Source organism: Myotis daubentonii, chromosome X (assembly GCF_963259705.1).
Source record: "Myotis daubentonii chromosome X, mMyoDau2.1, whole genome shotgun sequence".
NCBI lineage: Eukaryota > Metazoa > Chordata > Mammalia > Chiroptera > Vespertilionidae > Myotis > Myotis daubentonii.
Genome location: NC_081861.1, coordinates 65,838,825 through 65,910,913, shown reverse-complemented (window position 1 = coordinate 65,910,913; position 72,089 = coordinate 65,838,825). Strand labels below are relative to the sequence as shown.

The window sequence follows — 72,089 nt, the reverse complement described above, 5'->3', positions numbered from 1 at the left end:
GGTCATCATGCCCATGCACCCTCATGCCCTCACACTCTCGCGCCCTTGTGCCCTTGAGCCCTCGTGCCCTCGCGCCCTCACGCTGGGGCCAGGGAACCTAAGGCCAGGCCAGGGGACCTGAGGCTGCGCCCCCCACCTGGCAGGGCTTGACAGGGGAACTGAGGCTGCGCACCCCACCCAGTGCTGAGCCAGGGGACCTGAGGCTGCACTCCCCACCCAGCAGAGCTTGATGGGATTGGGCCAGTCAGGTCAGGGTCTCACGTGATATTGAGGCATGCGCGGGTGGGTGGGGACTGGAGTCTGGGTCCCTTGATGTGCCCCAGACTCTGATAGGAGGGAGATTTTCATATACATTTTCCTAATTTTCTTTCGTCTCTGACACTTCTATTACAGAGAAAGGGCAAATAGCAATATTAAAATATTTCCTTTAATTAATTCCCTTTTAATGTGCACGATTTTCATGCACTGGGCCACAAGTCTATATATATAAAAGGCTAATATGCTAAGTGTACTTCCTACCATCCAACTGGTTCCTATGACGTGCACTGACCACCAGGGGGCAGATGCCCAAGGCAGGAGCTGCCAAGCTTCAGTGACTTGCCAGTGTCGGTTCTCAGGTAATGCACCCTGAAACCAGAGAGGGGGGAGCCCAATTCCTCCTGGGACCACATGATTCCACATTTGGCTGTGGGTTGTTGTTGCTGGGGCACTGTCAGCCACGAATCTGGTTTACTGCACACTTGTGTTTACATTCCACACCCTGTATGACAGCAACTTTGCAGTGCCCTCTCGCACTCCAGGATCCCTTGGGGAATGTCAGAGAGCCAGTTTTGGCCCAATCCCCACAGGCCAGGCCAAGAGACCCACTTTCCAGAGGGACCCCACAAATGCCCTTCAAGCCACAGTGACACCCCAGGTGCAGCTGGCCAGGGTGGGGTCGAGGGAAGTTGGCTCCAGGGCATGTCCGGCCCATCTTGCCCAGTCCTGGCCCACTGACCACCTTCTAATTAATTTACTTTCAATGTGCATGAGTCTGTGCACCAGGTCACTAATAAGAAGATAAAACATACAGACTATACTATCTCATCTGTCTTCACTATCTCCTTATATAGAAGATAGATAGAAGGGATTTAATATGGGCACCTGAGTTCAGATTCCTATGTTAAAGGTTGCAGAATGCAGTCCCAATGAGTTTTCTTGGTTATATGTGAGCTTTTGCAATTATATTTTCTTTTTCTATGCCAGTGTAACTAGAAAAACTAATTTGAGAAAAATAGATATTATTAAATAGTCACTTCTATTAATTTACACTATATATAATTTACACTATATAATTTACACTTTTGGGTGATATGGCAATGTTACACTTCAAAGGAGGCTTACAATTAGTTAAATGGAAAGGGTAACTTCTGGGGGAGAGCTGGCTGGTGTCATTCTTACAGATTTAGAAAAATGATTTGGTAGTAACATTGAGAGGGGGACCTAACTTTCAGAAGAATACTTGTATTGGTCAAGTTCACACACATGCCAGAATTTCAATTTTTTAATTTACAATAAGAAATAAACTGTCAGATAAAGTTAATGTCGTATTTGCTGACTAGAGCATTCTGTACCTGCCAGAAAGTTACAGAGGATGCCAAATTATCATAAGTTTGCTTAATGAGTACAAAATCATAACAATGGGAATTTATAAATCCTCAGAAATACCATATAAGTTGACTTGATGTACTCTCACCCAGTGTAGGGACACATTGCCAAGAGAACATGAATGTTTCAATCTTCTTAGCCAAGAATCTCTGTTTTTGGATAGTGAGTAGAAGGTTCTACCAAACACTTTTGCATCTGTGAATACAACATATTTTTTGGTTCACTCAACCCTTTCTGGTTCATACTAGAGGCCCAGTGCACAAAAATTTGTGCACTCGGTGGGGAAGGGGGGTCCCTCAGCCCGGCCTGTGCCCCCTCGCAGTCTGGGACCCCTCGGGAGATAACAACCTGCTGGCTTAGGCCTGCTCCCGGGTGGCAGAGGGCAGGCCCAATCCCTAGGTGCAGCCCCTGGTCGGGCTCAGAGCAGGGCCGATTGGGGAGTTGGGGTGCCGTCCCGTCATGCACAGAGCAGGGCAGATTGGTAGGTTGTGATGCCACCCTCAGTCACGATCAGGGTAGGGCCAATTGGGGGATTGGGGCACCGTCCCCTGTCACACTCAAGGCAGGGTCGATGGGGAGGTTCTGGCGCCACCCCCTGTCACGCACAGAGCAGGGCCAATCAGGGGGTTGGGGTGCTGCCCCTGTCACACACAGAACAGGGCCCATCAGGGGGTTGGGGCACTGCCCTCTATCACCCACAGAGCAGGGCCCATCAGGGGGTTGGGGAGCTTCCCCCTGTCACGCACAGAGCAGGGCTCATCAGGGGGTTGGGGTGCCGCCACTCTCACACTCAGGGCAGGGCGGATGGGAAGGTTATGACTCTACCCCATCACACACAGAGCAGGGCCCGTGGGGGGGGGGTGTTGGGGAGCTCCCCCCTATCAGGCACAGAGCAGGGCTGCTCAGGGGGTTGTGGCCCCGCCCCCTGTCACACACAGAGCCGCAGGGCCATCAGGGGGTTTGGGCGCTGCCCCCTGTCACACTGATCCCGGTGCCGAGAGGCATATTACCCTTTTACTATATAGGGTAGAGGCCTGGTGCATGGGTGGGGCTGGCTGGTTTGCCCTGAAGGGTGTCCTGGATCAGGGTGGGGGTCCCCACTGGGGTGCCTGGCCAGCCTGGGTGAGGGGATGATGGCTGTTTGCAGCTGGTCACACACCCTTCAGGGTGGGGGTCCCCACTGGGGTGCCTGGCCAGTCTGGGTGAGGGGCTGAGGGCTGTTTTCAGGCTGGGAGTGACTGAAGTTCCCAACCGCTCCTTTTTTTCTTTTTTTTCTTTTTTATTCTGGGCCAGCTTTACCTTGAGGCTTGGCTCCAGCTCTTAGGCCTCCGGCTGAAAGTAGGTTTCTGGCCTTTGCTTACAATGTTGCCAATCTGCTGGCTGAAGTCTGGTGGTATTTGTTACAATGTTTCTTAAACTGCCGGCTCAGAGGCCTGCAGCTGCAGGCGGGGAACGTTGGTTTCCTCCGTCACTGAGGCAAGCAAGCCTCATGCTAGTTTCAAGCTGCCTGGCTGCCGGCCGCCATCTTGGCTGACAGTTAATTTGCATATCTCACTGATTAGCCAATGAAAAGGGTAGCGGTCGTACACCAATTACCATATTTCTCTTTTATTAGTGTAGATTTTCTCCAAAAATTTGTATGACATCAATTATTAAGCTTTTACTTCCCAAAATACAGTAATGGTTTAATTTTTCCTCCCTGAGATTACTCCCAATTTTCTTTGATTGGAGTGTGTTTTGGTTTTTTTCATGGTATTTCATCACATATTTGCAATTTCTTGGGTTTTATCTATTATGGTTGACCATATCTATTGTGAATAGATTTTAATTAGTTGAGTATTGGAGCCAAACCTGTTTCCAAGTGATTTGTAAGTACCACACTGCACTAATATAAACTCCTGAGAACAGGATCCACTGCACACCAAAGTACTAACATAATGCCTATCATGTAGTAGGTGTTCCAAACGTGTATTGAGTGAAACCTTACCCCCCATGAACTGATAACGACTAATACCTCACTTACAAATAAGTCAGATTTCTGGATTCCAAATTTACTGCCATAAAGCTAAAACCTGATCACAAGCAAAAAGAGGTTATAAAGAAGCAGAAATTTTCTGCCATAAAGCTAATGTAAAATATCCAGTAAGAGATTATTTTAGGTCCTTACTTTGAGTTTATTTTATAGGGCCACAGCAATGTTTTGGAAAATCGGGATTGGGTGGAAGGAAGGGAGAAACTGCTAAAAGCAGCTATGACAATAGTAAAATATAGCAGTTGAAAATAAGAAGGAAACAGAAAAAAATCTATGAACTATAGAGCATTTTGTTTTATGAATTTTTGACACTAGCTTCTCCTCCCTTACTGTCTTATGTAATTAAAAATTCAACTAGGAACTTTTGTTTGTGCTCATTTTTTAGTATCTATGTTTACAGGATAATAGGGAAGAATGGTAGAAAGAAAGGAAATGATGAAATTCTAATTTTTAATTTTTTTAAATTGAAGTATAATTGAAAAACAGCATTATATTAGCTTCAGGTTACAACATAGTGATTGAATGTTTATATACATTATGAAGTGATGTCATCACCATAAATCTACTTACAAAGTTAATAAAACATTATTGACTATATTCCCTGTTGGGGGCCAGATATAAGCTGGCAAGGTCCTTGCACATGAAGGGGCTAACAAGGCTGGGACCCTTACCCACACAGTTTTCCCAGACTTGTTTGGATGGCGATTATCAGTAGAATGAGAGCAATATTTATAGAATGAGAACAGCCTTTCATAGCTTACCAAGAAGTCTGTAACTATTTACTGAGATATGCTGTACTGAGAACTTGTCCTTCTGCTGTGTCTCTCCCTTAGAGATTAAGAGGAACAAAGAATTCATTCCTCTTGACAGACCTCCTATTCAGTGTGTTGTGTATAAATAGGATTGTATAGCTAATAAACTCGCTTCAGTTCTTCAAGAACTGGGTCCTCCTGACCCCGCTTTCCTGTCTTTCTTTCTTTTCTCAATTCCCACCTCCCTGCCTCAGCCCGGCTCAACCCTGTCAGGCTGGCCCTGACATTCCCCATTCTGTACACTACATCCCCATGACTTATTTACTTTAAAATTGATTCTTTTTTTTTTAATTAAATCTTTATTGTTCAGATTATTACATTTGTTCCTCTTTTTTTTTCCGCCCATAACTCCCCTCCTCCCAGTTCCTGCCCCACCCTCTGTCCTCACTCCCCACCCACTGTCCTCATCCATAGGTGCACGATTTTTGTCCAGTCTCTTCCCACATCTCCCACACCCCTTTCCCCCCCACGAATAGTCAGTCCATTCCCTTTCTATGTCCCTGATTCTATTATAATCAACAGTTCATTCTGTTCATCAGATTATTTATTCACTTGATTCTTAGATTCACTTGTTGATAGATGCATATTTGTTGTTCATAATTTGTATCTTTACCTTTTTCTTCCTCTTCCTCTTCTTAAAGGATACCTTTCAGCATTTCATATAATCCTGGTTTGGTGGTGATGAACTCCTTTAGCTTTTCCTTATCTGTGAAGCTCTTTATCTGACCTTCAATTCTGAATGATAGCTTTGCTGGATAAAGTAATCTTGGTTGTAGGTTCTTGGTATTCATCACTTTGAATATTTCTTGCCACTCCCTTCTGGCCTGAAAAGTTTCTGTTGAGAAATCAGCTGACAGTCGTATGGGTATTCCCTTGTAGGTAACTGAGTTTCCTTCTCTTGCTGTTTTTAAGATTCTTTCTTTATCTTTTGCTCTTGGCATTTTAATTATGATGTGTCTTGGTGTGGTCCTCTTTGGATTCCTTTTGTTTGGGGTTCTCCGCGCTTCTTGGACCTGTAAGTCCATTTCTTTCACCAGGTGGGGGAAGTTTTCTGTCATTATTTCTTCAAGTAGGTTTTCAATATCTTGCTCTCTCTCATCTTCTGGCACCCCTATAATTCTGATGTTGGTACGCTTGAAGCTGTCCCAGAGGCTCCTTACGCTATCCTCGCATTTTTAGATTCTTTTTTCATTTTGCTTTTCCGGTTGGATGTTTTTTGCTTCCTCGCATTTCAAATCATTGACTTGATTCTTGCGCTCCTCTGGTCTGCTGTCGGGCGTCTGTATAATATTCGTTATTTCAGTCCGTGTATGCTTAATTTCTAGTTGGTTCCCCAATATAAGATCGAGGGTCTTATTAGTTTTCGTGTAGATCTCATTAAGTTTATCGGCAGCTTCTAAACAGTTCTTGAGAGACCTTAAAAGTGTGGTTCTGAACTCTATATCTTCCTTTGACAGTTTTGTCCTGTTTCTTTGTCTCCGCATTTTGTTATGCTTCCTTGGTGCACCCCCTAGTGGTCTTTGTTCGCAGTCTTATAGTTAAATCTTGATTGTTGTAGCTAATTCCAGGGAGGGTTTGACCTCCAGGCCAAGTGGCTATGAGAATCAGCTGTGTCAGCAGTGAGAGAACTTCTGTCCTCTAGGGAGGTGCTAATCTAGCCTTTGCCTGAGGCTATCCGGCAAATGCCTCTGTGCAGGGCTTGGGCGGGGCCGGTCGCAAAGGATCAACAGGGTGGGCCGGAGAGAGCAGTTATGGCGGCTCTCAGTTTTGTCCCCAGGGGCTCTGCCTCTCTGAGTCCCAGCACCTGCTGCAAAGCTCGGGGAGAAAGCTGCACTGGCTCTGACCGAAGCCAGACAGTCCCGCTTCTCCCGTTTGAGTCTGGGTCCCTAAAGACTCGCCCGGATCTGGTGCTCAGAGTCTGCGACTCCCTCCCGATTGAAAACAACAACCGCGCCCTCCGCCGCCAGCCCGCTCCGAGCACTCCGCACCTCAGAATTTGACTTCAGCACTGCGCCTCCTCTGAGTGTCGGTGTGCGTTTCTCTTTCCTCCTAGTTGTAGGACTTCCACTCAGCCAGCGTTCCTGTGGTTCTGGGTGATGTCCCTTCCGTTTTTTGGTTTCACTTTTGAAGTAGTTGTTCAAAGCAGCAAACTCCGGGGTTAACCTATGCCGCCATCTTGGTTCTCTAAAATTGATTCTTAATAAACATGTGCTAAGCAATCAAAGAGCAAAGGTTAGCAAGATTGACTGGGGCATTAAATAGTATATATAGGTAGCGATGCATTTCAAAATAAAATAAATGATCTTGGTAATGGTAATTTTACATCATTAGCAACAATTAACTATATATATATATATATATATATATATATATATATATATATATGCATAATATGCAAATCGACTGGACTGTGAAACGACCTATTGGCTATGACCTGCACTGACCACCAGGGGACAGATACTCAATGCAGGAGCTGCCCCCAGCCCACAGGCCCTGATCGCCCAGTTGGGGCCTGCTGGCCATCCCCTCAGTCCCTCCCCCGGGCCAGCAGGCTCCAATTGCCCAATGGGGAACAGAGTACCAGGGGTGGGTGGCAGGGGACACAGGAAGTGCTGGGGCCCCAATCACCCCACTAGTCGCCCCACACACAGAGGGCAGCCAGACCTAGGACCCTATCCATGCACAATTTTCGTGCACTGGGCATCTAGTATTCAAAAAACTTTTCAGCCAGTGTTAGTCCAGATCTAGGTTCCTAGGTAGGGAATAGGAGTTATTCTTTAAAAAAAAAAAAAAAAAAGAATTATAGGTAATTAACTCTTTATTTCTATTAATCTTCACATAAGGGTATCTTTTTATTGATTTTAGAGAAAACAAAGGGTAGAGAGAAAGAGAGAAACATGAAACATCTATGTGAGAGAGAAACATTGATTGGTTGCCTCCCATTCATCCTCAATTGGGGACCAAACCCACAATTTTTTGGTTCCAACCAACTGAGCCACCTGACCAAGGAGCTATTTTTTTTTAAACTTTGACCAATTTTATTTAAATATGAGGGAATTTAATTATTTAAAAATATTGACTATGGAAATGAGTAGGTAGTAGGTGACTGAACTTAGTTTTACCATCTTGTGTTTAAAAGGAGAAAGAAAGTTCTACCATTCACTCAATAAAGATTTCCATCTTAAATAACTAAAACAGTAAGTAAAATTGTAGCATGGATTTGTAGCTTCAATTATATGAAAAGCTTATCTCTGCCAGGATCTTAAAGATTACAAAGTAGATAGACACATGAAATTGCCATCAATACTGAAAGTTACTTCAAAGATACAAGGGAATATGATCTAGTCTTGTGCCATCAAGGATTAGATGAGAAATCTGAACTGTTCAAATTACAATCAAAAGGCTTATTTCTGCAGAGTTCTGATCTTATTACATTACAAAGTCAAGCATATAGAAAATAAACTTATATAAATTTATTATATAAACTAATTAAACACACTCAAGTTGTAAGTGATAGGTAGTCTCCATACCAAGACCCATTCAAAATATTTCTATTTTTAACATTGAGAATTGGAAATAAATGTTTTACTCAAAGGAATAAGCCTCAAATTTATCAGGGAGAAAAAGAAACCATTTGTACTTAGAGGCAGGAAAAGTCGTTTCACGTGTTGATCAAATAATATCTTATAGGCAATTACCTCTCGGTACCCCGAATATACACCCAAAAAGACAGCCCTGTGACCAAAGCTTCATTTAGGTAGGGGAAGGTGAAAGCAGTATCTTGTTTTGGTGTACTAGCATAGATGAATAACTTTGTCTCCTTATTTCTATAGTTAACTCTTTTTGAATAATTTAGTAAATAGACTAAGATCTTAATAAATTTGGTAGTTCAATTAAAAAAAAAACCACAAATCATAATTACTCCAAACCCTGACCGCAATATGTAAAAGCAGTGGCTGAAAACTTTCTTTGAATATGATTAGCTGTGTAGAAATTTAAGAAGTATTATTTATGAAAGCAAATGACAATGTGCATTTTTCATTGGTGATCAAGAATATTTTACTTCCATGCGTCAAGGACATTTCCACAAACTAGTTGCGCTATGAAAAGTTATTCTGCAACATCTGTAAGGCATTGATTTTTCTAGTAGAATATAATAAAATAGAATTTGAACAATTTGCTTTCTCTCTAGCTGTGATGCATAAAAATTACATTCATGCCAAACTTTCAAGCACAAAATCAATAGCACTCTGATATCATTGCTTTCCATTAAGTATAAATGATTACTTGAAATATTATTAGGGCAAATACATGATGCAAACGACAAAAAGTAATTTGATTAATCTATTTTAATGGCTTACATAACTTAGTTTTAATATTCAGTTTTAATATTCTTAACTTTACTGATTACAATTTGCTAAAGGGTAACATATTAATGAAATATGCAATTGTATGTTTTCCAGGTAATATTTTTAAAAATACCTGAACCTGATAAAATGCAATACAGTATACTCCTGCCATCTGAATACAATAAAGGTATAATGGCTACTTCACATTCATCTTTCATTATTAGTTACCATTTTCTTTTTCACAATGGCTAATTACATACTACAGTCTTCCTCTTTGTCTCTAAAAATCATCATTATAATGGAAGAAAAAGTGGTGCTTTCATTTAAAGAAATAATTTTAATGCAGTCACCTATGTAATTTTAATCATGAACAATTATTTTTACTCAAAAAAACTTTTTTAGATTAATACAATACTTAAAATTCATTGTATAATTTGTCCATTTTAAAAATGAAGACATTTAGCCCTGGCTGGTGTGGCTCAGTTGGCTAGAGTGTTGTCCATGCAATGGAAGGTCTCAGGTTCAATTCTTGGTCACGGCACATGCCTGGGTTGCAGGTTCAATCCCCAGTCCCAGCACGTAATGGAGGCAACCCATCTATGTGTCTTTCTCCTCTCTCTCTCTCTCTCTCTCTCTCTCTCTCTCTCTCTCTCTCTCTCTCCTTCTCGCTTTCTCTCTCATCTACCTTCCTCCCTCTCTGAAATAAAAATTTCTAATAAGAACATTCTAAAAGTGCTTCATATATTTTTACAGAAAGAAAACTGGTTCTGACAAGTATAGGTTTTTTTTCTTTTCATCTTTTTAATACAGCCTACAATTTGGGGAAGAGGCAGGGTTTGGGGTGGTGGTGAAGAATATCTGGTCAGAATTTCTTGTGATTAACCAGGTGTGTTTTATATGACAGTGATAAATAAGGTGACAGAATGAGGATTCAGCTTGCATAACTTTAGGTTTTCATTGTGAAGACAGCAGATTGATCTTCCTGCCTAGGTATCGCCAGCTGCAACACCTAATAGCAACATTAATGTCCTTGTGAATCTCCCACACCCCCGCACCCTGCAACACACTGCAAAGACTGACCTAACTGATAGAGTTGACTAGTCTGTATTGATTCTGGACTTCTTATTTATGAGGTTTAGAGGAGTTACTATTGGACGCTTTTAAGTATGTTGCTTCAATAGTGTCTTTGCTCACTCCCAATCACTTGTCTTTTACCTACCCAGTTATGATTAAGCTAAGGTATTTTGTTCAGAAACATATTTTCAATCTATATATAAAATGTATCTGATTGACCTTCCAATATTGAAAGGTGAAAACTTGGGTTTATTACAATAGAGACGTATCATAGTGATATGCCTAAGAGTTTTAATTTTTGAATGAATAAAAGTGAAATTAAGAAAGTAATTTTGTGATAGGATTATCTGTTTGATGTTTTCTAATTAGTCTGATAGTTTAAGGAAATTGATAGTGTATTGACTTTTAATTGAGGAACTACAATTATTTATTAAAATTAGTTAAAGCAAAGAATAATACTATAGGGTATATATTTGCTTATTGTATTAAAAGGACTGTAAAAATTAACTAAAAAAGAGAACATGTCTTGTGCAAGGTTATGTAGAGGGAACTAGAATGACAAAAAAAAACATGCAAAAGCTTCTGCCTTCAAATTTAATCCTTAGACTAGAAGCTAACAAAATTATTAGCTCTGCTATATAGCTACCAGTAGGGTATGCGATCGATGCTCATTTGCTGATATAAGCAAAAAGAAATAAAAAAGAGGAAGAGCATAAAACTATAAAAAGATAGGGGTTATGCAAAAATATATGAGAATAATAACAAAGATTGACAAAAATGCATAGATAGGCACTAAAAATCCTTCAGTGGTATTAGTCTTAAAACATAATTTATACCATACATTTCTCCAAGGTGGGTTTCCATATTCTTTCATAATACTTAAAAAATAAATTACCAGTGATTTTTTTTATTTGTTGTTATTACTGTCATTTTGAAATTGGTATATAGTTAAGAAAAACAGTAAAAACATATATCTTGTGTATCTATTCTCAGTATATACTGCACTAGGTCTTATAAGGGCAGTTATAGTAATGGTTACAAAGCATGGATTCTGCAGCCAAAACAGCTAGCTTCAAATCCTGGTTCTGTCATTTCCCAGCTAGTTGACCTTAAATTGTAACCTCTCTGTGCCTTACTTTATTTGTAGTAAATGAGAGCTAATAATATTACCTACTTTTATAATTATTGAGAAAATTAAGTAATTAATATCTGTAAAGCGTTTAGAGCAGTGTCTGGACCATAAAAAGAGCCACATATATTTTTCTATTTTTATCATGGGGATTAGACAAGCATTAAATCCTTTTATGAACTCACACCCTAGTTGAAGAAACAAGAATGACACACAAGCAACAATAGGCAAATATTACAAAACAGACTGTAAAATTAACTGTTAAGTGGTCATTTAGACCATAGATTTATAGAAATTGATAAGAGAGGGAAAAGTGAGGGGGACTGCAATAATCAAGGAAAATTTTAAAGTAACTTAAAGAACAAAATTAAAGTCCATTTAAATGAGTACTTGCTATGTGCTTTGTATTTATGGGGTCACCACATGCATCCCTGCTTTAGTTATGAGGAACCTTGGCAGAAAGAGGCAAAAGGAACTTATATAAGATTGTGTGCTGGGCCAGTGTTGCTCAGTGGTTGAACATTGACCCATAAACCAGGTCACAGTTGATTCCCAGTCAGGGCTCATGCCCAGGTTTCTGGGCTTGATCCCCACTAGGTGGTGTGCAGGAGGCAGCTAATCAATGATTCTCATTATTGATGTTTCTATCTCTCTCCTTCTCCCTTCCTCTCTCTGAAATCAATAAAAATGTATTTTTTTAAAAAAACGTATTTTTACATTCACAGAGTAAGTGGTGGAACTGAGTTTAATGTAGAAAATCTAAATCCAGAGCTCATGCTCTTAGTAACTACTAGTGACCCAGCTCATGAAATCGAGTGAGACCCGGACCTGAGGGAAATCACGCAAGACCCGGGACCCCCACCCCGAGTCCCGGTGCGCCGCAGAACCCAGAGTCAAGTCCCTACCCACCCGCATGAGCCTCACTGCACATGCATCCACGCCCACTTGCACACACCTCGCCACGCACGCACGCAGCCTCCTGGTGACTGGTCTTTGGTGGTTTTGGCGTTAAGAGTACTGGGTTTTTATTATATAGATTCTTTCTGGCCACCAAGATGGATAAGATTTGGACATTTCAAAAAGGAAAAGATATTCCAATCAAAGAAAACAAAGTGAATAAAAGTATAGAGGAGGTGTGAGTCAGCAGTATCTGTTCAAATCCAGTAAATAATAGGTCTCAAACAAAGGAAAATAAGGAGGGGAGCATTGTGTAAATTTGCATAAGCAAAGCAGGCCAATTTACCTATGGCCTTGAAATCTAGGCAATGTAAAGACTTGATGTAGCAGCAAACTAGAGGTCAGACTAAAGGAATGCAGTGAGCAAAGTAGTGAGAAATAATTATTTAATAGAAGTTTGCAAATCAGTGTGGGGAAAGAGGAGAAGCTGGAAAACAGTTCAGAGATTGATTTATAAATTTAAAGATTCTTTTAATGGAAGGACACAACACAAAGACGTGATGCAGTGTACTGGGCTGCATATCGGGGCGCGCTGTACTGTCTGTTCCTGGAACAGACAGATAGGAAGGTACTGACATCAGGTCAGGCCTTGAGATATGGTCTCATGGTCCCTCCTCAATATACTGTGCTCTCTGTTCCCGGAAAACATAGATAGGAAGGTGATAATGCTATGCTGTGTCGGGAACAAATTGCGTAAACAAGGCTTTGTAACTTTGTAGTTTTTGCAAATAAATAGGCTGTAATGCTTGCAGTCATTGCTGCAGTTCCGCCTTTGCTTCGGCGGGGTGCTGGGACTGCAGACAGCTGGCCAGCTTAATAAAGGTTCCTAAATTTAAATTCTGAGTCTGTGGTCTATCTTGCTGAGTCAACCCATAACATTTGGAGACTCCAGCGAGATACCCGGCAGGGGTGAGAGGGACCCCTTATTTAGGGCTGGATGCTCTCCCCCTATTTAAGGCAGGAGGCTCTCCCCCACTTGTGGCCAGGCACTCAGCCAGATACCCCACACCTGTGGAGAACGACTACCAAGGAGGCCTCCAGTCCACCAAAAACTTTCAATTTGGAAACCGAGCCACCTGGACTCTCGAGAGAGGTAAGGACCGGTCGTTAAACAGGAATTGGGACTTCCCACGGAAGGACCTATAAGGAGGGCTGGACACAGCGGTACTCCTGGTCCTGACCCGCGGCCACGACTGTGGCCGGGGTCCCTGGTGCGTGCGGCTGTAGGCTGCACTGGGTTTGTCTGTCTGGTATTTGTTTGTCATGGTGTTCATTGTCAAAAAGTTGTCTGCCTCTGTGTACACCCTGCTGCAATGTTTTTTGAAAAATTTTCAGGACTTCAAGGAGCGAGCTGCAGGTTCCGGGCAACCTTTGGTTGCATTTGGCTGATTTATTTTGTCTTTGTCTTTGTCAAATGGGTTAGGGTCAGTCGTCATCTTTGACCCCCTATCAGTCAGGCCCACTCCGAGTGAGTGGAAGGGGAGCTTGATCACCTCCCGGGAAGCCATAGAGCTCCCTTAGGCAATTAGTCAGGAATTGGTTGGATTGTTTAAACTCTGAATAAACATTTGGTAGAAGTCAAAACTCGGACTGTCTGGTGTATGAATTCAAGTATGAGAGTCTGTGTGAAGTGAAAGAAACTGAAGTTCTGGGGAAGATTTAAAAGTTATAATGTTAATTTTTTGTGATGTACAGCGATTCTGTGAACGGGAGTGGCCCACTTTCCAGGAGGGGTGGCCTGATGCAGGGTCTTTTGATCTGACCACTGCCTACCAGGTCCATTATGGCATATACGGCCGCCCAGGCCATCCTAATCAAATTCCTTATATTCAGATTTGTGTTGACATATTGTCCAAGAAACCCCGGTGGATGAGGGCTTGCCTCCCGAGGGGAAAATTGGGACAGAGACAGATAGTCCTCTTGGCTTTGGCCCAGAAGGACAAGACTCCCCCTGTTCTCCAGGGTCCAAGTGAGGAGGCACTCCCCAGGCTCAGGCCTCCCCCGTATGCTCCCCCACCCGCCGGCCCGATGGTGGCTAAAGACCCTGGCCCGGAACCTCTGCCTCCTCCACAGCCGGTTTCCTTTCCTCCGAAAACACCAGTCCAGGACCCGGCTTCGTTCTCCCCTCCTCACACTAGGCAAGGGACAGCATATGGAGAGAGAGAGAGAGGGGGAGAACCAGCAGGGCCTAGCGGCATCCGCCTGTCCTGCAGTTCCTATGCTGCCACTATGGCAGGCAGGCCCTTTGGATTTGGGTCCAGACGGGCAACCTTTCATGGTCTATGTCCCCTTTTCTACCAGTGACCTGTGCAATTGGAAGAACCAGAATCCTTCTTTCTCCCAGAACCCACAGGGGTTAATCTCTCTTTTGGAGTCTGTGTTTTTTACCCATCAACCTACCTGGGATAATTGCCAACAGTTGATGCAAACTCTTTTCACTTTGGAGGAGAGAGAGTCAAGGCAGAAGGGAGGAGATTTGTACTGGGTCCGGATGGGCAGCCTACCTCTGACCAAGATAGGTTAGAGGCTGTGTTTCCCTCCAGGTGACCTAACTGGAACCCCAATAGTGAGAGGTGAAAGGAGGCTCTCGATCGGTATCCCCGGACTCTATTGGGGGGCATCCGAGCTGCTGCTCAGAGACCCACAAACCTCTCTAAGGTGACAGAGACAGTCCTGACCCTGATGCCCCGGAAAGTCGGAGGGCTGTCATTGTTGCATTTGTTTCCCAGTCGGCCCCAGATATTAGAAAAAAATTTGCAAAAGTTAGAAGGCTTTGAGGGGAAATCAATCTCTGAATTGGTTGAGGTGGCCCAGAAGGTTTTTAACAATCGGGAGGACCCGACGGCAGGTTTAAACGCCCGGATGGCAAAGATCCTCCTGGTCATAAACGAGGAAAAAGGCCCAAGGGGCCGGAGTGACAATAAGAACAAAGGAAAGCCTTATGGGAGAAAAAAAAAAGTCCGACCACGGCTTGGGAAAAATCAGTGTGCACTTTGCAAAAAGGAAGGACACTGGAGAAGGGAGTGCCCTAACCGTGCGGGGGAACTGACTTCCGTGTTGGTGGAGGAGGTGGATTAGGGTTGTCAGGGCTCAGCTGGCCCCCAAGAGCCCAGGATAACTCTGACAGTGGGGGGCCAAAAGGTGGACTTCCTTGTGGACACGGGAGCCACCTTCTCTGTCCTGCAACAGCCAGTGGGTCCGGTCTCTAAGACCAAAATCCCCATCAAAGGGGCAACTGGAAAAGTGAAATCCTACCCATGGACTAGAGGTCGGATCAGCAACCTAGGAAACGGTTCAGTGACCCACACATTCCTAGTAATGCCAGAGTGCCCTTACCCTCTGCTAGGCCGGGACTTGCTGAGTAAATTACGGGCCACAATCTCTTTTGAAGGGCCAGGGCCAGAGGTCAAGTTGCAAGACCCAGGGACTGCGATGATCTATCTTCTGACATTGCCCTTACAGGAGGAATATTTACTACATGAGGAGGAGCCTGGGGAAATCTCGCAGATACCTATCTCCAACAACTAAGACAGGCTATCCTGGGAGTTTGGGCGGAGGACAATCCGCCAGGGTTAGCTAAACACCGGCCTCCAATTGTAGTCCAGCTAACCAGCACTAACACCCCAGTCAGAGTCCGGCAATATCCAATGAGCCAGAAGGCGAGAGTGGGAATCGCCAAGCACATTAAGAGGCTGAAAGAGGCTGGAATCTTGATTCCTTGCCAATCTGCTTGGAACACTCCCCTGTTGCCAATACAGAAACCAGGGACTGAGGATTTCAGGCCAGTGCAGGACTTAAGGGAAGTAAACAAGAGGGTTGAGACTATCCACCCCACGGTTCCGAACCCTTACACTCTTCTCAGCCTCCTCAAGTCAGAACACCGGTTCTATACTGTTTTAGACCTAAAGGATGCCTTTTTCTCCCTTCCCCTGGCAAAGCAGAGTCAATCTATTTTCACCTTCAATTGGGTGGACCCGACAGAGGGAGAGTCTGGACAGTTAACTTGAATTAGGTTGCCACAAGGGTTTCAGAACTCACCCACTCTGTTCGATGAGGCCCTAAACCAAGACCTCCGGGAGTTCCGTCAGGACCATCCACGGGTGACTGCTCCAATATGTAGACGACCTCCTACTGGCCACGGAGGAGGAACAGGACTGTAGACAGGCCACTCGAGAGTTGCTGACCACCCTAGATCATTTGGGGTATCGGGTCTCAACCAAGAAAGTTCAGCTATGCACTACCCGAGTAACATATTTGGGTTACAACATAGAAGGGGGTAGGTGAACTTTAGCCATTGCAGCCACCGCCCTCCTGGTAAAGGAAGCCTCAAAGCTCACCTTTGGCCAAAATCTCCAAGTAGTTCCTCCGCATGCAGCTGAGACCCTATTAAGGAGCCCCCCGGAGAGGTGGATGTCCAACGCCCGCATTACCCAGTACCAGGTGTTACTGCTAGACCCACCACGAGTCAGCTTCCTGAAAACAGCTGCCTTGAACCCGGCCACACTCCTCCCTGAAGAGGAGGCAGAGCCCCCTTTGCATGACTGTGAGGAGACATTGACTGCCTTCACTTCCCTCCGCGAGGACCTTGTGGACCAGCCCCTGCAGAATCCGGATGAGCCCCTCTACATGGACGGGAGCAGCTTCGTAGAGGAAGGTACCCAGTATGCGGGGGCGGCAGTGGTGACACAAAAGGAGGTTCTCTGGGCACAGGCCTTAGGACGAGGCACCTCAGCCCAAAAGGCAGAACTTATAGCACTCACTCAGGCCCTCCAGTGGGGAAAAGGAAAAAGAGTGAGCATTTTCACAGACAGTCGGTATGCTTTCGCCACTGTACACGTGCATGGGGCCCTATATCAGGAAAGAGGCCTCCTGACCTCGGGAGGAAAGGACATTAAAAATGCTTCTGAGATACTTAACCTCCTGGCAGCCGTATGGGGGCCAAAAGAAGTGTCAGTAATTCATTGCCCAGGGCACCAGAAGGGTGATAGTCCTGAAGCACAGGGAAATCGACTTGCAGACCAAACCGCCAAGGACATGGCTAAAAGACCAGTAGGGCCCCGAGAAGTTCTCGCAGCCCTGCCAGCACGAAGGCTCCCAGAGAAGCCTACTTATGTGATGGGGGAGCAGAGGCTAGCTGTAAAACTAGGGGCCCAGGAAGGAGAGGCTGGATGGCTAATCCTGCCAGACAGGAGGCCTATAGTGCCAGAAGCCCTGGGGCGGACCATCGCTTCCCAGACCCACCAGAGCACCCACCTGGGGGGAACGAAGATATCAGAGCTACTGGGAAGAGAATTTTACATCCAAGGGCTCCAGAAAATATCCCAAGATGTGGCTAAGAGGTGCCAAGTGTGTGCCCGGGTAAACCAAGGGCCCCCTGTTGTGGCTGTGCGGGGGCAGCGATTCCGAGGATAGAACCCTGGAGAACACTGGGAAGTGGACTTCACCGAGATACCAGGAGGACAAGAAGGGTATAAATAATTGCTGGTTTTCATTGATACCTTCTCTGGCTGGCCTGAAGCATACCCAACCAAGGCAGAGACAGCACAGGTAGTAGTTAGAAAACTCCTCACTGAAATTGTCCCCCGGTTTGGCCTGCCACTATACATGGGGTCCGACAATGGCCCAGCGTTCATCACCAAAGTTACACAATCCATAGTTAAGGCCCTGAGGGTTACCTGGAAATTGCATTGTGTCTATAGGCCACAGAGTTCTGGACAGGTAGAGAGGATGAATCAGACCTTAAAGGAAACATTAACTAAGTTAAAATTAGAGACTGGCGAAAACTGGGTGTCTCCTTCCTTTTGCTCTCCTCAGAGCTAGGTGCACTCCATACATAAAGGGACTCACCCCTTTTGAAATTATGTTTGGCAGGCCACCACCTCTTCTTCCCCGCCTAAGGGAGGAAGAGCTTGCCCGGCTGTGTACCCAAAATTTGCTTAAGTCCTTACAGGCTTTGCAGAGCAGCGCCTCGTCGGCACAAAGGGTGGTGAGAGCCATACAGGAGGAGGACGTGCTGCGATCCAGTCCAACACAGCCTGCCTTCTCTCTGGGAGATCTCCTTTGGGTGAAGCGTCACGACCCTGGCAGCCTGGAACCTAGATGGGATGGACCCTACCAGGTGGTGCTGAGCACTCCAACCGCCATCTGTTGTGCCCAGATTTCAAGGTTCCCAAAACGCCCACCAGGGAGCCAGCCAGTCCAATGCAAAAGCAAAGAGTCCTTCATTTCGAACTAGTTCGGCTCCCCGACCACACTCACTGATGCAACGGTGAGCCCAGTGGCAGAGAGAGCGAGGCCTGATGGGATTGTGGGTTTTATAGTAAGGGCAGGGGAGGGGACTGTGGGCCCCACCGATTGGCCAGGCGCGAGTCGGGTCTTGTTACACAGGATGTGGTCATCTCTATGGTGCGCATGTCCCTTGATTGTCATTGGTTAGCTTAAAGAAATCCAGGGTGTGGCCAGCAGGGGCCTGGGCTTCCGGGAAGAAGGTACTCTCCTGAGCACATGGCGGCCGCCCCAAAAATGGAGGACCCAGGGCAAGATGGAGGGCGCAGTCCTAGCCCCCCCCCCAGGGCGAGCTGAGCCCGGGCTCCAGGGGCCAGTCCGGTTGCCGGGGGTCCAGCAGATCGACCAGTTCCAGCCCAGACAGGAAGTTCACGTCCTCCGTCTCGTTCCCCAGGGCGTCGGGGATCGCCTCCTCCTCCATCTCCTCGGGCAAGGGCACGCGCCCCGCCCCGCCGCAGCCACTGCTGCCGCATGGGTCCGGTCTGGGGTCTGCGGGTGGGTGGTGGCCTGCACCGGGCTCCTGCCGTGGGCTGGGGAGTCTGTGCCCGAGGCTGCCAGCAGCGTGGTCAGGCTGTGCCTTATGGGGCCTGGCGGCCGGCCCACGTAGGCCCCGTGACGACTCGCCCTTTCACATCAAAGTCGCAGGAAAGAGGCACTGGATCCATCGTATGCGGGTGAAGAAAACGAACGACAGCGTCGAGGGATGGCAGGTCCAGAAGATCGGAGGCCCGTTGAAGGTCAGACTCACTCGGTGTTCTTCCTAACTCTCCTCATCTGCCTGCAGCCGGGACTGGGAAATCCCCATTCGGCCAGAAATTACTCTTGGGAGGTCACACGTACTATTGATGGGACTGTTATAGGCTCTGTTGTTGGAATAGGGGCGCCTGTCATCCCAACAGATCTCTGTAAACTGTTTGAAGAAAACTGGGGAAATTCCCGTAGCAAAACTGCATCGACTGGGTATGGCTCGGGGGACCATCCCCGGGTCACCAAAGCCAGGGGTTACGGGTGCGGAGACCTAGCCCTAGAGCAAGAATTATGGCACACTCGACATTATGTCTGCCCCCGGGAAGGGGGTAGTAACTGTGGAGGAGAGGGTGACTTCTATTGTGCCTCTTGGGGTTGTGAGACCCTAGCCCCATGGAAAAAACCTCCCACTGACAAGCTCCTCGGTCTGAACAGAGAGGTTCGACCTGGGGCCCCGAAGGAGAACTGCACGATCGGAAATTGTAACCCCGTCATCCTCATGCCCCTCGCCTGGTGGACTGACCAAAGGGAAGGGGGAAAGACGTGGGGACTAAGACTCTATGTAAGCGGCCGAGACCCTGGCCAGCTCTTCACCATTCAACGCCGGACTCTTCCCGGGTGGTTCAACCCGATTGGCCCCTTGCGTCCCCTAGACAAGCCAGAGAGGCCGAGCCAGCCACAGCACCCAGCCCCAGCTAAACTTCCTGGTTCCCCTGGGGCACAAAGCTCTGGGAGCCCCAGCCCCACTCCACCTGCAGCCACGACCTCGCCAGCCCTTGGGGACCTACAACAGCTTTTGGATACAGGCTGTAAAGTTAATGGTTTTATACACCCAATACTCCAGAATCCTAGAGGAGGACGCTGAATCAAAGATTTGATTCCCAATAAGACCAGTAGGGAATGTACTGGGCTGCATATCGGGGCGCTGTACTGTCTGTTCCTGGAACAGACAGTTAGGAAGGTACTGACATCAGGTCAGGCCTTGAGATATGGTCTCATGGTCCCTCCTCAATATACTGTGCTCTCTGTTCCCGGAAAACATAGATAGGAAGGTGATAATGCTATGCTGTGTCAGGAACAAATTGCATAAACAAGGCTTTGTATCTTTGTAGTTTTTGCAAAGAAATAGGCTGTAATGCTTGCAGTCATTGCTGCAGTTTCGCCTTTGCTTCGGCGGGGTGCTGGGACTGCAGACAGCTGGCCAGCTTAATAAAGGTTCCTAAATTTAAATTCTGGTCTATCTCGCTGAGTCAACCCATAACATTAGAACTCTTTGTTACCTACACTTTCATAGGTAGGAAGGTTGCATGAAGGGTTGCTGAGTGGTTATACCCAGGGGACAGGTGAGGGCAAACTGGAGATGTAGGAGCTTTCTGGCTTATGTATGAGAAGTGGGGCGTGGGGTTGGGGAGAGAGTAGCTAGGTTTCACTGGCTTCCTGGGCATTCACTAAGGTGAATAAATTCCCAGCTCCATTGCAGGAGGCTGTCTCTAGTTGTGTGGTTACTGGCCCAAGAGTGATAGCCTGATAAAGGAACAGTTTCGGTGGGAACTTAGTAACCTGCCAGCAAAGGGGAATTGAAAGTTTTAGTCATGATTTAAATATTGTATCAAGATAGCACTTGTGAAATATTATATTAGAAATTAAGACAGCAATCCAGTCATGAAGGGCTGATAAAGAGAACCAGGATTGTAGCAGTAGAGATGCTATACAAACATAGAGGACATTTAAGAAGGACAGGACAAGGAAAACAAGCCATCCAAGTCTTGACACAATGTCTTGCATATAGTAATGATGGGGAATATAAGACATTTTGGGGGGGACTAGCAATCTGAATCTGTGCCAGTAGACTGCTTTCTAACACACTCTTACTAGCCAATAATTAACTCCATTGGTGCCTGTCCTGTCTTGCAGAACCTGTTTTCCACAATACTCCCACTTTACAGAGGCCATACATGCACAAACCCCGGAGGGGGTTCTCAGCGCTGGCACCAGGCAAGGCCTTTGGGTGTGGTCTCATGTCCCCCATCCCAACACATGGGGCTTTTCACAAAGCCCGCAGAAGGTCCAGAAGCCTGATCCATATTTAGGGGACAAAGAAACCAAAGGGTATAAAGGGAAACCTTCCTCCATGTTCACTCACTCAGGATTTGGAAACAGGCTCCCCCGAGTCACTGTTCTAGTATATCTGAAAATAAATGGTTTTTTCCTGAATCTCCGAGTACTCCTGTGTGTATTTTCTGGTTGCGTGGTAAATTCTGTAACAGTAAGTGCTCAATAAATATTACAAGGAAACCTCTTCTCCATGGCAGATTGGGGATATTAGTGGCAATGACTCATTTGGATATGTACTTACCAAGTTTAATCTGATATTAGAACATTTGTGCAGAAAAAATATTTTATGAGAATAGATATGTCTTCCTCAGAATATAGCACATGGTATAATTTAGAGAGAACATAAGTGGCAAAGAGCTGGAAACTTTAAAAAATAATCTTTGGAGGAAAGATATTGCCAGACTCTGCAAGAAGTGCCAGGCCTCCCCCTGATCCCTGCTTACTTGATGCTGCCTAGAACTGGTACAGTTAGAACAATCATATTTTTAAACCAATGATTAAAAGTAATGTTGGAATTTTATTTCTTTCCACCTTAAAAGAATCTTTCAAATTCACCAAAAAGATTTAAAAAGTAGAAAAAGCCAAGGTAAATGTGATAGGCAGTTTCCCACTCTAATTATTCCCAGGAGACTCAGACTGGCCCCTGCAGCAGGCTCAAGCAGCACCAGTGTGGGGGCATGAATGTAATGCAGTTTGTTAGCCTTTCCCAGCATAGTTTGACTATGTATCATGTGAATGGGATGTGTATGTGTTTGTGTGTGACATAGTGTCTAAATGCATATACACATGTTGTTATATTGTTTTGGGAAACCTAGAAGAATTAAGCACGTGGAATCTCAACTCATTCTGACCCCTAAAATTCAGCCTCTAAGTGGAAATGAGCTTTTTAAATCTTTTCTTAGCATGAACAAAAATTTGGAGCTGAGAACATTTTCTCAAGAAAAACTTAAAAATGCATGCCCACAATAAAGAGCATTGTTGTACTTGGAGAAAAAAAATACCAAAGAAAAAAATAAGGCTCATTTAACTGTTTTGTAAACTAACTATAAGAAGAGATATTTCACTTATATTTATTGTTTATTTTATACATGTTGGAAAGCATAAATAAAAAGCATTACAGCCCTAACCAGTTTGGCTCAGTTGATATAGCATCAGCCTGTGGACTGAAAGATTCCAGGTTTGATTCCAGTCTAGGGCACGTGCCCAGGTTGTGGGCTCTATCCCCAGTGTGGGGACTGCAGGAGGCAGCATGTCAATGATTCTTTCTCATCATTGATGTTTCTATCTCTCTCTCCCTCTCCCTTCCTCTCTAAAATCAATAAAAATATATTTAAAAAAATAAATTAAATAAAATTATATTTTAAAAATAGCATTACATACATGGTATTCACTTGGGGAACTATTACCACTGTGACCAATGCCCACAGTTGAAAAAATAGGACAATTCCATCTTGCAATAAAGATTGTTAAACACCAAAAGTATTACCAAAAAGACAGTACATATAAAGTCTTTAAAACAACAATATCTCTGAAGTGGTACACTGATATTTTAAAAAATAAACTAATATTTATTGCGTAGCCATTAGACATTAGGCATTATTTGTCTTACTTTAATTTCCAAAATCCCATCAAGGCAAATGAGTCAAGGTTTTCCTGTGACAATACAAGTGGCATCAAAGAACACTGAAATTTTAGAAATGGAAAGAAGTTAAAATATAGTTTTTATTTATAAATATGATTATATGGTTAATTATTTGTGAAGTGATTTTGTTTTTTATAGTATGTGAAACTTATTTTTACTTAACGTATTTTTCCATGCAAATTTTTTAAAATTACATGTATCTAGGCCTCGTTTCTTAGAAATTAAATCCTGGTTCTACTGTCCAGTGTTTATCTAAAGCATACATTCTATGTAATTGTTGTAAATTATTGCATTATACTCCATTACCAATTTGTTAGTGAGTGAGATGACTACTCATTTTTTGAGGTGATGTTTGTTTTGAAATAAGGGCTCATAAATAACATAGTGGTGATAAACCTAGCATTTGCAATTGCACAGTTCTGTGATCAAACCCACGTGTAATGAATTATAATCTCTCCGATTTTAGCCATGTGACTTATCTATGTCCCTGTGGGCTGCTATAACAAACATATCACAGGCTATGGATAGCCAATGGGTAACCTATAGAAAACAGAAATTTATTTCTCAATGATCTGGAGGATGGAAGTCCTAGATCAGGGTGCCAGGATAGTCAGGGTCTGGTGAAAACTCTATTTTGAGTGGTAGACTGTGACTTCTCACTGTGTCCTCACATGGTGGAAGTGGCTATTGAGCTTCCTCCAACATCTTTTATAAGGACATTGATTCTATTCATAAGCCGCCCCCGCCCCCTCCTGTGCTAATCACCTTCCAAAGATGCTTCCTCACTAATACCATAATATTGGACCTTAGGATTTCAACACTTGAATTTGGAGGAACACAAACATTCAGACCATGACATGTCTTAATCTCCCTGAGGTCCAGTTTTAAATAAGAATGGTATTATCTACCTCATATGATTATTATACCATTAAATTCATTATTTTATTCAATAAGTATTTATTAGCCTGGCTGGGGTAGCTCAATGGTTGAGTGTTGACCTATGTACCTGGAAGTTATGGTTCCACTCCTGGTCAGGTCATATGCCTAGGTTGCAGTCTTGATCCCCAGTGAGGGGTGTACAAGAGGCAGCCAATCAATGATTCTCTCTCATTAATGATGTATCTATCTCTCTATCCCTCTGAAATAAATTAAAATATATTTTTAAAAGGTTTTATTATGCTTCTACTAAGAGCCAGGTATTCTTCTCCACAAAGAGGATAAAGCATTTAACAAAACCAAGGCCCCACCCTTACAAAATTTACGTTCTAATTGTGATGGAAGAAAGTAAACAAATAGATAACTAAATATAAAATATGTTGAATAGATCATACCTCAACATAATAAAAGCCTTATATGACAAACCTACAGCCAACACCATACTAAAGGGCAAAAACTAAAGCCATTTCATCTAAGAACAGGAACAAGACAGGGATGCCCACTTTCACCACACCTGTTCGACATAGATCTGGAAGTGCTAAGCATAGCAATTAGACAAGAAGAAGAAATAAAAGGTATCCAAATTGGAAAAGAAAACGTAAAACTGTCATTATTAACAGATGACATGATACTGTACATAGAAAACCCTAAAGACTCCATCAAAAAATTATTAGATTTCATAAATGAATTCAGCAATGTAGCAGGATACAAAGTTAACGCCAAGAAATCTATGGCATTTCTATACACCAATAGTGAACTTACAGAAAGAAAGATTTAAAAACCAATCATATTTACCATTGAACCACAAAAATTAAGATACCTAGGAATAAACTTAACAAAGGAGATAAAGGGCCAGTTGCTGCATCTGTCTACATTGTGACCTCCTCTTCTTAGGGCTCTCCCAGCCCACAGTTCTGCAAGCCCTTCAGGGCCGACCCCTGCCATGCCGCTAGTCCGCTATAGGAAGGTGGTAATCCTCGGGTACTGCTCTGTAGGGAAGACATCTTTGGCACATCAATTTGTGGAGGGCGAGATCTTGGAAGGCTATGATCCTACAGTGGATAATACTTACAGCAAGATAGTGACTCTTGGCAAAGACGAGTTTCACCTACACCTGGTGGACACAGCAGAGCAGGATGAGTACAGCATTCTGCCCTATTCATTCATCATTGGGGTCCATGGTTATGTGCTTGTGTATTCTGTCACCTCTCTGCATAGCTTCCACGTCATTGAGAATCTGTACCAAAAGCTACATGAAGGCCATGGGAAAACTCGGCTGCCGGTGGTGCTAGTGGGGAACAAGGCAGATCTCTCTCCAGACAGGGAGGTCCAGGCAATTGAAGGGAAGAAGTCGGCAGAGTCATGGGGTGCGACATTCATGGAGTCATCTGCTCGAGAGAATCAGCTGACTCAAGGCATCTTCACCAAAGTCATCCAGGAGATTGCCCATGTGGAGAATTCCTACGGGCAAGAGTGCCGCTGCAGTCTCATGTGAACCCTCAAGCATGGGGTAGCTGCCTGGATTCTTCCCCTGGCACTTGCCAGGCCACAGTGGGGGCAGGTCCTCAGGACTTCACGGGTATGGTTGCCAGCTGTGTCCCTGGCCCTCTGGGCACACAGTAATGGTACCCTTACATTTGCACACTTTCCCCAAGCTCCAGTGGCCTGGTTGTCAATGTTTACAAAGGGGCAAGGATGTCTAATGGGCACTGGCCTATGTTTTTGCTAAATGAATTCTTATAACCTGCAGGGTTGCGATATGAGTCCTGGGTATTCAGGACCCAGTCTCCTATGTAGGTTTTGGATGTTGGCTGGGTGAAAGGAGTTAGGGACTCCAGAAGTGGAGCTAGTTCCCTGGGGTGACAATGTATATATGCAAATAAACTGAGAAATCTTTTTGTAAAAAATAACAAAACAAAAAAACAACAACAACAGAAAAAAGGAGATAAAGGACATGTACTCAGAAAACTGCAGGATAATGAAAAAAGATACAAAGGAAGATATAAACAGATGAAGAACATACCATGTTCATGGATTGGTAGAATCAACATCATTAAAATATCCATACTACCCAAAGCAATCTATAGATTCAATGCACTCCCAATTAAAATACCACTGGTATATTTCACAGACCTAGAAAGAACTCTCCAAAAATTCATCTGGAATGAAAAAAGACCCCAAATAGCTGCAGCAATCCTGAGAAAAAAAGAACAAAGTAGGAGGGATCTCAATACCAGATATCAAGCTGTATTACAAAGCCACTATTCTCAAAACTGCCTGATACTGGCACAAGAACAGACATACAGATCAATGGAAAAGAATTGAGAACCAGGAATCAACCCAAACCACTAGGCTCAATTAATATTTGACAAAGAAGGCAAGAACATACAATGGAGTCAAAACAGCCTCTTCAATGAATGGTGTTGGGAAAATTTGAAAGATACATGCAAAAAAATGAAACTAGACTACCAACTTACACCATACACAAGAATAAACTCAAAATGGATAAAGGACTTAAACATAAGTTGGGAAACCATAAAAATACTAGAGGAATCCACAGGCAGCAAAATCTCAGACAGATGCCGAAGCAATTTCTTCACTGATACAGCTCCTAGTGCAATGGAAACTAAGGAGAAAATAAACAAATGGAACTACCTCAAAATAAAAAGCTTCTGCACAGCAAAAGAAACCATCAACAAAACAAGAAATCCCACTGCATGGGAGAACATATTTGCCAATGTTATCACAGATAAGGGTTTAATCTCCAACATTTACAGGGAATTCATACAACTTAACAAAAGGAAGATAAACAACCCAGTCAAAAAATAGGCAATGGACATAAATACTTTTCAAAAGAAGACACAAGAAAGGCCAAGAGACATATGAAATCATGTTCAAAGTCACTAATCATTCGAGAGATGCAAATCAAAACAACAATGCGGTACCATCTCACACCTGTCAGAATGGCTGTCATCAACAAATCAACAAACGACAAGTGCTGGTGAGGATGTGGAGAAAAAGAAACCCTCGTGCACTGCTGGTGGGAATGCAGACTGGTGCAGCCACTGTGGAGAACAGTATGGAGTTTCCTCAAAAAACTAAAAATGGAACTCCCATTTGACCCACTTCTAGGAATATACCCCAAGAAACTAGAAATACCTATCAGAAAGGATATATGCACCCCTATGTTCATAGCAGTACAATTTACCATAGCTTAGATTTGGAAACAGCCTAAGTGCCCATCAGCAGATGAGTGGATTAACAAGAAGTGGTACATCTACACAATGGAATACTATGCTGCGGTAAGAAAAAGAAGGAAATCAACTATAGTCCTCTGCTCTACCAGCTGAGCTATGGAAAGGACGGGCACCGGTTTGGCTCAGTGGATAGAGTGTTGGCCTGCGAACTGAAGGGTCCCAGGTTCGATTCTGGCCAAGGGCACATGCCTGGGTTGCAGGCTTGATCCCTAGTAGGGGACATGCAGGAGGCAGCCTATCAATGGTTCTCTCTCACCATTGATGTTTCTATCTCTCTATCCCTCTCCCTTCCTCTCTAAAATTAATAAAAATATATATTTTTAAAAAGGAATTCTTACCATTTGCAACAGCGTGGATGGAATTGGAGAGCATTATGCTAAGTGAAATAAGCCAGTCAGAGAAGGATAAGTATCACATGATCTCACTCATTTGTGGAATATAATGAACAACATAAACTGATGAAAAAAAACAGATCCAGAGACAGAGAAGCATCAATCAGACTGTCAAACCTCAGAGGGCAGGTAGGGGAGGGTGGGGATAAGGGGGAGAGATCAACCAAAGGACTTGTATGCATTCATATAAGCATAACCAATGGACACAGACACCAGGAAGGTGAGGGCATGGGGGGGCGGGGAGGCAATGGGGGGATAAGCACACATATGTAATACCTTAATCAATAAAGGAAAAAAATATCAAAAAAATATTTTGGATAGCCCTAGTTGGTTTGGCTCAGTGGATAGAGCATCGACCTGTGGATTGAACGATCCCAGGTTCGATTCCAGTCAAGGGCACAAGCCCAGGTTGCAAGCTTGGTCCCCAGTGGAGGGTGTGCAAAAGGCAGCCAATCAATAATTCTCTCTCATCATTGATGTTTCTATCTCTCTCTCCCTCTCCCTTTCTTCTGTGAAATCAATAAAAATATTTTTAAAAAAATGTTAGATAGTGATAAGGGCTACAGAAAAAAAAATAAGCTGAGTAAGAAGGATGCAACATGTGTAAGTGGGTGTAAAGGAGGCTGCTATTAAATACTAGTAATTAGGGAAATCATCTGTCATGTACTAAGTAATATTTGAATATATATTTTAATAAAGTAAAAGAGACAACTATGTTCTTATCTGGGAAAGAACATTTCAAACAGAAGACACAGTAAATGCAATAGCCCTGAGGCCTGCGTGGCATTTTCAATGAAGACTGAGGAGACCAGTATGGAAGGATTTAAGAGGCAGGTCAGAAAAGGCAATGATTTGACTTAGATTTTAGCTACTATGTTGAGGATAATGTTAATACTAAAAGGTTGGACTGGAAGGCCTGGTGCTCCTCTGGCCAGGATGGTTCCTGAGCTCTTGTCCAGGTGGAATCAAAGAATGAAACCACAGATTAAAGGTGGTATAGTAAAAGGTGGAAATTTATTGAGAAACAAGCACAGACTCCCATGTGGGGAAGGGAAAGAAGCCCATAAAGTCTCTTTTCCTATGGTTTATAAAGGCTGCAGATCTTTGTGCCCTGATATCCCCTCTGATTGGTCACTATCCCCTTAGGTTGGTTACTATAGCAACTCCAGAGCCTGAACCTCAGGTGAGGTACTGGAGGCTCTCTTTTTCTCCCTTATTGCTTTCCCATTCCCTTCGGGCTTTCTTCTTCCCTCTCTGAATGAGGGCTTCCTTCCCTTTATTTTGTAAATACATACCTTCTGCTGTTTCCAGTTCCCTTATTCTATGGAAATGTACCTTCTGCTGCCCTGTAGCCCTGTGCTTTTTCCATGGACCCCTTAATTTCTGAAAGGTCCTAAATCTGCCTATTTTACCCCTAAAAACTTCTTTCAATGTGAAGGAATCAAGGGCAGAACTGAGAAGATATAAAAAGAAAATATTATAATTATCCATGTGATGGATTACAACAGCTTGGACAAATAGGAGTGAAGGTGGTGAGAAGTGGTCAGATTCTCAATATAAATTAGAGATAGAGTCAAAAGGCTTTGCTGACACATTTGATAATGGAAAGTGAGAGAAAAGGAGTTGTTAAAGATGACTCCAAGACTTCTGGTTTGAGCAAGAAATAAAGATTTGTTATTTATTGAGATTGAGAAAATTATGGGTTAAATAAATTTGGAGATATAGTTCAGGAGTTTGGTCTTGAGGTGCTCATCAAACATCTAAAAAGAAACAAGGAAGGAATTAGGATACATATGTCAGAAATTCAGAGCTAAGGATCAGGAAGGGCATAATTTATGGATCTAGTCTTAAAGATGGTCTTTAAAGTAATGAAACTAGAGGAGATCACCTTGGAAATGAGAGTAGATAAAAATGCAGCTTGAAGTCTGGGTCTTGGATCCCATAGGTAAATGAGGAGGAAACAACAAAGGAGACTAAAAAGCAAAAACAAGGGATGAAGGAAGAAAACAAGGGGTATGTGGTATCTTGGAAACTGAAAGGACAGAGCAGGACTGATGGCTGTGTCCTTAACCCCTCTTCCAAGAAAAAGCCGCAGGGTGTATACGTTACTCAGCCCGCCCTTATCTCGGCCAATGGGAAAGCGGGGGAAACTAGCCCAAGGCCAAAAGTATGCTGGCCACCCCCCCTGTCTTTGTGTAACCAGACCCTAGCTGCACCCTGCCCCAACCCCCGACCCCAAGCCCTATAAATTCTTTGTTCTCTTGGGATTCGGGGCTCTCTCTTGCACCCAGTAATGGAGGCAAGGGGGGGGACCAAGCGAGCTTGTATAAGAGACCCTCTGCTTTTGCATCGGACTGGCTCCCTGGCATGGTTTCTTGGGGATCTTGAATTCTGGGCATAACAGAAACTAAGTGGGGAAAAATGCTGCTGATGGATGAAATAGGATGAAAATTCTATTTAGTAATATGAAGCTATTGGTGTACCTGATGAGAGCTACTTTCAGCAGAGTGGTTGTGAGTAAATGCCTGATTGAAATAATGATAGAAAACAATGGGAAAGAGAAGTTTGTAGACAGCAGATATAGACAACTCTTGAGAAATGTTTTAAGAGGGAGAAGGAAAATGCTGAAGAGTTATGTGTGATTAATATAGGCTATTTTTTAAGTGCTGATGGTCATGATCCAATAGAGAGGAAAAAATTAATGATGTATGAGAGAAACTTGAGAATTAGCAAAACAATGTCATTGATTGGGTGAAAATGAGTTGGAATTCTTAGTAGAGGGCCTGTACTTATGTAAGATCATGATTAGTTCATCCATAATAATAGCCTCTTTTGGTAGAATGTATGGGCATACATAAGGGAAGGTGGGTAGATGGGGTGAATGATAAACTTATTTTCTTTTTCCTCCCATTTTCTTAGTGCTCAAGAGAGCAGGGTCATCATATTGGAGTGAGGAATATGAAAAAGGTTTTGGAGATGTTAAAAAAAATTATGTGTCTCACCTTTTTCTGTCTCTCCTTGCAGACAATTTATTATATAAAACACACATGCAAAAACAACTGTGTGTGATGGCCTTATAGAATAGTGGAAAAGTGAATGGACTAGACAAAGAGACTAGAGAAGGACGGAAGGACAACAGACTGAAAGACTAACATCCTACTTAAGGTTAGTGGCCATGAATTTAAAGTGAAATCAGTCAGCACAGATTGTGTGAGGATGGCCTTGGAGTATTGGATTTAATTTGGGTTGAGGTTTTGTCAGGTAAATGAGATGAAGGGAAATAGAGAGTGCATTTAAAAGACTGACCATAACCATAGGCCGTAGTGTTACAGAAAAACCGGACCAGAACCAAACAGCTCTCTGAGAGTTTGGAGTTACACTTTATTCACCGCGGCGGGCTCAGGGAAATGAATCCAAATCTAAGCAAAGCTACAAGCAGAACTTCCCTTTTTATAGAAGAGCCAGCCCTTTGTGTGCTTGCTGGCGGCAGCCTTGAAAACTATACAGTTCTATCCAATTAAAAAATGCACCTGGCATGGCATTGGGTGTATCTAGTCTCTGGCCTACAAGGTCAGATAGCTAAGTTTATCTCCCCCACTATTCAAGCAGGCTAGAAAGCAAAGTTACTTTTTCAGAATAAGAGGCCGTCCAAAGAATAGCAGAGAATTCCAAACAGTAGTTTTACAGAATAGGGGTTTTCCTTCACAGTAGTACCTAAAATGGATTAAAAGTTACTAAAACACATGAAACAGAAAACTGACAATGAAAAAGTGGTGTAATCAATGAATGACAGATGCTAGTGTGGATGAAAGATATTTGGAATTGAGGCCCTGGAGATAGAGTTGGAGATATTGACAGTGGCAATTTAGAATGAGTTTCATGAAACTGAGCTTATGGGAAATTGGAAGGAATGAACCATGGGAGGGAATACTCAAAGTAGGTGGAGACCCAGATTACTAAACGAGAGGAGTTTCAGAAATTTAGAATCCAAACATGTGAGAAATCACTAAGAATTATTATTAGTAATACTAGAGGCCTGTTGCACGAAGATATTCGTGCAATAGGCCTTCCTTCCCCTGGCTGCCAGCACCAGTTTTCCTCCAGCACTGGGACCCAGGCCTTCTCTCTGGCAGCAGCGGAGAAGCCAAGCCGCTTCAGTCTTCAGTCGTCTTCAGTCTACAGTTGTCTTCAGTCTTCAGTCGTCTTCAGTCTTTGCTGGGGCAGAGCCTTCAGTCTTCGCTCTGCACCTGCATATGCAAATTACCCACCATCTTTGTTGGGTTAATTTGCATACACATCCTGATTGGCTGGTGGGCATAGCAGAATGACACCAATTTGCATGTTTCTCTTTTATTAGTGTAGATTATAAAATACTATAGTTACTTGGGAGCTAAAATCTTCATAAAACAAGAGGGAATGATTCTGACATCTGTAAAAGACTTCAATAAGGAACATGTACTGATGACATGAGATTCAGTGTTGTGGTTGAAAGGAAGGGCAAACTGTCTGGAAGTGGAAACTATCATACCTCCAGCCCAGTGATATGAGATTACATACCTAAAAGGTTCAACATGGTATTTAGTACATAGTAAGAGTCAATAAGTACTAGTTATTGCTAACTATATTAAATAGTATATTTTTAAAACATATAAAACTTTTTGAAAATACAAGATTTTTTTTCTCTCCAGAAATCTTTTAAGACAACAATTCATACTATTTGGTGTAGTAAAAATATCATTATACTGAAGGCAATGCAATAGTATTGATGCCTTTTAGAGCTATGATGAGAATCAAATCCTATAAGTTGTCTTATCAGAGTCAACGGCATGGACCAACACCATGGCTGGGTTCTGGGCAGGGCATGTCTCTTCAGTGCAGAACATCACATATGCTACTGCACATTACCCTCACTATCAGGCAGGCACATTACCCTCACTGTCAGGCAGGTACATTTTAAAATGATAGACACATCTTTTATTTTTTTGTTAATCCTCACCCAAGGATATTTTTCCATTGATTTTTAGAGAGAATGGAAAAGAGAGGGAAAGACAGAGAAACATCAATGTGAGAGAAACACATAGATTGATTGCCTCCTGCATGTGCCCTGACCAGGGTCCTGGTCCCAGGAGGAGACTGCAACTGAGGTACATGCTCTTGATCGGAATCGAGCCTGTGACCCTTCAGTCCGCAGGGCAATGCTGTATCTACTGAGCCACCTGGTCAGGGCCAGGCAGATACATTTTAAATTGAATAATGCCATGCTGGTCAAAAGAAGGAGAGAATAAAAGGAGACTTGGTCAGCACAGACAGGTGCTATCACTGGGTCCGAGAAGGTTATAATATTTCTCTATTTACTAATGAATCACCCTGACATCAGTCATGATGGCCTCTGCTCTGATATAAAATGCACAAAGTTGGTTAATCTTTTTCTTAGTTCTCCATTCAGAAAAGCTTTGAAAAACTCCCACATTTTGAGGCATTAAATGTGCAGAAGGTATTATTTTAAACTTTGCAGGTTCCATTTTATCCTATTGGTTCTGTTTCTCTGTGAAACCCTAATACAAACCTTTGAAATTCTTCAGAGGGTTTCAGTTATTTACTTTTAATGAGTACATAAAACCTAACATTTTATGACAATAATTTTGCATTTTTCTCTATGCATCTGAGTGAGAATTTAGTATTGTGTTATTTGGGTTGTACTTCTTTGCCATTGAGATAGACTTACTCAGGGGTCCTCAAACTACGGCCCGCGGGCCACATGCAAATACAAATATTGTATTTGTTCCCGTTTTGTTTTTTCACTTCAAAATAAGATATGTGCAGTGTGCATAGGAATTTGTTCATAGTTTTTTTTTTTTAAACTATAGTCCGGCCCTCCAACGGTCTGAGGGACAGTGAACTGACCCCCTGTTTAAAACGTTTGAGGACCCCTGGACTAACTGAAGTTCTGCTTCCTCATAACATTTAACGTTCCATAACAGAGCACAAGTGATTTGGGCATTATGTGTCCCAAGATATTTTTCAGCACAGATATTTAAAAGGTTTTTTTGAAGCTATTGACAACTGAAAAACCTGAGGTGGTTTAGGAAAGATTTGTTCTAGCCTGTCAATTTAAACCTAAGTTGATTACTGGAAAAAAAAATTTACTTTTTCAAAGAACTTATTTTCTTCACTGAGGACCTGTCCTGGTAAAACAATTTCCTTGCAGGAATTGATTAGCCTACAGGGAAATTGTCCAATATAAATAGATATGTTGATGCTTACAAAGGCTCCTTGAAGTTGAAGTAAAACCTTGAAGGAAGTAAACATTTTCAGTTCATGGCTTTGCTAAATATTCTGTTCCACTTCTATATAAGCTATGTATAGGAAAATGGAAACATTAATAAAATATTAGACTTTATCAGCTTAATAATATACATTTTCTGAGTATTAAAAAGGGACTTACCAAGTTTTATCTAAATGTCCATTATCCTATATAATAAAAGGATAATTCGCAAATTAACCCTAACTGTGGAGCAACCAAGAATGACTGGTCGCTATAAATTGCACTGACCACCAGGGGGCAGACACTCAATGCAGGAGTTGCCCCCTGGTGGTCAGTGTGCTTCCACAGGGGGGTTGCTGCTCAGCCAAAAGCCGGCTGCATGGCAGCACTAAGGATGTTCAACTAATGGCTTAGGCCCACTCCATAGTTGGACATCCCCCGAGGGCTGCCAGAGGGTGCAGGCTGGGCTGAAAGACCCCCCCCCCCACCAAGTTCATGAATTTTCGTACACTAGGCCTCTAGTGACATCATAATATAGTAGAATGAACACTTGGACTAGAACTCAGACAACCTAATTATAGTCTTATATCTGCCAGTGCTGGGAGACCTCACAACAAATTATAAATATAGTTATAATTTGGATACCTATAATATTCAGGTCATAATTTACCAAGGTAATGGCAACTAAGCCATACAGAAAAAAATACACTTTTTTTTTCCTGAAAAATTGTGTGCCAATTAAAAAAAACTCTTTTCAAGATATTGACACATCTGGTGTTTTATTTATTTTATCTTCGCAGAAAACTTTTTCCTAGAATTTTTTTTTTTTTTATTGAGGGCTTTTATTTTATTCTTTATTTTTATTAAATTTATTGGATTCTTGTGCCCCAATCTAGATTGGGTTGCTCTCTCCACTTTTTCCAAGCAGTCATTCTGGGATCTCTTTTCAGCATCTTCCTTGAGATTTCCTTCACTGCTCTCTTTTGTTTTGGATCTCCTATTGCTTGTGTAGGGTCCCAGGACCCCCGGTGTATCCGACGGAAGAGGCGACAGCCCCAAGTCAAGCGCGGAGACCAGAACTTGATGCAAAAGCAAGAGGTTTCGTTTATTACAAGCGCGGCGCAGGGACTCGCAGTCAGACAGGCAGCAACCCGAGGGAAGTGCGGGAAGTGCTGGCCGACTGGAGCCCTGAGCAAGGGCAAAGCATGAGCTTATAAAGGCAAAAACCACACGCAGGTGGCCTGGAAAGCAGGAATTTGGTCTAACAATCAACTCATAATTCATTTCTCACAAGGACAGCCTGTGTCTGTAGTCGACTCATTTCCCAAGGACAGCAGGAATCCAGGTTATCAGTTAACCCATAACTTATCTCTTACACGGACAGGCTTGTTTTCGTAGCTGACTCCCTTCCCTGGGGGCTCCGGTGGTCTGTCTTACATTAACCAGTCCCGGGAGGAGATAACATAACTTTGCTGTGACTAAACCTAAGCACCAGGGTCTACGGAGAAGGTCAGCTGGAACACAGGAGGAGGGGGAGGCTTTCCTCTCAACCTTGTATTTGCTGAGAGATTTAGTTAAGGAGGGGGAGTGGAGGTCTCAGCGGCTTTGGAGTGGAGGTTTCAGCGGCCTTGGTCCTTTCATTCCCCCCTTTTCTTGTGGGGAGTTTCAATCATGGAACTACAGATTCTCCTCTAAGGACACAGGCTGGTACTGTTGTTGGAGGACCATTACCTGAACCGCACTGATCCGGTCCCGAATGAAGGTGACTAGACGGTTCAATATGCATGGCCCAAACGTTAGAAGGAGGAGAAGAATAATAATAGGCCCCATCAGGGAAGAGATTAAGGTTGTGAACCAAGGTGAGCTGTTAAACCATCCTTCAAACCAGCCCTGTTTGGTTTCTCGCTCTCTTCTGCGAGCTTCTAACCTTTCCCTGAGTTTCGACATGGAATCCTTTATTACTCCTGAATGATCAGCATAGAAACAGCATTGCTCCTTGAGAGCTGCACACAGCCCTCCCTCTTTTAAGAACAGAAGATCAAGTCCTCTCCTATTTTGTAGGACTACTTCAGACAGGGACGTTAGAGACTCCTCAAGCTTAGTAATAGAGTGTTCTATATGTTTGAGGTCCTCATCTATGGCAATCCTAAGTTCCTCGGTGTAGGTAGGGCCTTTAATGAGGGCTGTTGCTCCCGTCCCTACTCCTGCCGCGACCCCCAGGCCTACGATAGCGGCTAAGGTCAGGGAGACGAGTTCCCGTTTACCTCGATGGGAAAGAGGGTAGGGATCGAACTCTTCCTCAAAGGCGTTAGCTTGGTAGTACATAATCTTAGGAACTAACTGGACAAGAATACAATAATCTCGGGAGCGGTTGAAGACCTGAGCTGCCAGACAGGGGGTGAGCCCCGTACTGCAGGCCCACCATCCCCCCGTTGGGGGTACTAAGTAATAGTTTAGGAGGGAAGGGGGGGCTAGGCTCTCGCTGCAGAGATGCTGGCGGTGTCTCGGCACTTGCCCTATACATGTGCCTTGTCCTGAGACCTCAGTGAGGGTCAGCTTCCCCTGCTGCCCCCATGAACAATGATCGTGACTGGTGATGTTGGTATAGTTTCCCCGGAAGGCTATTCCCTCATAGTAGGGTGGCCCTGTATTCAGACAAAGCCAGCAGGACTCAGTTAGGTCAGATTTGGACATGTTCAGAAAACTATAGGCCCCCTCTACTAGACCTAACAGTCTCTGGCCAGTGCCAGCCTCCGGGTCCATGGGGTCTGCCAATTTTTCTCTGGAGACTGGGCTGGTCCCTGTGGGTGCTGGGGTTGTGACGTGGGGCTCCCCTTTCTCAGGGATCTGCCGGCTAGACAGGACGGGATTTGGCCCTACTGCAACTGGTGGCCTGTACTCCTGTACATCTAGGACTACTTTAAAAAGGAGACCATCATCATAGTGCTCTTTATATAGCCGGAGCCCCCACGTTAATCCCCAGCGCCATTTGTTCAGCTCATAGGATCGCCCCATCGGGGTGAAGGAGATACTTAACGCATTAATCCACCCCCTATGTCCAGAAGATTGGCTCTTATTCCTCTGGACCTGGATGAGCTCCCACTCAGGGGGCGGTTGGACCCAGTGTACAGTTCCAGTTGTCTCACATCCCCAAGTTGCACAGAAAAACTCTCGCTCTGACCCACAGTTACCATCACGCCCTTGTCTATCCTTGGGGCACACGTAGAATGAGGTTCTGGAGAGGCTTTGGCGGTTTCTAGTACCGCTGCAGCCCGGAGCCCAGGAGGGTGGGTCATCATAGAAATGAGTCTCAGGTCCCCGCTGGGAAGTGACTACAGTTTCACGGGGAATATCCCAGTCAGGATTCCCGGCAGCCATAGCACAGAGATCTGGTGTTAGATCTGGCCACCAGGTCCCTGGCGGGGCTACGCTGGAGGTTGACCAAACTGTCTGCCCGGTATGGGGGGACAGTACTTTCCAGGTTAGTCTCTTTGGGGCATGAGGGTTGCTACTTATCAGTGGCAGGCTCAGCAAGAGGATGAGGGCGGCGGCGAATCCGCAGCTTGAGAGGGTTGTCGGTGTTCTCCACAGTCCATCCGTGGCCATCATCCTCTGGAGGAGGTGCTCGCTTAACGTGGGAGGCGTGGATCCAAGCGGCTACGCCGTCTACCTTGACTGCCGTCGGGGTTGTCAGTAGCACCAAATGGGGTCCTTTCCACCTTGGCTCGAGATTAGCAGCTCGATGTCGTCTTACGTAGACGAAGTCTCCGACCTGGAACTGGTGGGGGACCTGCAGCTCTCCTGGTTGGTAGAGGGCAGCCAGGGGAGTCCACACCTCCTTCTGGACGGTCTCGAGGGCCTTCAGCCTGGCGAGCAGGGATTGAGGGGTGTGAGTATCTGTGGGCATTGACCATGGGTCAGTGGCCAGGGGCGGAGGGGCCCCAAACAGGACCTCGAAGGGGGTCACTCCTAGGGGGCCGGGAGTATTTCGCGCGCGGAAAAGGGCAAAGGGAAGGAGCACCGTCCAGTCTGCCACGCCAGTCTCTAAGGATAATTTAGTCATAGCCTCTTTTAATGTTCTGTTCATCCTTTCTACCTGGCCTGAACTCTGGGGCCTGTAAGCACAATGTAACTTCCAATCCGCCCCTAGTATCTTGGCCATTCCCTTACTTACCTGGGCAACGAAGGCCGGACCGTTGTCTGATCCAATTACCTTTGGAATTCCAAACCGGGGGAAGATGTCTTCTAAGATCTTCTTGGCGACCACGGTTGCAGTCTCCCTCTTGGTAGGAAAGGCTTCTACCCAACCTGAGAAAGTATCTACAAATACTAGGAGATATTTGTAACCGTATCGGGCAGGTTTCACCTCGGTGAAATCTACCTCCCAGTAACTTCCTGGTCGGTCTCCCCTCAGTCTCTGTCCCGCCCCGACTTGGGACGGGTGTATATTCACCAGTTGGCACGCCTTGCATTGCTTGGCTACTTCCTCTGCGAGGCGATTGAGTCCCCTGACATAATGTCCAGTTGCCCGGCTGGTGGAACAGAGGTGTTTGACCCCCAGGTGGGTGAGGCGATGTAGTTGGCGGAGGTAGGCGGTGGCCGCTTCCCTTGGTACCACCATTTTTTCCCCCGTGGTCCTCCAAACCCCGAATTTGTCCCTATGGTATTTCTCTGGTCTTTTAAGCAGATCTTCTTCTTCTTCTGGGGTGTAGTGGGGGGCTCCTGACTGTAATGCCGTGGGGCCAGCAGCCAGGGCGAATATCCGGGGCCCGAGGGCGGCCTGCCTTGCCTCAGCATCCGCCTTCCTGTTTCCCACGGCTGTCTCTGAGGTCCCTTTCTGATGGCCGGGACAGTGAATAATGGCTACTTCCCGTGGGGCATGGACGGCCTCTAGGAGGTCAAGGATCTCTTGTTTATTCTTAATCTCTTTCCCCGCCGATGTGAGAAGGCCTCTCTGATGGTATATGGCCCCGTGCACATGAGCAGTAGCAAAGGCATAACGGCTGTCAGTGAAAATATTGGCTCGGCGGCCCTCTGCAAGCCTGAGGGCCTGAGTTAAGGCAATCAACTCAGCTTTCTGAGCTGAAGTTCCTTCGGGCAAGCTGCTAGCCCAGATAGTTCGGTCTCGATCGACTACAGCTGCACCCGCTACCCTCTTACCTTCATGGAGGTAGCTACTGCCATCTGTGAACCAGGTAAGCTGAGGCCCTGCCAGGGGAGAATCCTTAAGGTCTCTCCTTGGTCCCGTCTCTTCTGCCAGGATGTCGTGACATGAGTGTAGAACTTCCTTACCCTCGGGATTCACCTCCGGCAATAATGTAGCCGGGTTGAGGACCACCGGAGCCCCGAAGTGGACTCGATCTTCGTTTAGCAGGAGGCTCTGGTAGTGAGTCATCCGGGCATTGGACATCCACCGGTCCGGTGGTTGCCGGATAATGCTCTCGAGGGCATGCGGAGCCACTACAGTCAGTTTCTGCCCTAAGGTGAGCTTGTCTGCATCTTTTACAAGCAGGGCAGTGGCTGCAATTGCTCTTAAACAGCCCGGCCACCCCCTAGCCACAGGATCTAGTCTCTTGGATAAGTAGGCCACCGGCCTCTTCCAGGGGCCTAAGGTCTGAGTTAGGACCCCTCTGGCTACCCCCTTTCTTTCGTCTATAAACAGGGTGAAAGGCTTGGCTACATCTGGTAACGCCAATGCCGGAGCAGAGAGGAGGGCCTCCTTAATATTGTCAAAAGCCTTTTGATGGGCCTCCCCCCATTCGAAGGGATTCCCTTGCTTTGTCAGCGGGTAGAGGGGCTCCGCCAGGGTTGCAAAACCCGGAATCCAGAGGCGGCAGAATCCGGCCGTCCCCAGGAACTCGCGTACCTGTCGGGGGGTCTGTGGCCTAGGAATCTGGGTGACTGTACTCTTCCGGGCCTCAGTGAGCCATCTCTTCCCTCCTTCTAGGGCGTATCCTAAATAGGTTACCTTCCGCCGACATATCTGCGCCTTCTTGGCTGAGGCCCTGTACCCCAAACGAGAGAGCTCTAAGAGCAAAGCTCTGGTACCTGCCTCACAGTCCTCTTTCGTGGCTCCGGCGAGGAGGAGGTCGTCCACGTATTGGAGAAGAGTGACGCGTGGGTGGTCCGCGCGGAAGGCAGCCAAGTCTTGGTGAAGGGCCTCGTCGAAGATAGTGGGGGAGTTCTTGAATCCTTGGGGAAGCCGAGTCCAGGTCAGCTGTCCTGTCATCCCCGAGTCAGGGTCTCTCCACTCGAAGGCGAAGATATTCTGACTGGCAGGGTGCAGCCGTAGGCAGAAAAAGGCATCCTTTAAGTCTAAAACTGAATACCACACGTGAGACGGAGGGATGGCACTCAAGAGATTGTAAGGGTTGGGAACCGTGGGGTGTATGTCCTGTACCCTCTTATTAACCTCCCTCAGATCCTGCACCGGCCGGTAGTCGTCAGTTCCCGGTTTCTTTACGGGGAGGAGTGGAGTGTTCCACGGAGATTGGCATTTGACCAGGACCCCTAGATGTAGGAGACGTTGGATGTGGACCTTGATTCCCCTCCAGGCTTCTTTTGCCATGGGGTACTGTCGCACCGCAATCGGGGTTGCGGTAGACTTAAGTTCTACTACTACAGGGGGCCGTTCGGCAGCTAAGCCCATCCCCGCAGTTTCAGCCCAAGCTTCAGGGTATTGCTGTAACCATTCCGCTATCCTCCCGTCCTCTTGGACTTTGCCCTCAAACAACCGGTGTTCATCTTCGAGTTGAAGTGTTAAGAGGGTAATTGGTTCCCCATGTTGGGTCAGGGTCGGCCCTCGTGGAGTGAAGGTGATCTGGGCCCCCATTTTAGTTAACATGTCTCTCCCCAGAAGGGGGGCTGGGCACTCTGGTATTACGAGGAAGGAATGAGTCACCCTTCCCGCGCCTAAATCCACCGTCCGGGTGGTGGTCCAGGGGTATTGTTTATTTCCTGTTGCCCCTATTACCCAGGAGGTCTTCTGGGAGACCGGCCCTAGCGGTTTCTTGAGAACTGAATACTGGGCTCCCGTGTCCACCAGGAAGTTAACAGGCTTCCCCTCCACCTTAAGAGTTACCCTAGGCTCGGGGAGGGGATCCGAGCCCCGACCTCTTCAGTCACTATCTCCCTGAAGTGCCAGCGCCTTTTTCGCTAGTCTCTTCGGGCACTCCCGCTTCCAATGCCCTTCCTCCTTGCAGTAGGCACATTGGTTTTTGCCTAACGGCGGCCTGTTGCCCAGGTTACCTGCCCGCCTTCCCTTCTCTTTCTCCTGCGGCTTATTTTCTCCTATCGCTGCGGCCAAGATACGAGTTAGTCTTTTCTCTTCCCTTTTCTCCCTCTTCTCTTCCCTTTCCTCCCTCTCCTTCTCTTTTCGCTGCTCCTTTTCTTCCTCAGTCTCTCTCTTATGATACACTTTCTCTGCCTCCTTAACTAGGTCCCGGAGGGTAAAGTCTTGCAGCCCCTCAAGCCTCTGCAGCTTCTTTTTGATGTCTAAAGCTGACTGCCCTATGAAAGCCATGGCTACCGAGGCTTTTTGTTCCTCCGAGGTGGGGTCAAAGGGGGTGTACCGCCTGAACGCCTCCATCAGCCGCTCAAGAAAAACGGAGGGCGGTTCAGTGGGCCCCTGGACGACCTCTCTTACCTTAGCCAGATTTGTGGGGCGCCGTGCTGCCCCTCTGAGGCCGGCCACTAGGGTCTGGCGGTAGACCTTCAGGTGCTCCCTACCTTCTGCCGTGTTAAAATCCCAGTCCGGTCTGGTCAAGGGAAAGGCTGCATCCATCAGATGGGGGAGCTGGGTTGGCCGGCCGTCGGGGCCGGGAGCGTTCTTTCGAGCCTCCAGAAGAATCCGCTCCCTCTCTTCTGTAGTGAAGAGAGTCTGAAGTAGCTGCTGACAGTCATCCCAGGTGGGCTGGTGAGAGAACATAAGGGACTCGACTAATCCTGTTAAGCGTTGTGGGTCTTCTGAAAAGGGAGGATGGTTAGTTTTCCAGTTATAGAGGTCCGCTGAGGAGAAGGGCCAGTATTGGAGCGGCTGGAGCAGGGCCGTCTCGTCATCGTCCCCGCGAGGGGGCGGGGGCCCGTATGGCCGAAGCGGACAGGCCACAATTGAATCAGTTGAATCTGGGGATGTGGGACGTCTCCTTTGGCTCCGAGTTCCCTGGGCCGGTCCCTCTGCACGGGGAGCAGGGAGTGCTAAGGGCTCTGGTCTCTCCGGCGATTCCGGCTGGAGAGGAGAAGGGTAAGGGGGTGGGGAGTCCAAGAGGAGAAGATCAGCTTGAGAGTCAACCAGAGGGGGTTTTGCCTGGCTCGTGGGAGGGGTCCGGGCCACGAGAACCCGGGAGGTACCGGGCGCCAGCCAGGGTTTTAACCAAAGGGGAGGGTTTTGGACTAGGTCCTGCCATACAACGATATACGGCTGCTGGTCCGGGTGGCCCGCCGATCCCGACTGAAACACTTTATTCTTTACTGCAAAAATAAGAGATAGGTCAAATGTCCCATCCGCCGGCCACCCTACACCTAGGGCTGGCCAGTCAGATGAGCAGAAAGTCTGCCAAGGACCCTTCTTGACGCTGACGGAGAGGTTGAATCCCCGATTCTGGACATCTTTCCAATGCGCCACTGTAAGAGACAGAGGGGTGCTGCTTCCTTGGCCCATGTTTCCTAGATCAGAGAGAAAAAGCAGAAGACAAGCACAAAGAACAAAAAGTGACACGACGAGACACCGAAACCACACGAATCTGAACAGACACAAAACGGCCGCTGAGGGGTGATACCCCTCCCTGATGCTGGTCCGGCCGGACACACAAGTGCCCGTCGCCGGACCGCCAGAAGTGACCAAGACCTCTTGGTCACCACCCGTTCCTGGGGCGTCCCCCAGGGTGGCAGTTTTTCTGGTCGAAGACCCTTCAACCAGAGGAGCCGACTCCTTACGGAGCCGGCAACCTGCCTCTTCAAAATGAAAACCGAAACTAAGGACGAACAAAAGACAAAACAAACACCAAACGACTCCGGAGTCTGCTTACCTCCAAGACCGATCCTAGCGCTTGAGGGGGGTCGCCAAATCCCGGACGAGCCCCCAAATGTAGGGTCCCAGGACCCCCGGTGTATCCGACGGAAGAGGCGACAGCCCCAAGTCAAGCGCGGAGACCAGAACTTGATGCAAAAGCAAGAGGTTTCGTTTATTACAAGCGCGGCGCAGGGACTCGCAGTCAGACAGGCAGCAACCCGAGGGAAGTGCGGGAAGTGCTGGCCGACTGGAGCCCTGAGCAAGGGCAAAGCATGAGCTTATAAAGGCAAAAACCACACGCAGGTGGCCTGGAAAGCAGGAATTTGGTCTAACAATCAACTCATAATTCATTTCTCACAAGGACAGCCTGTGTCTGTAGTCGACTCATTTCCCAAGGACAGCAGGAATCCAGGTTATCAGTTAACCCATAACTTATCTCTTACACGGACAGGCTTGTTTTCGTAGCTGACTCCCTTCCCTGGGGGCTCCGGTGGTCTGTCTTACATTAACCAGTCCCGGGAGGAGATAACATAACTTTGCTGTGACTAAACCTAAGCACCAGGGTCTACGGAGAAGGTCAGCTGGAACACAGGAGGAGGGGGAGGCTTTCCTCTCAACCTTGTATTTGCTGAGAGATTTAGTTAAGGAGGGGGAGTGGAGGTCTCAGCGGCTTTGGAGTGGAGGTTTCAGCGGCCTTGGTCCTTTCACTTGCATCCCATATCTTTACTTTTATGTCATTTGTCCCCTCTTTTTGATGGAATATATCCTCCAGTAGATTTCTGAGAAAGTGCTTATGGAAAGTACTACTTGTTTGTGAAAATCAATGTCTGTACTAGCAAAATTTTCTAACCTCATCTTTCTAAAAAAAAAAAAAATGTATTTTCATTGTTTTTAGGGAGGAAGGGAAAGGGGGAGAAAGATAGAAACATCAATGAAGAGAGAGAATCATTAATCAACTGCCTCCTGCATGCCCCTCACTGGGGATCGAGCCCGCAACCCAGGCATGTGCCCTGACTGGGAATTGAACCTTGACCTCCTGCTTCATAGGTTTGCACTCAACCACTGAGCCATGCTGGATGGGCTCTAACTAACTTCATCTTAACTGGAGGTTGTTTAAGTGGTAGATAACTATATTGTCTTCTACTTTCTGATGTTACAGTGAAAAAAGTAGATGTCATCATGACTCAATAATTTCTATATGACATTTTCCCCCCTCTTTTTGAAAACTTGTAAAATGTTTTATTTTGCTTGTTTTTTCTGTGTTTTGAAATTTAAAAATAATGTGTCTTACTGTCTTTGTATTTTATCTTAAATATTTTGCATGTTTGGAAACCCCTTTTGATCATTTCTGGAAAATATTTTTTAATTTACTTATTAATGATTATTTCCTTTCCATTTTATCTTCCTATCCTTCAGATTTGGACTTTCTGGATTTGTCTTCTACTATTTTTACCTTTTTTTCTACCTTATTCTCTTTTGCTTTCTTTCCTGGATGATCTCCTACAATTTATCTTCTAACACTTTTAAATTTCTGTCATTACAAAAACATTCTGAGAGCACTTCAAAATTATTTGACTATTCCTTCCTCATAGTATTTTTCTTCTTTTTAAAAATTTATTTCTAAAATGTCACCATTTCCTTCAAGTTGCACTATAGTCAAACCTCAGTTCTCAAATGTCTCACATCTTGAACAATTGTTCACAGAAGTTGTTCACAGAAAAAATGTCTCCATTTTTTAACAAAACGTCAGTTCTCATCCTGACAACCCTTTCATGCTCACAAAAACCATCTCTGGGGCCACAAAAAAAAGGGAGCAAATGCAAGTCAGTTTACAGCTAAAACCTCCTGTTGTTTGCATTTCAAGAAATTGTGCTGTGAATATTTTTGTGGGTTTTTGTTGTTTTTGTTTGTTTTGCTTTTGTTGCTGGAGAAATGATTAGCACAATTTTAAAACATAAAAAGGCCATCAAGTGTGCTGATGTCGCTAATGGTGTGATAGCACTCACAAAACAACTGATCACAGGCAATTGAGGAGGTAGAAAAACTGTTACTGATTTGGATAAATGAAAAGCATTTCAGAGGCAGTGACATGTGAAAAAGCAAAGAAGCTGCACCCTTGGAAGAGAGCTGAAAGTTATTCCTTAAAGCTAGTAGGGGTGTTTCAATAAGCTTAAGAAGAGAAATATTTGTTTACATATTAAAGAGTACATTAGACATGTACTGTATATAAGAAGGGTTAAAACAGGGAATCATTTAGGGCAGCGGTTCTCAACCTGTGGCGGTCGAACGACCCTTTCACAGGGGTCGCCTAAGACCATCCTGCATATCAGATATTTACATTACGATTCATAACAGTAGCAGCATTACAGTTATGAAGTAGCAACGAAAATAATTTTATGGTTGGGTCACAACACGAGGAACTGTATTTAAAGGGCCAGAAGGTTGAGAACCACTGATTTAGGGGTTTGGAACAGATTAATTCAATTTGCATTATTCTAATGGGGAAAATGATTAGGTTTTCAAACATATTGCTTCTCTGTATTCATTTATTTTTAATATAGTTTTATTAATTTCAGAAAGGAAGCCAGAGGAAGGAGAGATAGAAACATCAATGATGAGAGAGAAGCATTGATTGGCTGCCTCTTGGAGGACCCCACTGGAGATCAACCCTGTAATCAGGGCATGTGCCCTTGACCAGAATAGATCCTGGGACCTTTCAGGCAACAGTCCGAAGCTCTATCCACTCAGCCAAACCAGCTAGGGTCAACATTGCTTCTTGAACAGCCTTCCAGAACAAGTTCAGTTGAAGAGCCAAGGTTCCACTGTATTTCTACACTTAGGCTTCCTAGGGATTTTTCTCAAATGTTTGGGTAATCCTTGATTATTCATAACTAGATCCCCAATGCACGGAAATTCATGCAAGAGTAGGCCTTCCTTCCCCCAGCTGCCAGCACCAGCTTCCCTCCAGCACCTGGGACCCTGGCTGGCTTCCCTCCAGCCCACGCTTCATCAGGAACGACATCCAGAATGATGTCCCATCTAATTAGCATATTACTCTTTTATTATTATAGATTGAAAATTGTAAATAAAAAAGGTCTGATTTGAAGTTCTGAGCACGTTGGGTCAATTTTCTGTAACTACTTATGTACTAGCTTGTGTTGACTTCTCTACAGAAGACATTCAAATTTCCTGCCTGCACATGAATGTTGATGCTAACTGCTGGGAGCCAAAGAGTAGTCAGAGGGGCTTTGAAGGGGGGGGGCGGTTTTAGCACCCAAGAAGCAAATGTCCATTCAATTCTGTTTATTTTTGCTATAAATGTGTATGGTATTCTCCAATCCAGAACACCTCTGTTTTAACTGTTCCGAAAATCAACTTTTCTTATACGAGGATGGGGAAATGTGACACTGCATTCTATTTTTTAAACAAATTTTTGAATTATTCTCTTTATTTTACACCATCTTCCTCTCCATTTCCAGACATTTGATGTTCTGTTTCCAGACATTTGAGGTTTTGCAGTGTTAATTGAATTGGCTGTAGGCTTTTCTCACCTGTGTTAGGATTCCTTTTTCTCTCCTTTGCTGTCACTTTTAGCACCCATCCATCTTCCTTCTATTTTGTGAGTTTATGACTTAGAAAATAATACTTTAAAGTTTGTGAGTAGATGAAGGAGTGTGTGGGCCGGCAAGAAGTAAAACCAGCTGTATGCAATCAATCCAAAATCCCTATCTGCAAGTCCAGGAATATGAATTTTTGTTTTTCTATTTCCTTGTTTTTCTGTTTGTTTGTAATTTACTAAGATTTTATTTTTTACCTATTACATAGCTACTACTGAAATAGGAATTTTAGGAGTAAAATAGGACAGGTTTAGGAAATTTTGGAAATTTTAGAAATTAAGGGGACCATGGAAGAAGCACAGGGCTGCAGAGCAGCAGAAGGTATGTTTCCATAGAATAGGGGAGCTGAAAAGCTGCAACAGAAACATTTCCATAGAATGAGGGAGCTGGGAACAGCAGAAGGTCTATATTTACAAAATAAAGGGAAGGAAGCCCTTCATCCAGAAGAAGAAGAAGAAAGCCCAAAGGGAATAGGAAAACAATAAGGAAGGAGGTTCGACCTTTGAGCTCAGGAGTTACTATAGCAACCAGTCTAAGGGAATGGTGACCAATCAGAGGGGATATCAAGGCACAAAGATCTGCAGCCTTTATAAACCCTAGGGAAAAGGAACTCTGTGGGACTCTTCCCCCTCCTCACATGGGAGTCTGTACTTGTTCTTTAATAAATTTCCACCTTTGCTATACCACCTTCTGTCTGTGAATTCATTCTTCAATTCCCAAGGACAAAGAACCCGGGACCAGTTTGCCCAGGGGAACACCGCGTGTTCCAGTCCAAAAATTCTGCTTCACTACTATATATATTAGACTGTCACTATATTTTATTTATTTATATTTCAGTTTCTTTTTAATTTTTTAATTTATCTTTATTGTTGAAAGTATTATAGATATCTCTCCCTCTTTTTCTCCCATTAACATACTCCTCCATGCTCCTGCCCCCTCCCCAAGCCTTCACTGCACTATTGTCTGTCCATGTGATATGCATATATGCATATAAGTTCTTTGGTTTACTTCTTCCCGACCCCCCTTTCCTCTAAAATATGTCAGTTTGTTGCATGTTTCAATTTCTCCGGATCTGTTTTGTTCGTCAGTATATCTTGTTCATTAGATTCCACATATAAGTGAGATCATGTGATACATGTCTTTGACTGGCTTATTTTACTCAGCATAATACTCTGAGGGTTCCTGCATGCTGGGTGTGTTTCCCTGTCCCAGAGCTACTCCTCTGAGTGACCCAGAATATTGCCCTGCCCTTAGCTGGGCAGAGATGCTTGTATGCAGTCCAATGGTATCAGCTGGAAACTGGAGTTTCTATTACTCTCTCCTAAGGGGAAAGTACCAGTCAGGTTCCCAGGACAGTGCAGTGCTTGGCTCCACATCCACACCAGTGACTGATGCTTCCTGAGACTGTTCAAACCCCTAGGCTTGGCCTCTGCTGCTGTCTCCTACAAAAGTCAGGATGCAGGGTGTGGCAGGCAGGGCACCTGAGGGTGAAGTGGGCTGTATCACCTAGGGCAGAATTTTTTCCTTTTTCTGAGCTGTGGTTTCTGGAAGTGGCCAGGACCTCTGAGGAAAATGGCTGTTTCAGTTTGGGTAGGTGTGACTGAATGCAGGTCTCCAGGCCACCTCTTTTCCATGTCTCTCCCCAACGCTTCCCACGCTAATCTCTCCTCAGGCAACTATGGTCTGCACCATCCTCCCTCTGCTGAGACCTTGGGTGAGTAGCTGCAAATGAAGATCCTGTGCTCTGCATTTTAAAAATAAGAAACAGAAAAACTGCAGGTTTAACTCCTACTGGCTCCAGACTCCCCAGCAGCCAGAAGCTCTGCTGCCTTTAACAGCTGGATGTTACCTGGGTCCTGGGTCGCTGGTCTCAGCTCTGGTGTTCCAGGCCATGGAACCCAGTCTGGGTAGATTAAATGTAGATATAGATGATTAGATGAGATAAATAGAGATAGAGATAGAGATAGAGATAGAGAGCTAGATAATAGGTAGATATAGATAGATAGATATTCTGTGGTACTCAAGATGGTTAATAAAAAAAAATTCCAAATTTGTGGGGGAAACACTGCCTATTCAATCTACCTCTCAGTGTTTCACAATACATATTAGCACATCACAAGCCTCTGAATTCCTGCAAGTATAAAATTATTTAACTTTTTAATGTTTCCCAAATTTATTTGATCATGGAACTATTTTTATTTATTATAGCAGCTACTCACATATCACACCACTCAGAGAAAAGTTATGTTAGATCATCTTATTATTCAGTACTGCTGTTGGCTTATTTAGTTTATGTATACTTTATCAAGTATTGAGTGTAATGTGTTAGTCTCCTTATGCTTATTCTAACTGTGCTTCTTTGTGTTCTCACAAACATCACATTAATGGGTGCAAGACTTGGTTCATTATTATTCTAAACTAGAGACCCAGTGCACGAAATTCGTGCAGGGGGGTCCCCACTGCCCGACCTGTACCTTCTCCAATCTGGGAACCCCCAGGGCATGTCCTACTGATGGCTTAGGCCTGCTCCCTGTTGTTCTCTGCTCTCTGTGGACCTGCCTGCTTGATGCCACCGCAGGCCCTGGTGTCTGCTATCTGTGGGGGCCTGCTTGTCCTTCGCCACCGGGGCAAGGGGCAAGCAGGGCCCTGCTGTCTGCTCTCTGTGGGGACCCTGCGGGGGACTGTTTGCCCCTTGCTGCCACGGCCAGGGGCAAGCAGTCCCCCGCAGTCTGCTGTCTGCTCGCTCTATGCGGGGGATATTCCCACCCTGCCCCTGGCTGCTTCATGCCTGCGCACATAGGCCCGGAGTGGCTGGGGGTTGTTCCGGGACCCCAGCCGCTCCGGACCTACAAGCAGGCCGACAGGCTCAGAGTGGCCTGGGTCCTGAGGATACCCATCCCCAGGACCCAGGTCGCTTGTCGCCTGTGTGCATGTAAGTGGCTGCCCTACTCCAGACACTCGGTGTCTTTGTATGCAAATTAGCCCTCCATCTTTGTTGGGTTAATTTGTGTACTCACTCCTGATTGGTGGGCGTCATGAAGTGATGGTCAATTTGCATCTTTCTCTTTTATTAGTGTAGATATATACCTTTATAAAAAGAAGTTGGCTGAAGTTAGTTGATAAAATAATGAATATTTTAGTTGGCATTTTTTTAAAAAAAATTATTGACTTCAGAGAGGAAGAGAGAGATAGAAATATCAATGATGAGAGATGTTAATGTAAAAACATTCAAACCTGTAAAGAATTTTTCTAAGTTTATTTGAGCCAAACTGCTGACAATTGCTGGGAAGCAGTATCTCAAGGGATTGGGATAATGCTCTGGAGAATGGCAGTTTCTCATCTATTTTTATACATTGCAATCAAAGTAGTGGACATAGGCGGGTTACATGAAATTCATTGGTGACAGATTAGAGAGGCAGGAGAAAGCAAAGCTGGGTGGGGGGGGGGTGGACCCCTGGGATTGGATAAAAAGTAAAATGATATACACTTACTTAGGTGGGTACAGGACAGTTAACAGTCAACAATTAACATGATAACAATAACAATGAAGGAATTTGTGGCATCTGCCCTGGCACCCAGGCACATTAGGTTGTGCCCCAAGGGGCCCAGAAGAAGGGAAGTTACAAGTTACCCAGACATTTCAAGGATCTATTATCATAGATGCAAAAGACAGATAGGCTCAGTTAAGGTAAAGGTTGACCTTGTCAGGGAAGATACCAGCCTAGTAGGTGACTACCCACCATAACTGTTTTTAGTTAAAGTTTAATTTCAGACCATCCTTTGTGGTTATTTTAGGTCTTTGAATTTGCAATACTGCCATGCAGGCTTTCCCTGAGCTTGTCAGGTTAGCATGTAGCCCGTTTCATCAACAGAGAGAATCATCAATTGGCTGCCTCCTGCACACCCCTACTGGACATCAGGCCCTCAACCTGGGCATGTGTCCCGACCTGCAATCAAACTGTGACCTCCTGGTTCATAGATGATGCTCAACCCCAGAGCCATGCCAACTGTGCTAGTTGGCAATTTTTAACTATTCAATGCTTATCAGCTATTATTCATTTATTGCTGTTTAAGTTCATGTCTATATTAGTCAGGCTTTCATAGTTATAACTTCTAAATATCTGCTTTGCATTCTTGAATGCATAATAAGTGGAAAGTAAGCTACTACAGTATGAATATTCATGCAAAAAATCTACGGTACCTAGAGGCAAAGAGCAGGGTCTAGATTTAGACTACTAGATTTTAGGCCTTGCTATACCACTTACTAAGTACAGTAGGTCCTCGGGTTACATCAGAGATCTGTTACTACAGCACGACGTAACGCGATTTTCAGTATAGTTGGAACCCACCTACATAAGCACCTATGTCACTCACATGGAGCACATACACAGCAGTAATGAAGTGAAGCAATAAAAAAAATTAAAAGAGAGATAACAATTCCTGACCTTTACTTGTGGTAAATAAACGATAAAAAACATAAAGCACATATGTACATATGTTGAAATGACGGAACATTATTTTTTAATAAATAAATGGGAGATGATGACGTAACCACGAAACGACGTACGCCAAGTCCAACGTAACCCGAGGACTGTCTGTAATTACCAGAATTGTCACATTGCAATGGTTGATCAGTGATGACTTATTGTTAACATTACATTCAGGCCATTTTTAAATTAATGAGAATGCTTGATGAATTGATGAGGTTAACAACTTGGGGGCAACACATTTTTATAATGTCTAACTCCTTTAGTGACATCAGTTCATCTTGCACAAAGCATTTCTCTCTTTCACACTCTTTTTTATCTTCACTAGTAGTCTATTGGGCTGCTTTGGAGAAACAAGTTTTCACAGAGTAGACAAGAAACTCTTAGATTATCTAATCAGATATCCTGCTAAATACAAGTATAGGATAATTAAGCTTTCAAAAACAATAAAATATTTTTTATTATTTTTGTTTAGTAACAGACATTTTATTTATTATGTTATTTTTGGCCTTAAGATGGGTTTAATTTTTTTCTTAAATATTTTAAAATAGAGTGATGTCACAGGCCCCATGTGAGCGGATTGCAACACATGCAGCTGCCTGAAGAGAGGAGCTGGAGTCCTGTGTCAGAGCCGCAAAGTCGCCGTCGTCGGGGAGGACCAGCCGCTGCCGCCCAGGACCCTTAGGGAGGAGGAGGCGAGAAGATGGCGGACGGCCCCACTGCTGCGGATAGGAACGTGGAGATCTGGAAGATCAAGAAGCTGATTAAGAGTTTGGAGGCGGCCCGTGGCAATGGCACAAGCATGATATCATTGATCATTCCTCCCAAAGACCAGATTTCACGAGTAGCAAAAATGTTAGCAGATGAGTTTGGAACTGTGTTTAACATTAAGTCACGAGTAAACCGCCTTTCAGTCCTGGGAGCCATTACATCTGTACAACAAAGACTCAAACTTTATAACAAAGTACCTCCAAATGGCCTGGTTGTTTACTGTGGTACAATTGTAACAGAAGAAGGAAAGGAAAAAAAAGTCAACATTGACTTTGAACCTTTCAAACCAATTAATACATCATTGTATCTGTGTGACAACAAATTCCATACAGAGGTACTTACAACACTACTTTCAGATGACAGCAAATTTGGCTTCATTGTAATAGATGGTAGTGGTGCACTTTTTGGCACACTCCAAGGGAACACAAGAGAAGTCCTGCACAAATTCACTGTGGATCTCCCAAAGAAACATAGTAGAGGAGGTCAGTCAGCCTTGCGTTTTGCCCGTTTAAGAATGGAAAAGCGACATAACTATGTTCGGAAAGTAGCTGAGACTGCTGTGCAGCTGTTTATTTCTGGGGACAAAGTGAATGTGGCTGGTCTCGTTTTAGCTGGATTTGCTGACTTTAAAACTGAACTAAGTCAATCTGATATGTTTGATCAGAGGTTGCAATCAAAAGTTTTAAAATTAGTTGATATATCCTATGGTGGGGAAAATGGATTCAACCAAGCTATTGAGCTATCTACTGAAGTCCTCTCCAACGTGAAATTCATTCAAGAAAAGAAATTAATAGGACGATACTTTGATGAAATCAGCCAGGACACGGGCAAGTACTGTTTTGGAGTTGAAGATACACTAAAAGCTTTAGAAATGGGAGCTGTAGAAATTCTAATAGTCTACGAAAATCTGGATATAATGAGATACGTCCTTCATTGCCAAGGCACAGAAGAGGAGAAAATTCTCTATCTAACTCCAGAACAAGCGAAGGATAAATCCCATTTCACAGACAAAGAGACAGGACAAGAACATGAACTAATTGAGAGCATGCCCTTGCTGGAATGGTTTGCTAATAACTACAAAAAATTTGGAGCTATATTGGAAATTGTCACAGATAAGTCACAAGAAGGATCCCAATTTGTGAAAGGATTTGGTGGCATTGGAGGTATCTTGCGGTACCGAGTAGATTTCCAGGGAATGGAATATCAAGGAGGAGACGACGAATTTTTTGACCTTGATGACTACTAGGTCGTCGACATGGGTCCGGCAAAATGTGCCTCACCCTCCAGCATCCAACCCAAGGAGCATACCCATGGTGGAATCCAAACAGATCCCTGCCTTACAATTGGAACATTTCCAGAACTTAATCCATGAGCATTGGATACTGAAAAGAAAACGGAAACAAAACCAGATCCAATCCTACACTTTGGTTTGTCATGGTGTCAGCGCAGCAGCAGCCTACAACTAAGTTCCTAAATGCCACTTTGGACTAATTTAAACAAGAATCCCAGTTTTTACTTTTACTTGATGGTGAAATTGGTTGCTCTTGTATTTTATGAAAAAAAAAATGATTTTTTTAACCTTCATACATAGAAGCAAAAATACTTTAACTGCTGGAAACCCTCAAAAGTTAATAGACATGAGATCATACTGATTTGTTTCTTATTTTGATTGGAAAAAATTAAATTGTTGCATTTCGCAGTGACCCATTTACATGGCATTCTCAGCTTAGACTGCATAAGAAGAAATATATGTGGTGAAATGTTGGAATCATTTCTCTCTCGGTCTCTTGTTTAATGTTGAAAGGGTGAGCTAATAGGCAATTTCACTCCCTCACACTACCCGTCCCCCCTCCAGACTGTTAGTTTCGAGGATGCAAAGTGCATTGTCAAGTCAAGCTGACACAAGAAGCATCGGGCCAGTGCATTGTTTCCTTCCATGTGTTTTGCAGGCAAATTTGTGCCGGGGTTTTGGGAGCCCTTAGATCCGTTGCTTTGACAAGGGCTCCCATAATCTTAGCCTAAAACCAGTTTGGGATGCACATGTTGGGGCTTCTGTGCTATTGCTGGGAGTGGGATAAATAAAACATGCAATTTAAGTGGAAGCAAAGAAATTTAAAGATTATTTTATTTGATTTGGGTCTGTCCTTGGTAAAGGGGAGATGGTCGTGTTTTCCTTGCGTTGGATGGCATGAGATTATGTGAATATTTTGATTTTTTAAAGATGAACTGCAAGGTTCTTTATAGGAACAACAGATAAGACATGTGTGACTGCATGTAATTTTAACCCCTGACCTCCTGGTGGGGTGGGAGCATCTGTTTCGAATATGGGACTTGCAAGTACCTCTCATAGGAGAAAACATGAGAGGGGGGGTGGGAAGGGCGGGAAGGGATGGAACACAGCTTCTGGCACCAGGACATAACCATGTTGGGTCCACAAATGGGCTTGAAAACCTGAAGCTCATGCTTCACAGCTGGGCTGCGAGTTGGGACTTGACCCCAGCTGACATGCAAGGTCATCATGTGCCCGAGGTGGTGACAGCGAACAAAGTGTATAGGATGTGCCCAGTGGTAGCAATGGAAAAAAGTATACCAAATGGACTTTGAAGGGCCAAAGGTTTTAAAAGTCAATTGGTATCACCTCACACTGATAGGGTAGTGGGGTGCATTTGGTTTTCAAATTGGGTACTTTCAACACTTTAGTGCCTGACTGCTGTTCTTCATTAACTTGACTCAGTCACTCGTAGCTTTATTGGTCTGAACCAGCTCCTTGTTCCTAGGTTGCAGACCTGCCTATCGTTCCAATAATCTTGTTTCACTTGAATGAAGGGAGTATGTCTTAAATGTAAAGTTTCTGGTTCTCACACTGTACTCTGAGGTCCAAATGACTGCCTGTCGATGTGTAACCTGATGTCTCAACCCCCAATGAGAAGAGTCAGTTCTTTGGTATTCACCAATGCGGGAGGCTTCACTGGAACAGGCTTTTGCTTTGGGCTCTGCTATTTGTTTGCAGAACACCCAAGAGCGAGCAAACATGCCCTCTTCACAGCAGTACCTTAGGGATTTGCCATTGTAAATGGGTCTGATGTGATATGACAAGACGAGAGAAATTGGATGTAAATTTACATTTTTGACTATGCTTATTGTTTCACATGATACATTTAGGGTATGCAGCTCCATTTGTAGTTTTTATTTTTACTATTTAAGTTTGGGAATGATGCCAAATTTTTGTATTTCTTTAATCAATGTGTTCTCTTCAGTGATATATATTGCATTATATATTGATGTGCGTATCAATATATACTGATATGTATTACACTTAACATACAAACACATCAATATGAGGGGGTAAAAACCATAGCCTTTGCATTCTCTATAGTCTCTACAGAGAGATCCTAAGCAGCAAAACCTTGGTGTAGTGATGTACAGAAATGGAGAAGAGTATTAAACCATATTTAAGAATAAAAAAATATTTTAAAATAATTTTTATTTTTTAATTACAGTTAACAGAATATTATATTAGTTTCAGGTATGCAACATAGTGATTAGGCATTTATATAACTTAAAAAGTGATCAGCTTGATAAGAGTACTATCCATCAGACACCGTACATAGTTATTACAATACTAGAGGCCCAGTGCATGAAATTCTTGCATGGGGGGGGGGTCCCCTCAGCTCAGCCTGCACCCTCTCCAATCTGGGACCGCTGGCTCTTAATTGCTCACCTGTCTACCTGCCTGGTCGCCCCTAACTGCCCGTCCCCCACAGCTAGCCTGGTCACCCACAACTGCCCCCCCCCCCTGCTGGCCTGGTCACTCCAAGCAGCCTGCTGTTCAGTCATTTTCTTGTCTCTCACTAACCCCCCTGCTGGCCTGGTAGCCCCAAACAGCCTGCTAGTCAGTCGTTTGGTTGTCCCTCACTAATCCCCCTGCCAGCCTTGTCACCCCACGCAGCCTGGTGTTCAGTTGTTTGGTCGACCCTCACTAGTCCCCCTGCCGGTCTGGTCATAGGCAGCCATCATTTGAGGGCCTGAGGGTTAATTTGCATATTACTTCTTTATTATATAGCATTATGGACTGTATTTTCCATGCTATATTTTACATCCCTGTGACTATTTTAATAACTGGCAGATTGCACATCTTAATCACTTTCCCTTTTGCACCTATTCTTCCCAACCTTCTTCCTTCCTATCTGGCAACTATCATTAAATCTTTTTACACAGCAAAAAGCTTACAGTAGTTTTCATGGTCACTTTCATAAGGAGAAACTCTGATCTGCAACCCACTGAAGAATGATGATTACGACAAACAAGCAAAATCTGAAATAACTTTTTAATATCAATGTTTCTATGTTTCTATAAACCTGCCCCTAAGTTTTACCATAAAGATAAAAAGAATTAGAATAATAATTGAATAAGAATCATCAATGGTGGGTATATAAGAGGGGCACTGCACATATGCTTGATGCTGGGCCCAACTGCTTTGGTTATTTAACACTGAAGAAGACAGCATTTGTTTATCGCAATAGGGTTCTTTATTTTTTAGTGTTTTCCTCGAATGTCAGTATAATTATAAAAGGAGAATTAAGGCTGTTAGACATGCAATAACTGAAAGCTTTTTGACAGTACATACTCTATGGCTGATAAATGTCCACTGACACTTCCTGTGGTGTGCTCAATGAAATATAATAAATCAACTAAAAATTGAACAAGTATTTTGAAAAATACAAGGGTCATAGCAGAATAACTAGCTGTTCCATCCATCTCAATTACACTTCATCTATTGTTGGGGATAGTCTTCAGGCTCAGTTGAGTAGACATTGGCATTTATTTATTATCATGAACAGCAAACTATTATTCTTATGGTCTTAAAAGTACTCTTTTTAACTTTTATTGATTTCAGAGAGGAAGGGAGAATGAAAGAGAGCTAGAAACATCAATGATGAGAGAAAATCATTGATTGGCTGCCTTCTGCATGTGCACTTGACCAGAATCAAACCTGGGATCCTTTAGTTTGCAGGCCAATGATCTATCCACTGAGCCAAATGAGCTAGGGCTTAAAAGTACTTCTTTACCACAGATACAGTGATGTCTGCCAGCTTTCTTTATTATAAAGGTAACTTTTTCACCTTTGTAATTAACTAATTAGTAATTTATAGGTAGCTATTTTGAGAGTGTATATCCTTCTCCCTAGCACGCTTAAAAAAAACAACAACAAACCAAACCACACAATTAGAATGTATTGATGAGTTTTCCTGAATCAGTTACTAATATAGCTATATAAATCATGATTTTCTATCAATCCTCCATTTGTTAGGTGGCATTTTATTGGTTTTATTTTTAGTAAGTCATTATTTCCATTGATGAGAAAGAAATTGTAATGGGTTGCATTTCTTTGATGTCAATCACACATTAAAACTTACTTATAAGCAATATTCAGGTTCTAATTTTTTTTTGTTTTTCTTTCTATATTTTTATTTTAAAATGTTACATCCTAACTGGACTGATGTGAATTAGTTAACTGATCAATTATTTTGACTTGCTGGGGAAGAAAATAATTAATCAATATAAGCCAGGATAAAAGTTATCTAGTACATTAATATATTAATTATAATTATGAAGCTTGGAATTCCAACTCATTTGTGTGTCTTTTCCATAATATTTTGCAGTGAAGCTTATTATCATTATCATGATTATTACCTTCCTTTTGTCAACCATAGGAGGTTATTTGTGAAGTAATTTGACTACTTTGAAATAAAGTTGCTTTTTTACCAAATGTCCCAGTTAGGCTCAGTAAGGATTCCATTGTGATGATTAATCAATGACTAATTAGAAATAAACTAATTTTACACGATTTTTATAAATAAATGGGGAATAAATATCTTGTGGACATTTTGGTGAGGTAGAACAAAAAATATAGCTTCCCTAGTTTTAGAGTAATTATATTCTTAAAGAATATAATAATTTATTCCCTTATACATTTAGAGACTCATTTTTAAATGTTTGCTATTTCAAAATGCACATAGAATTCTTTATTATGCTTATTACTAAACAATGCAATATTTCTATGACATTAGAATGTAGTTTTCCAACAATTTTTCTGGCAATGATAAGTACTAAAATTAACTGACAATGACAATTTATTTATTTAGAAGTAATAACTTGTTAAATAATCATTGCCTGTTCTAGTTCATTGAAGTTTAGAAGAGACTTGCCTTAAGCATAATATAAATATTTTTATAATGCTTTACTCCTAGATTTCAAAAGGTTTAGATGAAATGGTTTTTGAAAATACTTAGGTACCATAAAATATGGTTATATTAGAGCTCTCACAGAAAGCAAACAATTCCATTCTGGCTATTTGAAACAGAAAACAAATTTATTAAAGAATATTAAGTAGTTAATGGAATTGTTAGAAGTGCCAGATATGTGAACTTGAAAATAAGCTTCCAATAACAATATGAGAACCACACTGTAGGACTGGACATATGAGGAAACTGCTGCTGCTGCCACAACTGTTCTGCCCACACACAAGTTCCTAGGAACTCAAATCTACTATGACTGCTATAATTCATTGAAAAAACTGGATGTGTTTGGGTTGGGTCTGAACCCCTCTGCTAGGGACAGAACCTCCTTGGAAGCCAGGAACTGGAAGAAGACACAAGTAGCCGCAGGTAGGTGGGACATGCTTTATTGCAAACAAAGCAGCCAGCCATCGCTGTTCCGGAGCCCGTTATACTAGCTCAAACAAATGAGGCTTCTTGCCAATTGGTGACATCAGTGTTACACAAAACAGGTGGGTTACACAAGAGTGCACCTTTGCAGTGTGTATGCTGGTACTGCTGTGTCATTGCCTTTGTGCACACATATGGCAAATAGGCCTTTAACATCTGGTGTTCTCTTGGTCAGAGCCCCAACAATTTGCTGCTACTGAGGCTAGAACAATGCATGGCCCACTCAGAGCCAGCTTCCTCACACTGCTTGATTCTGAAGTCTCAAGTTGATGAATCTGCAAAATCATACTAAGTGCAGCCTCGCTTAAAGGCAGACCAGGAAAATGACATTTTCTGATTCTACATTGGGAAAGTGGTCATCAATATGTGGGACACCATCAAAACATGAAAATGGTGTTCAAATGATGGGAAGCCTCAAATGACAGATAACATCTATATGCAATATTCTACAAAGAAGACACACTTGCTTGCTACAAAGTGGACACACATGCATGTGCACATACACATCCCCACTACATAAAGAACAGAAAGGCCCAGAGTTCCAGTTGTTCTGCTTGGTAGCTGGATGGCTTGGATAAGATAGCTAACCTCTTAAAGTAAAGGTCAAACCTCACATGTAACATATGAAGCCCTCCTTCTTTATTTTGTAAATATAGACCTTTGGCTACTCCCAGTTCCCTTGTCTTATGGAAATGTGGCTGCTCTGCCTCTCCCAATTTCCCTGTCTTATGGAAATGTAACCTTTTGCAGCTTTGCAGTCTGTTCTTTTTCCATGGACCCCCTTAATTTAAAAAATTCCCTAAATCTGCCTACTTCACCCCTAAAAATTCCTATTTCAATGTGGTGGGAGTGGGACTGTTTTATACAGGATGGAAAGTGTAGATCTCAATAAGTTTGTATGAGACCTGAAGTAGGAAGGATACTTCTTGGGTCCTGGGAAAAGTCAGGGTGTGGGGTCAGTGCAGGAGACTGGTGGGTGATCGGCCAGGGAGGCACAAATGGCGGCCAGTAGTGCAGAGCATTGGGAGTGACAAAATGGCGACCAGTAGCCCAGAGCACCAGAGGCACAAATGGCGGCCAGTAGTGCAGAGCACTGGGAGCGACAAAATGGTGGCCAGTAGCCCAGCACATCAGAGGCACAAATGGCAGCTAGTAGTGCAGAGCATTGGGAGTGACAAAATGGCGGCCAGTAGGCCAGCGCATCAGAGGCACAAATGGCGGCTGTTAGTGCAGAGCATTGGGAGTGACAAAATGGCGGCCAGTAGGCCAGCGCATCAGAGGCACAAATGGCGGCTGTTAGTGCAGAGCATTGGGAGTGACAAAATGGCGGCCAGTAGGCCAGCGCATCAGAGGCACAAATGGCGGCTGTTAGTGCAGAGCATTGGGAGTGACAAAATGGCGGCCAGTAGGCCAGCGCATCAGAGGCACAAATGGCGGCTGGTAGTGCAGAGCATTGGGAGTGACAAAATGGCGGCCAGCAGGCCAGCGCATCAGAGGCACAAAGGGCAGCCAGTACTGCAGAGCACCAGAAAGCAGGTGTAAAACACCGCTGGAAACTACTTTCTGTTTTTTAACTGTGGAAAAGTGGCCTCATAAAAATGAGGCCTCCAAAAATTAGATAGGAACTCGCTCTCATACGCCCAAAGGGAAACCAAACTATGCCTGTTGAGAGCTGTCCGAATGTCTTTGATCGAGCTAACCTTCAGTACAGTTATGGTGGTTGAGTGCCCGCGCAGTTTGAACTCTGTCCTGGCATTCGTAGAAACCCTGCCTTTCTACCAGGTAGTGTGCCCAGGGGCAGTGGGCAAATTCCCGCGGGGTTGGAAGTCCAGCGTAGGAACTGATTTCTGATATCGTGGTGCACCATGGGTATGCAAATCACAGGCGGTGCTGGGCTGGGCCGCAACACCAGTTGTCCCATGGGGCTCAGGGCGGCGCCTTAGAGACCCTGACCATTGCTCTTCCTTTCTTCTCTATGGGTCCGCTTGGGACCCCGAACTGGGTTTTCCTGGAGAATAAAGGCGTTTCCTGACACTGAGGCTCAGGGGTTAGCTAACTTTCACAAGTCACTCAGCCGGTAAGCGGCACAGTGGGCTGACAGTTTTGTACTGTTCCAGCCTGGTGTGCTCTCCTGCTCCACTCAAAAGCTCCTCCTAGTGACCCAAACACCCCTGACCCAACTCCAGCCCACCTCCATTCCTTGGACGCCTTGGTTGCACCCCTTACTCTAGGTTCCAAGCCAACTATTCACTTCTTGTAAGTCTTTTTAGGTATTTTAGTGTTGATCCAGCTGCATTAGGCTTATTTAGTTATTTTTTCACTTTTGATCAGAACATGATTATATGGCCTTTGGAGGGGCGGGTGTGTGGGTGGCTGAGACTGAGCCCTGGAATAGTTGGGGAAAGGCAGAAATAAAAAAGACAGTACAGTAGTAATTATTCACACTGACACAAGGGAGAAAAAATACTGAAATTTATTAATTTATTAATAAACTGTATTAATAAATATTAACAGAGCTTCAATTACACATAGTATCAAGCAGTCTGACGTATGTAATTGAAATCCCAAAAGGAGAGGAGAGATAAAATCGGACCAGAAATATTTAGGAAATATTGTTTAAAATTTTTCCAATTTTTACAAAAATGAACAACCCATATGTCCAGGAAGCTCAGTAAACCCTAAGCAGTATAAATATCCCAAACTGCCACACCTTTGGATTTTTAAATTTGGAGGAATGAATTAGAATATTGAAAGGCGCACCGCCCTCCTCTCCGGGCGGTGCGGGGGGGGGAGTCTGACCACCCGGGTCTGAGATCCCTCCGCGTCCGCCATAGGGCCTGGCCTCCCCGGAGCGGGTCCGAGTGTCCGGACCGGCTGCGTGGTGGCGGGCTGAGGGGTGGGGCCGGGCGGCGACTGACCACGGGGGAGGTCATGGGAGCGGAAGGCCTCACCGCATGGCTCTTTCCTCCCTTCCCCGTGGTCGGCCGCTGCTTGCCCACGCTGGGGCCGGGGGTCCATACGGCCCTCGGGGCCCGGTCGGGGGGGGGGGCTGGGGCCTGCGTGGGCCTGCCGCCAGGCCCCCATGGGGGGGGGGGGGCATTGGCTCCCGGGCCCATGGCGGCAGCCCGGTGTGGGCTGCCGCCAGCCCGCTGCCCCCCGGACCGGGCCCAGTGTAGCAGCGGCGGCAGCGGAGTGGGGCGCGTGCCCAGGCTCAGGGAGGCCGCCATGCTGCAGTGCACCGGCCCCATGGGCCGGGCCTGCTCCGAGCGGATGCCGCTCCTCCAGAGCTGGGCCGCTCCACCGCCCTCACCCCGTGTGCTGGGCCTGTGCCGCCCAGATGTGCCGGAGTCCCGGTCTGCCCGCAGGCCAACTGCGGGTGCTGTGTGTGGGGGCCATCCTGCCTTGTGGCGAGTTCGAGCGGCAGCAGCAGGAGCCGGACAAGGACTGCGCCCTCCATCTTGCCTTGGGTCCTCCATCTTGGGACAGAACCATGTGCGCCCTCCATCTTGCCTTGGGTCCTCCATTTTGGGATGGGGCCATGTGCTTCCTCACGGGAAGAAGCCGCTGCTAGCCACACCCAGGATTTCTCTGGATTAACCAATGATGATCAAGGGAAGTGCACGCCATCACTATGACCACATCCTGTACCGACTCGCGCCTGGCCAATCGGCGGGCCCCACAGTCCCCTCTCCTGCCCTCACTCCACCCCCCTTTGAAACCCCCTGTCCCATCAGGCCTCGCTCTCTCGGCCACTGGAGCTTACCGTTGCATCGGTGAGCGTGGCAGGGGAGCCAAACCCGGGTTTGAAATAAATGACTCTTTGCTTTTGCATCAGACTGACTGGCTCCCTGGGGGTCTTGGGAACTTTGAAATCTGGACACAACAATATAACTCTGTGGAGAGTTCTTTGTAAATTTTAACTCCAAATCTCCGTGAACTGTGCTACTGTGACTGTGTTAATGATAACCTACTCTTCTGTACATGCTCGTATATTCCTATCAACAAACCTCCATTAACTTTGGTTTGCAGATTTTCAAAGGGTAAACTCATCACTGAGGTCAGTTTCTCCTGTCTATCTATATTATGTCCATCAGGGAAGCTACTAGCCCATTTGGGGCTTCCATGCAGAAATAGATTTAAAAGCCACATCTTTCCTGGAGCATATGAGGTCCTTTACCAGGACAGAAGGTTAAGTGAGCAGAGCAGTTTGATTTTTCACATGCCCTCACTGCCCTTACTAGACTACAGGACTTTTTTTTTTTTAAGTTAACAAACTTTAAAATTGTCCTTACCATCCCTGTGTACTCTAATACTATATTCCTTATAAGAATGGGAGTATGAAAAAAAATGTGAGTATGCATGTTAGGTGTACATCTGTGTGTGTGTGTGTGTGGTAATTGAGAGTATTGTGAAGGAAGAAGGTACTAGTAACTATTTACTATTTAATAGTAAAAGAGGGAGATAGTCCTCAGAGTAGTTGCTGCCTAACTTTCTCCCCCGCCCCCCAATAATAATAGCATTACAGCTCTAGCCAGCTTGGCTCAGTGGATAGAGCGTCAGCCTGCGGACTGAAGGGTCACGGGTCCGATTCCAGTCAAGGGCACATGCCTGGGTTGTGGACTCCATCCCCAGTAAGGGCATGCAGGAGGCAGCCAATCAATCATTCCCTCTCATCATTGATATTTCTGTCTCTCTTTCCCTCTCCAAAATCAACAAAAATATATTTTAAAAAATAATAGCATCACAGTAAAGAGGCATTTTGTTTAGTTCATTTTACTTTTTAGAGGTAACTTTTTAATACTTTTTGAAATTTCATTTTAATTATAGTTGACATACAATATTATATTAGATTCAGGTGTATAACATAGTGTTTCAACATTTATAAGCCTTACAAAGTAATCAATACAGTAAGTCTAGTAACCATCTGTCACTGTACATGATTATATTATTGACCCCATTTCTAAGCTGTAAATTACAGCTCACCATAACTTATTTTATAAACAGAAGTTTGTACTTTTTAATCCACATCCCGTTTTCCACCCAACCCCCAATCCCTTCACTTTGGAGACTATCAGCTTGTTCTCCGTTATCTGTGCATTTGTTTCTGTCTCATTTCATTTATTCATTTGTTTTGTTTTTTAGATTCCACATATAAGTGAAATCATATGATATTTCTGGCTCTGTCCAATATTTTCACTTAACAAAATAATCTAGGTCCATCCATGTTGTTGAAAATAGCAAGATTTCACTCTTCTTTATGGCTGAGTAATATTCCATTGTGTATATGCACCACTTCTTTGTCCATTAATCTATCAATGGACGCCTAGGGTGCTTCCAAATCTTGGCTGTTGTAAACAATGCTGAATTCACATAGGGATGAATATATCTTTTGGAATTATTGTTTTCATATTCTTTAGGTAAGTACCCAGAAGTGGAATTGCTGGGTTGTGTATAGTATTCCATTTCTAATTTTTGTGGAACTCCACTGTTTTTCATAATGGCTGCACTAATTTACAATCTAATCAACAGTGCACAAGGTTTCACTTGTCTCTATCATTAATTCTTTAAATAGGTTTTCTGCCACTTTCTCTCACTCTTCTCCTCTGGCACACCTATGATTTGAATGTTGTTATGTTTAATGTTGTCCCAGGTGTCCCATAAACTATCCTTATTTTTAAAATCTTTTTTTTTCCTGTTACGAGTGGGTGATTTCCACTACCTTGTCTTTCAGCTCACTGATTCATTCTTCACTATCAGCTAATATGTTATTAATTCCCTGCACTTTTTTTTTTCCATTTCAGTTATTTTATTTTTTCAGTTCTAAGTGGTCCTGTTTTATATTTTTTATCTCTTTGTTGAAGTGCTCACTGAGTTAGTCTATTCTTCTACGGAGTTCATTGACCATCCTCACATCCAGTGTTTTGAACTCTTTATCTGGGAGATTGCTTGTCTTGTTTCATTTAGTTCTTTTAAGGTTTTGTTCTTGTTTTTCATTTGGGACATATTTTGGCTTCCTATATATTTGTTTCCATTAATTAGGCAAAACAGCAATCTCTCTGTGTCTTGGAGTGGCCGTGTGTAGGAGCTTTTCCTTTGTAAGCTGTGTTGCTGGGTTTCTGTGTCAGGCCTACTGGAGCTGGAGCTAGTCAGCCAGAGCATGTGGAATCCTGGCGACAAGCCTCTCTGGAGCTTCTTTGGCAGTGGGCCTGAGGTTGTAGTTTAAAGTAGACTCCAGCCATGGGCATTTCCTGGGCCAAGCTGTGCTGAGGCCTACATCTGTAGCCCAAGTGAATATGGGCTGCAGGAAGTCCTGGGAGGCAGGCTGAAACTGGGCTGCCTTTGCAGACTGGCTGAAGCTGTAACTGGAGTGGGCACAGGCTGCAGGAAGACCCAGGGACTAGCCACATGAGACTATCTTTGCAGACTGGTTGAGAGTAGAAGGAGCTACCTCAAGCCTCAGGTATTCCTGGGACAAGCTGCACCTGTCTGAGCACTGTGGCTGGGGTATATGTGAGCCACATGCAAGCTATTCTGGGGTAGCCTTGGCCTACCAGTGGGCACTGTAGCTGAAACAGATGGGCTCTGTGGGAGGTACAGGGGAAAATCTATGCCTGAACTGCCTGAGCAGGCCAGTTGAAGTTGGAGTTGAATTGGACTCAGGCCAAGGGTAAGCTGTGCTGGGGCCTGGAGCTGAAGCTCGAGTGGGTGCAAGCCATGGGGTATCCTGGAACAGCCTGCACTGGGACCACCATGGCAGGCTGCCTAGAAACTTTAGCTGGAGCAGGCTGCAGTGATGTCCTGGGGTAAACCATGTAGGAGCTTGGAGCTGTAGTTGGAGTGGGGATGGGCTGTGTGGATTTGCAGGGACAAGTTACAGAGCTAGTGTAGGTCTGGGGCTTGGGGCACACTCTGAAAGTCTTAGCTCCTGGCTAGAGTGCCTATCTCATGCCCCTGCCCATGTGATCAACAAGGAGGGTGAGGGCCACAAATGGCACTATCCAGTGTCTCCAACCATGAAGAGATTTCCCACAATTTCCATCCCATTCGGTAGCTGCTCTAGTGTTAGTAAATGTTTCCTTCCTGTGCAGGTGCCCTTTAACCCACTGTGTGTGGTTCACTGTGCCCAGCTTGATGCATTGAAGGTGAGGTTCTCATGTTACCATGTCTCCATCTCTCCTCCCTGTTTCTCGTATTTGTTGTGCAGAAGCTGCTCAATCTATCCTCATTTTTTTTCAGGGGAATCTCTCTTTCTGTAGGTATAGATTTGATGTTTTCATGGGAAGAAGTGAGTTCAGGGCCTTCCTAAGCTGTCATCTTGTTCCAGAAGCCTTCAATGCCTTGCTGGTTATTATTTAGATTTGTTAATTATCTATTTATAGTTACTAAATGAAACAATAACCCTGTGATAATGATTAGGAATAGTTGCATTAAAGAACACAGTGTCTTTCGATAGGCTGACTATAAAAACTCTGAGCAAAACAGTTGCTGCAGTCCTAAACTTCACATTTCACTGGCTACAACAGTGTATAACTAATTACCAACAAATCGGAAATGCTTTAAATGTCAATGTTAAAACAGAACATCAGTTACTAATCCAATCTGTGAATTTATTACTTATTTTTGCTTTAGTGGAAAAGTGGGTATTTTTATAAATGCCTTTTCAAAATACCATATAACTTATAACGCATAAAAATGCCTTCAGTGCTTCACAAATTGCACCCAATTCCCTAAAAATACTTCTAATAATAGACTATTAATCTCTGTTATTGCCCATCATGAATATAGCAGATAGAATTTAACCTATGAAGAAAAATTGAAAGGAATTATTAGCCAAATATTTACTTAAATAGCACTTTTCTGCTTCACCTTGTCACGAACTGTAGCATTATTATGACCCTTTAAGTAAAAAAAATCTCTAACAGTACCAGCCTATGATTAGAAAATAGTCTCTGCTTAATTAACTCTATAAAATTTGAGTTTGCAATGATAATAAGAGCATATATATATATGTATATATATATAAAACTAAAAATTTAAATAAAATATATTTCCCTTTTAAATATATATAATTTATTATATGCCAATTACACCTTTATAATTATATCTTATATAAAATGTTTAATATGTAACAGTAGCTTTATTGACTTCTGTCACTGTAGATTACTTTGCATTTTCTAGAGTTTTACATAAATGAAATTATAACATATGCTATTTTTCTTAATTTTATTTCATCATAATTATTTTGAGATTCATCAGTGCTTCTGCATGTATTAATATCCTTTCTTTTACTGATAATTATTATTGCATTGTATAGATTTACCATGCAGGGCACCTACATAGGAAGGAAATATTTACTAACACTAGAGCAGCTACTAAATAGGATGGAAATAATCATTCACCTGTTGATGAACATTTAGATGGTTTCCTGTTTCGGACTATTATAAATAAAGTTGCTATATGCATTTAGTACAAGTCTTTTAATGGACATATGTTTCCCTTTCTTTTAAGTAAATGCCTATGGGTGGAATGGCTTGATCACACAGTATTCTTTCTCTTTTTTTCTTTTTTTTAAAAAATATATTTTATTGATTTTTCACAGAGAGGAAGGGAGAGAGATAGAGAGTTAGAAACATTGATGAGAAAGGAACATTGATCAGCTGCTTCCTGCACATCCACTACTGGGGATGTGCCCGCAACCAAGGTACATGTCCTTGGCCGGAATCGAACCTGGGACCTTTCAGTCCGCAGGCTGCTGCTCTATCCACTGAGCCAAACCGGTTAGGGCCACTATTCTTTCTAAGAATCCACCAAACTGTTTTCCAAAATGATTGTACCATTTAACATGACCCACCAGCCATCTATGAGAAAGTTAGTTCCCCAGACACATACTAGTTTTTTATATTGCTGCTTTTTTTTATTCTATTAATGCTATTAAGTATGTAGTGGTATTTAACTGTGTTTTATTTACATTTCTTAATGGTTGAATATATTTTAATGTGCTTACTTGCGATATGTACATTGTTATAGTAAAATGTCTCTTCATATCTTTAGCTAACTAAAATTATATATATATAATTTTAAAGAGAGAGGAAAGGAGAGGGAGAGATAAATAGAAACATCAGTGATGATTGAGAATCAGCAATTGTCTGCCTACTGGGGATCAAGCCTACATCCTGGGCAAGTGCCCTGACCGGGAATCAAACCTTCACCTCCCGGTTCATGGGTCAATGCTCAACCACTAAGCCACACCGGCCAGGCCTCATTTTTATTTTGATCTTCTTTTTTATTGTTTGGTTTTGTCAGTTCTTAAATAGTCTAAATAAAATTAATTGTTCAGATATGAGATTTGTACATGTTTCTTTTCGCATGTGTTATGTCATTTAATTCTCTTAACAGCACTCTCAAAGAGTAGTTTTTCATTTTTATGAGGATCAATTTAACTATTTTTTGACACTTAATAGCTTTGGTATTATATATAAGAAGTCTTTGCCTCACTCAAGGTCATAAAGTTTTACTTCTATGTTTTCATTTAAGAATTTCATAGTTTTGCCTTTTACTTTTATGTCTAATGGTTCATTTGGAGCTAACTTTTGTGTATGGTCGGTCATCCTCATTACTTCATATGTTGGTATCCAGTTCTAATATCATTAGATAAAATAACTATTCTTTTGCCTCATTGACTTTCTTTGTGTCTTTGTCTGTTCAGGCTACTATAAAAATGCTGCTGACTTGGTAGCTTATAAACAACAGAAATCTATTTCTCACAGTTCTGAAGGCTGGGAATCCAAGATCAGAGTGCCAGCATGGTTAGGTGACGACCTCTTCCAGGTCACATACCTCTAATTGTATGCTCACATGGCAGAAGGGACAAGGTAGCCCTCTTGGACTTCTTCTTTTATTGTAATGAGTTGGGGTAGCAACAACTTACTTCATATTTTTTCAACAGAAGCAAGTACAATGATATTTAGTTTTAGAAGAATAAGTAGTTTGAAACACATGTCCTACTTATAGGCCATGCCCCCCCCCTCCCCAACTGGGTCACAACTCACACTTAGGTATGTTTCCTGATCTGGAATTGAACCAGGGACCTTTTAGTTTAAGGGATGATGCTCCAACCAACTAAGCCACACTGGTCAGGGCGAAACTATAAATAGGTTTCAAAAACTTACAGAGAGTCTGTCCTCTAGCCTGCTAATCTAACAACCAATTTAATCAAAAGACAACAAAGAATAAATTTTACTTAAGTAAATACATTAGTAGATTTGTGATGAGAAAAGATAAGCTTTTAGATGAGAGATTTTCCTCATTTTAAACAATAACTTGTTTCCATTCAGATGGCACTTGTATATATTTGTCACTAGCTAATCAATTTTATAATTAAAATGCACATCAATTCTATTTAACCTTTATAAAACTATAGAACAAAATAAATATGAGTTTTTAAAATAGCAGTCTATTATTTCTATGTTCGTTGTTATATATGAGTAAAACTCTGCACAGAAAAGTTAATTTTCACTGTAATTTCATCAATGACCAGTGAGAATTGACCCATACTTATTATTAGGGTAGTAGAAAACAAGCAAAATATTTTTAATGTTTGCTCAGACCATAATTAATATGAAATTTGTATTATCTTCTTTTCAATCAGGATATCTATCATACTTGATACCGAGTAATAATTTCAGTATTTAAATAAGGAAAATAGTGTTCACAGAAAGCATCTTAAATGGATGAAAGAAAAATATTTAATTAGATAAAGGACACAATAGAAATTCTTTTATCTCAGAAAACTTTATTTTTGGTCAACAAATATTTTTGAGTCAGGATGAATGTATTAGTGCTCCCTAGAAAACTAATAATACCTTAGATTATTTTTAAAAGACATGAAACAAAACATTCTAGTTATTATGTTATACTTCTGGGTGTTTGAAATTCATTATAATGTCTCAAGGCTATAATTTAGACTTCACAGCAATCAGCATTTGCATTTTTCTTTACTAAGGTTAGAGTTATGTTTTGACTTTAGATTTTCTGATTGCATTTGTCATTATTTTATTAATCCAATTTCCTTTGATTTTGTCATTTAAACAGATGTCTAGAAATAGTTGGTGATTGCATTATGACTATATGGGTAGTCTTATTAAAAGCACAAAGTGGGGGGGAAATATTTTTCTATTTTGTTATGTCTGAAGAATCTTCAATTCTATGTTAGGTAAATGCCAAACATGCGGCTCGTTAGTGAGTTTTGCCACAGTAGGAATAAGATTATCACTTTTTATATTTCGTTGTAATTTTCTTAAATTCACAGTTATATGGAATAACATCCAACTATATATGGAATTAAAACGGGGGGGAAAGGAGACATATGTACTACTATTTGTAATACTTTAAACAATAAAATAAAATTTAAAAAATACATTGTGTGAATTTTAAGTATCTCTTTAGTACAGTAGTTCCCCCCATATCCTGTTTTGCTTTCCACATGATTAACTGCAATCCAAATATATTAAACTAGAGACCCAGTGCACGGATTTGTGCACCAGTGGGGTCCCTAGGCCTGGCCTGAAGGGATCAGGCCAAAACTGGCTCTCAGAGAGAAACTGGGTCCTGGATTGTGAGAGAGCACAGGCCAGGCCAAGGGACCCAACCAGTGCAGGATTGGGGCTGGGGAGGGACTGCGGGAGGGCTCCAGCACATGTCTGGGCCATCTTGCCCAGTCCTGACTGGCCAGACCCCAGATGCAAGCTAACCTACCAGTCGGAGCATCTGCCCCCTGGTTGTCAGTGCATGTCGTAGCTACTGGTCGAACAGTCGCTTTGGCTTTTATATATATAGATAGAAAATTTCAGAAATAAACCATATGAAAGTCTTAAATTGCACACTAGGTACTAGTATGCTTCCTGGTGGTCATTTAGTAGCTGTCTCTGTTGTTAGAGCAACTATCCACGTATTGAAGTGCTCTGTCAAGTAACATGCATAGTAGCCTAACACTATGTCACAATGTCTAGGTCATTCACCTCACCTCATCTCATCGCATGGGCACTGTATTATCACACAGTATCACAAGAAGAAGTATGAATACAAGACAATAAGATATTTTGAGTAGCGAGAGATCACATTCACATAACTTTTATTACAGTGTACTGTTATAATTTTTCTATTTTGTTATTGTTCATTTCTTACTGTGTCTAATTTGTAAGTTAAATTTTATCATAGGTATGCATGTATAGGGAAGATTTAGTACATAAAGCATTTGGTAATATACGTGGTTTCACAAATACATCTGGGTGTCTTGGAACTGATACCTTACAGATACTGTATTCTCATAGGGATCTTTTGTTATGCATATGAAAGATTGGTTACAACTAAAAACATACCCAAAAAATAAATTAAATAAGAATGAGGAATTCAACAGCACACAGAGTAAATTTTGAAAAAAATGAGAAGATTTTTAGAGGCAGACAATGGCAAATTGCATAATTAAATCATTAATAGTAAAATTACAATAAAGTAAAATGCATTAAATTTTCTAAATTTAAAACCAAAAAAAGGTAATGCTATATCAACTAAATGCTTGCAGACTGGCCATTATAACCTATATTTGCACAGAGTATTACAAAATATGTAACTAAAAAAAGATAAAAAATTGGGTTTTAGCATCTGGAAATAGAAAATAAAATAAAGGAGGAAAATTCTATCTGCAGGTTATTTTTATTATTTCATGAACCATTTTTAAAACTGTAGGCCTTCATGCCTTTAAACAATCTGTTTTCTGTACCTGAAATTGTATTTCCCTTTATCAATCTAGTCTTCTCTTGTTAAATTAAGCATTTTATAAAACCCAGATTTAATATCACTCTTATTGGAAACTTTACTGATTAGCCTTGCCTCTCTCCATTTAGCAGTTCAATATTTTATTCATTCATTCAATTTGCAAATATTTATTGAATGCCTACAAAGAGTCAGATCCTGCAGTAGGAGCTAGGAAAAAACTAGTAGTCAAGACAGACAAGGTTCACTCTGTCATAAAGCTTATATCTAAGTAGAGGGGCTATCAAGTATACAAGTAAATAAATAAATAAGTGAATACAATAATTTAGAGTGATAATTGATCTTACCTAATAATAGACAAACATGCAAATTGACTGTACTTTTGCTATGCCTTAAGCCATGCCCACCAGCCAATTAGAGTGACTATATGCAAATTAACCCAACCAAGATGGCAGCCAGCAGCCACTGAGCTGGAGCGAGCAGGAGGCAGTGATGGAGGAAGCCAGCTTGCTGCTGGCTCTGAGCTCCACTCAAAAGCAACAAAGTTTCAATTATAGAAGGTAAATAAACCCCAGATACCTGCTTTCAGCAGGCCGTGGCCACAGAGCTGGAGTGAGCAGAGGCTTGCTTACCCCTGCAATAGAAGAAACCAAGCTTCCCAGCGGCTGCTGCCTCCTCTCAAGGCAACAAAGTTTCAATTATAGAAGGTAAATAAACCCCAGATACCTGCTTCCAGTCACCATGGCCACGGAGCTGGAGTGAATAAAAAAAAACAAAAAAGGAAAGGCTGGGAGCTTCAGTCACCAGGGGGCTTGGTCAGTCTGAAAACAGCCATAAGCCCCTCACCCAGGCTGGCCAGGCACCCCCGTGGCGACCCCCACCCTGAAGGGGGTTGGGCAGACTGAAAACAGCCATCAGCCCCTCACCCAGGCTGTCCAGGCACCTCAGTGAGGACCCCCACCCTGATCCAGGACACCCTTCAGGGCAAACCAGTTGGCCCCCACCCATGCACCAGGCCTCTATTCTATATAATAAAAGGATAATATGCAATTTGACCCTAACAGCA

At 43.6% G+C, this 72,089-nt stretch overlaps 3 protein-coding genes across 3 annotated transcripts; 2 read left to right on the top strand and 1 right to left on the bottom strand.

Moving 5' to 3' along the window:
- Positions 1 to 24,585: 24,585 nt before the first annotated feature.
- Positions 24,586 to 25,495, top strand: LOC132224040 (GTPase RhebL1-like). Its single transcript, XM_059679119.1, has one exon. It carries the CDS (start codon positions 24,669 to 24,671, stop codon positions 25,218 to 25,220), a length of 552 nt encoding a protein of 183 aa, XP_059535102.1. The 5' UTR covers positions 24,586 to 24,668; the 3' UTR covers positions 25,221 to 25,495.
- A 12,024-nt stretch (positions 25,496 to 37,519) lies between these two features.
- Positions 37,520 to 42,298, bottom strand: LOC132224013 (uncharacterized). Its single transcript, XM_059679071.1, is given in 2 exon segments — positions 37,520 to 37,891; positions 37,894 to 42,298. Coding segments are annotated over 2 exon segments (4,491 nt in total). The 3' UTR covers positions 37,520 to 37,805.
- A 9,126-nt stretch (positions 42,299 to 51,424) lies between these two features.
- Positions 51,425 to 53,635, top strand: LOC132224986 (eukaryotic peptide chain release factor subunit 1-like). The gene has a single exon (XM_059680188.1). It carries the CDS (start codon positions 51,457 to 51,459, stop codon positions 52,768 to 52,770), a length of 1,314 nt encoding a protein of 437 aa, XP_059536171.1. The 5' UTR covers positions 51,425 to 51,456; the 3' UTR covers positions 52,771 to 53,635.
- The last annotated feature ends 18,454 nt before the right edge of the window (positions 53,636 to 72,089 follow it).

Coding starts and splice junctions, on each gene's coding strand:
- LOC132224040 (XM_059679119.1), top strand. CDS start 24,669: ATGCCGCTAGTCCGCTATAGGAAGGTGGTAATCCTCGGGTACTGCTCT.
- LOC132224986 (XM_059680188.1), top strand. CDS start 51,457: ATGGCGGACGGCCCCACTGCTGCGGATAGGAACGTGGAGATCTGGAAG.